Raw genomic sequence first — 72,089 nt, forward strand, 5'->3', positions numbered from 1 at the left:
ACTGAGCATATTTGTGGTTTTTATTGTCTTAAATAGTATAATTTTACTTCAGATTTCATGATTTTTGTGTATTTTTGGGCTCAATATGTTAATAAAGTGGGTTAAAGTGAAAAAATAGTCAGATTATGTTGAAGTTGTGCTGAGAAAATACCAAATACCAAACATGGGTATAGTAAATATGATGTGGTATATAAAGAGCAAATAAGCTCAGACCCCAGAGGGTTAACAGGTTGGATACTGATAAGGTTTGAGTAAAAACTAATGAAAATACTTCTTATTTGAATATGGAAATACTCCATGGACTGTATGAAAGAACTGGATGTAGCCTCTGGGTCTGAAAAGTGAAGCCATGTGGGAAGTTGCTTAAACCTGTACTCTTTCTAATAGCCAGTAGGGGGCGACTCCACTGGTTGCAAAAAGAGGTCAGATTGTATAGAAATCTGTGAGAAAATGACTGTCTAAAAATTATATTAAGGTGACTTCTGTTTTAATTAGCATAGTTTTTTAGGCCTAACTTCACCTTAAATGTAGTAACAATCAAGCCACCTGGCTGAAATAATGTTTAATCCAAAGTTCCTCTTACGTCTGCACTGTGAACATTTTGACATACAGGTGCACCTCAATAAATTAGATCATAGAAAAGTTTATTTATTTCAGGAATTAAATTCAAAAAGTGGAAATAAGACAATATATAGATCCATTACACACAGAATGAAACATTTCATGTCTTAATTTATTTAGTTTCTTGTAATTATAATGATTATGGCTTACATTTAATGAAGACCTAAAAGTCAGTGTCCGTCTCTATGTTTAATATTACAAAATACCAAGTTTAAAAAGCATGTTTAATATGTAAATGTTGGCCTCTGCAAAGTATGTCCATCTATATGACTCAATACTTGGTTGGGGCTGGTTGACTTGAACTACTGGAAATGGACTTTTCCATCATATTCTAATGGATTGAGATGATCCTGCATAGGCTGCAATAATTGCAAACTTAAAGGGATAGTTTTAATTTTTAAAAAGGAGTTTTAAGTACCTGTGTTTGTCAGTTTAAGTATACGTTATATTAAGAATATTTTCACTGCTTTATCTTGCCATACACCAGCTTTTTCCAATGCAGAACTGAACCTGCTCTCTTCAAAGCCACCAGACTAAACAGTAATTATACTTGGCAGAACATGGAAGCACTGCCTCAGTTATTTGCGTAATTGTGTGATTTCTTGTGTTTCAACAGGTTAGTTTGGATTCACCACTGTCCTGTGATGACAGCTTCTCTTCCCCTCGGAAAGGGCTGTCTTATGGCAAGGTAAAGCAATGAAAATATTTTAATAGTGTACTGATATTTATTTTTTTAAGTGGACAAAATGCATTTCGCCTCCAAACTGGACCACTGGATCTATTGAAGGTAATACACTGACTTGGATAAGTACTTCATACAACCCCACTTCAATAAACCACAATTATTCCTTTAAAATACGGGCTCTTGTGTCTTTATCATTCTTTTATAAATGCTTTTAAATACACTGAAGTTAAAATTTAGATAATAAACCTCTTTTAACACAGAGTATAGAACTTCTAATATAATATACATTTTTTTAACATTTGCACTCTCCTTTTAAATGTCAGTTAAGAAAATAAGAGAAGCATTCACACGGACACCACACCACTGTTTTTTTTTTTCTTTCATTATCTTGGTTTTGTTTGTTGTTTTTACTCTCCATATCATATTTCATTTTGCTTTATGGCTGTGAACATTGCAGTTTTGTTTTAAAATGTCCAGACTGTTGATGCTCAAAACCATATCAGAGTTTGGGATCTAAATAGGCCTAAGTTTGTGTCGACTAAGGACTAAATGTGAAATTACCGGTAAGCAATTAAATTGATTGTTATTGTTTAGATGTTTGGTTAAATGTTGTGTATTGTATTTATGTAAAATATTGTCTTAGGACACAGGGCAAACTCCAGGAGACTATATATCTTATAACAAAGGAAAATCAAAAAAACAAAAATAGAACCAGACTGATCCTGCTTACTTTTTTTATTTTTTTCACAATAAGACTTACCTTTAGAAAACTCCCCTTTGGAAGTTTCCCCTGAATTGGCCAGCAAAATATAAATACCAAAGCAAAACTGGGTCTTTTTTCATGTTACCTGAGTTACAATACGAGCTGTTTGAAAACACGATGGACAAGTGACAAATACTGGACCAGGTGAATGGCAAATACACCCCTTTGACTTTTATTTTAATGTAATAAGTACAAGCCATAAACTAACAGTGCAGCGTTTATTTCTGACGTTCTTTATTTACATCCTGCAGCCGCTCATTCACTGTTTCATGTAAGTTAAATATTAATATAATGTTAAATATTGAAGTGAGTGATGATGCAAATAGCTGGAAAATACAACACGATCATGTGACATTTCCTGCACTGTAATAAATTATTCTGTAGTCATTTCATTTTACTTAATATATTTGATAAAATATATTAAATATAAATGCGTCCTTGATTTTGATGCAGTTGTTTAAGTAACTTTAATATAAAAATGTTTGAGATAGAATCTACTTATTTTGATCACATTTAATGTAATCTTTATGTGTATGTAATTATAAATCGAGAGAATTTTGAATGAATCCAACACAATAGAATTAGTCAGTTTTTAATTGACAGGCACTTCCTGTTAAGTTAAGTACTTTTTTTTACAGTGTGTCCTCACAAGTTCACAAGAGTCCTGAACACCCTGTACAACAATTCACGCTGCTTATTTAGTGTCTTTGTCACCTTCTGTTATTCAACCAAGGTGCTGCAGCATTGTGCAGAAACATTACAGCACTTGGCACCTAATGTGTCACCAAAATAAAAGTGTTTTTTTTTCTTTGACTTTGAATACAACACAAAACACGAACATACTGTCTATTGTTCTCCTGTCTCCGCCCTCATTTATCTTTTCTCACAGTCACTCTGACCAGCTCAAGTAAATTGTGCCGAGTCATGCCAGGTTATTAGAGTACAGAATCACCTGAAGGAAACAGAGCACCTGAACAGGAACATCCAAATACAAGCAGAGGTCAGCAGCAGAGCAAACAAACACAAACAGTATTATTGAGTCGTACTGTTTTGCCGTGCCAGGGGTCCTTCTTGTTTTAATAATAATCCATCAGAGGCTCAGTCACTCCGTGGATTTACATTATGAATTCCATACTGGCCCTGTCTGAGTCTCTTGAACCAGCTTTACCAATAACTCGCATATTTCCTTCTGGCTGTGACTGTCTCGTTCATGAAACTAAGCCTTTTTAAATGACAACTGTACATTCTAGCAAAATCCATTCTCTTTCTGGAATTATAAAAGATATTGTTTTTGTCAAAGGTATTTAATATTGCTTCTGTTCTCTTGCCGCCACACATTTTTAAGTTATCCGGCAATGTCTGGAGGGGCTCATAAGACCATGGAAACTTGTGTTTTTTCTTTTGAAGATGGATCATATTAAGCTTCATAAGGATGATTTTGCTGCACCATGTGAAAGTATGGTATACATTTAGAACATTAAAGCCTGCTTAATGCTAGTTTTTGTCAGTGGAATTTACTGAAATAAGTAATGTTGTGTAGTTTAGATTACTACATATATATATAAGCAAAAAATATATAATTTTCCAAAAAGATGCAATCGCAAACTTGCTCTTTTGCAGCTGTAACCACTACTAACAGTGATTTCATTGTGTACTGCAACAAAATTAATAATTAAATCAGTCAAAACAGGACTTCCGATGTTATTTTTTGAGTATTTCTGATAATTGATATATGTCACATAAACAGGTTGGATACTGATAAAGTGTGAGTAAAAACGCCATGTATTAAATTAAAATACTTTTTATTTGAATATGGAAATACTCCATGTACTGGATGTAGCCTCTGGGTCTGAAAAGTGAAGCCATGTGGGAAGTTCCCTAAACCTGTATTCTTTCTAATAGCCAGTAGGGGGCGACTCCACTGGTTGCAAAAAGAGGTCAGATTGTATAGAAATCTGTGAGAAAATGATGTAATTTCTCACTTGATTTATTATCTCAGTAAACACTTTTCTCATGAGTTTAGGATCTCAATTGCTCAAATCTTCTTCAATACAGCATGATGTTCATTTTGCAAATTTTGGTCCCATTTAGAGGAAAATAGAAGATAAAGCAGGGTATGGGGCTATCAGGCTACCACGGTGAGCAATGTGTATCCTTGGCAGTTTGTACGTTCAAAAAGTCTTGAACTACTTTTTGGTTTACATCAAAATATGGAAGCTAACTTTGTTCAGCAGCAGCAGCACGCTAGCCAGGAGCAGTCAGGATGCCCGTATAGGTGGGCGAGAATAATGTGCAGTCAGATCCACTCTCTTGTCTAGTTAAGGTTAATGGTAAACGGACTGCACTTAAATAGCGCTTTTTTAGTCCTCGCGATCACTCAAATCGCTTTACAATACAGATCGTGCTCATTCACCCATTCACACACCCATTCACAGTAGTGGCAGAGGCTACCCTACATGATGCCACTTGCCACCATCAGGAATTCATTCACACACCAATGAACCCAGCATCTGGTGGAATTTGGGGTTCAGTATCTTGCTCAAGGATACTTTGGCAGAGTGAGGCCTTAAAAAGGTTGTCCACAAACCAGTGGGTAACTTTGGTGGTTCAGTCCACTTCTTTCATAAAGTCTTTCATACACTGTAAAAAAACAAACCCTGTTGTTTGTTTTTACGGTAAAAACCCAGCAGCTCTGGTTGCCAGAACTTTACCGAAATAAATACGGTAGAACGGTAAAAAGATATTAGCACTGTTGTTTTCACATTTAAGATTTATTCCATTTTTTACCGTATAAATAAAAAGTTTTTTCATCAAAAGAAATGCTGTTTTGCCATAGAATTGACATGAAAATACCTTATAAATGCTGCATAAATTAAAGATTTTACCATTAAATATGACAGTATATTTATGTTATAGATATGGTGTTTAGTACATTTAACAGTTAAAAAAAGTATTTAAAAAAAAAAAGATGAATGCAAAAAATTACAGCGATGGCTTTTATATATATTACATATTTTTGTTACAAACCCGATGCCAGTATATTTTACTGTAGAGTAATGTATTTTTTTTTAAAAAACAACAACTGTAAAAAAAAAAACCCTGTTTTGGCTGATATATACATTTACAGTGTTTTATTGTTACTGAAACTGAATTAACCCATTTATCATTTTACGGTGTTTTACTATCATGGTTTAGCAGTTTTTCACCGTAAAACTACTAACATTTTTTACAGTGTACAGATACTTTTTACCCATGTGTGTGTTTGTTGTAATTTTGCACAGACTTGGTGGTGCTGCCACACTGAGCATTAGGTGGGACTAAGAACTAGGTTAATAATGTGTCTGACACTGTCTGAACCAAGCCATGTTTGCTCAACCCCACCCATCAAAGAAAAGTGTTTAAACAGAGTGCCACCATTTGAAATGTGACATTTGACAAGGTAGAAATGGCCAAAAGAGAGTGTGGAACTCAATCTTACCATTTGGCTCAGCCTGCTTTATATTTGCCCCTTCAACTGGTGTTTCATGCCCTTACATGTCGGTGGACTGCTGCCCAGAAGATTCAGGCTTAGTCTGAAATTAGACACCATTTATTTACTGTAAATATGTAATGTGATCTGCAGCTTTTCCCAACATTCAGTGGTAAACTGTTATCTTTGGTACATCTGATTTGGAAGACTTCTTAGTTTCAGTTAGCTGTGTTTCTTGTGTAAATTAATAAGAGAACAAACATGTAAAACTCACAGACAGAAACAGACAAAAAAAACGGTTCCATAAAAAATACATCATGAAACATTTAAAAAATCACTGTTGATTATAAAAGAATAAAGCAATAAGTAGCTTATAACCAAATACTTATGTATGATGTATTACCATGTCATTGTACTGTTCATGCTGGGAATCATGGTATTTCTTAATACTGTCCAACTGGACATATACTCCAGCAGTGAACTGAACTTTTTGTTAAAACGAGGATCATTTCCTGCACAAGATATCTTATCATTGTTTGGCATGTCACTGGAATGTAAACGTTCTTTTAAAAAACACAGTGAGTCACAAATCTTTTGACATTCTGGGATCTTATCTTATCCACAGGAAGTAATGACATGGATGCCATCTCTGTAACAGCTAACATTTAGATAACAGTTGGTGCCGTTAAAGGCTTGAAGTGAGTTTGGAGTGTCATAAAGTGGTGATTAGAATAACAATATTCATAAAATAGTCCTGGTTAGACATATTGTGACACTGTTGCTTTGAATTATCAAGGTTCATTTGCTGTACAATCCTTATTACAAGCACTGACCTAATACCTAAAAATATAAGAATTACTTTATTTTTTATAGCACTTTTCCTAATATAGTCAAAAGTAGATGTGATTAAAATAATAAATAATACATGAAATGAATGGACTGTTTTAGCTGACCTCTACTGATTTGGCGACCCCTGGTCAAAATCAGTAGAAAGTCCACCAAGGCCATCCACCTCCCTTCCCGTCTTCCCTTGAAGGGCCCTTTGTGGCTATTACTGTCACATTGCTTTGTCACTAGACACAGTTTTGTTGGATCGCTATGAATTCCAGTTACTTTTTGTTAGAAAACTACTAAACGTTCATGAGACCAGCCAACTGAACAGGGGACTCAGTCTTGTTCTCATTAAACTGGAGAAAGCCACAAGACATTTATTAATGCATAATGGTTAACAGAAAGGTATAATTGTGTATCATCTAAAATATACTATGTCTACTTATTATGTGACGGACATAGAGAAATCGAGAAAAGAAGAGGACCCAGAACTGACCCTTGAGGTACACCGTAAATAAGGTTTATTGATGAAAAATGAAAGCTTTCCAGTTCCACAGATCCTGTTTGGATTTTTTTTCAAGGATTTATGTCCCCTCAAGAACCCTGTAACGGTCTCAGTGATAGTTTAATTTCTTTGCTTGTTGTGTATGTTTCAGAAATAAATTCATAATCATTTATGTTATTAAAGTCATTAAAAGGTTGATAAATATGTCTAAAGGGTACTTAAAATGTTGGGTTAAAAAATGTATTTCCCTTTTATGTAAGTTTTTTTTTTTTTTTTTACTGCAAAGTGTAACAAGGTCACAGTCTGGTTGAGGGCATTGTGGGAAATGTGAGGTCAAAATATGAAGTCGGGCCAGTTGCATTGTGGGTCGGAACAACATGGTTGTGGATGAAGAACGTGTGACTTCAGAGTGGAATTTCTGCATGGGAGTTGTATGTGTGTTTTTAGAAACTTTTACATCTTCCTTTTTTTGTTTATAAATTCATAAATTAATTCATTTAAAGACATCTGTATGAATTGTGGCCTTTATTTTGTTGGACCAGTGTAGTTTCAAACCCTAAATGATGATGTTAAAGGTAAAATACTTTGCACAAACCAGATTTGTCAATTGTATACTTTATCTTTTCTCTTCCTTCAGGAAGGAAGGGATATGATGTGCTTAGGATCAGGACCATATATACTCAGTATGTTTCACATGGACATATGAAACTGCAGGGTTGGAGTGCAGTGTTTGCAAACATAGCAAACGCTCTGCGTATTCTTGGAAAGGGTGGGATGTGCTCAGAGGGGGAAACTAAACAACTGGAGCAGTGAGGTGAGAGGCGAGCGTTTAAAATGTTCACAGACACATCTTCGCCTGCTGTTAAGAAATAAATAGAGGAATCTGTAAGCATTTATTCTAATGCCTACCAAAATATCAACCAGCAAAAAAGTACATTGAGTTCACTGAAGTTTCTGCTCAGGTATTACTCTCTGTCTTCCCCCTCTGTGCTAATAAAATAGATTTATTTTCTCACACAGTAGGAGAAGAGCTGATGAAAGCAGGGAATGTCCTTAGTTGGAGTTGTTCCAAGGCCAGTTTGTCTGCAGCAGTATTTCTTAAATGCACCACTATCGACTTGTCCTTTTTGTGTGTCTTCTCATCCACCTTTATCTTCATCTCTTTTTCTTCTTCTTCTGTCAGAACAAGAGGATTTTTCTATCTAGTCAGAGATTTTACTGAGATAGAAGTGTTACCTTTAAGGAATGTTGGAGTTTTGTACTTTTTCTGTTTTGACAAACCGACGACCTGCCGCATTGCTGCACTCTTCACATTATCTACTGAGTTGTCCCAAACAGTCCTCAGAGGTCAGAATCAAGACCACCTCTTTATGTGTGTGTGTTGAGGTGTGTGTCCATGGCTGGCACGGCTGTCCTCTAACACCAGAGCGTGGTTTATCTCACCGTGTTGCCATCTTTGCCACTGCGGGTGCGTCACGCAGCACCTTCTAGTCAGACACACCAAATCAAACAGCCGACTCTGATCTCTGACACCCGGAGAGCCTGAGGAGCTGCCATGTAGCTGAGAGGAGGTGACCTGAATCCCAACCCATACTGAATGTATTGTATAACAAGGCAGAGATGTCATTCAAGTCGGTAAAAGTAGTGTGTGAAGTGGACAGACTGTGGGAAAAAACTGTGAAAGTAATAGAAAGTGAAATACACTGTAATAAATTATTCTGTAGTCATTTCATTTTACTTAATATATTTGATAAAATGTATTAAATATAAATGCGTCCTTGATTTTGAGGCAGTTGTTTAAGGAACTTTAATATAAAAATGTTTGAGATAGAATCTACTTATTTGGATCACATTAAATATAATCTTTATGTGTATGTAATTCTAAATCAAGAGAATTTTGAATGAATCCAACACAATAGAATTAGTCAGTTTTTAATTGACAGGCACTTCCTGTTAAGTTATTAACTCAACTTGTAACTTTTAGAACGTAACGTTAGATTTAATTAATAATATTGCATGCAATCTGTTGCCTAAATTTTATTGAGTAGCTATTGTTTATCTTTATTTACAGTGTACCATAACACTGAAAAAGCAATAACAAATATATTTCATATTAATATATTTATACACCATCCACATTCTGCAGGCAACGTGACAAGATTTTGGTTCTGGAAATAGAAGAGGAGCAGGCTTTGGTTGTATTTTGGTATGTGTGGAGAACAAAAAAGAGGCGAAAGGCAATGCCCGAAATGTAAACTCAGCCCTGTAGACTTTAGTTGACAAAATAATCTCAACTCAAGATTTTATTTGCATTCAGATGAAAGTGTTTGTGTGATTTCTTATGTAAACTTTTGCAGGTGATTTACATGATATAATACAAAATTTTACGTGACAAATAGATCATACAACAAAAAAATAAGTGAAAAAAAGAGGTTGAATAACTATAATATATAAAATACAGACTGCAAAAGTTGTTAATTTATTTGAATGGACAAGCAAGAACCAAATATCCTTTAAGAATATAATTTATTGACAGGTTTTTTTTTATTGTCAGTGACTGATTACTGTCACCATTGTAGTGTTATTATTCCATTGTTTACGTCCTCCTTCCTCTGTGACGTTCAGCACAAGGTGTTTGTACGTAGGTCAGTAGTGTGTACACTGAAGGCTGATAGGATGCTGGAAGTCACATGATCACACACACACACACCCTGTGCTTGTTTTATGTGTCTGTGTTCACCGCATGTGCGTGTGTCTTTGTTTGGGTGTGACCGCCACATGTGACCCTTTAACTGTATTGACGGATGCAGGATGTTGCGCCCAGAGACACCATCAGCTCTAACCAGCAGCCTGAGTCAATGTAATGCTGAACCAGACACAACACCAGTTCAACACCATCACACACACACACACACACACACACACACACTGGCTCAAAATAATTTCCTTGAAAATGTAAATCTCATTCATTCCAATTATTTAGCAAAGTCGTTCAGCTGTGGTGGCATTTAGCTGTTAATGCATTCAGAGAGCGCGGGGCTCTATTCGACTCCATTCAGCTGTTATGGAAATTGAATCTCTGTTACATAACAACGTATTCGTCCTTCACCTCTGGTTATTCACAGTGGTGAGTACAGGCATCCACCAAGAACATCCTCTATCACCTACACTGTCCTTATTTTCACAATTAGTGTTCATTGTGTCCACGGAAATTTTGCTTTATTATTATTTTGGGTGCAGGGATCTTCATCCACTGTTTCTATGTAGAAATGTATAGCAATGCATCTTTCTTTTCCAAATTTGCTTCTTTTTTTTAATTAATGAAAATGTCGAAGAGGCAGATATTTTTGGAATAGTCATGTGTGTCATTATTTTAGAATACGTTAAATTTACAGATGGCATTATAGGGAGGCAATGTCCTTTAATTTGTAAAAATATGTACAGCAGTTAATTGGGAGAGACAAATACATTTTTGATCCAGTTTGAATTTTGCCATCAATTACACATGATATTAGTCATTTTAAATCAAAACTATGCATGTCAAGTTTGTTAAGAGTATAAGAACACACACCTCTCTATTTGTTTATATCTTTTTTTACAGGAATTCTTTGAGTTTTATATTGGGAATCATGAGTTAGATGAAAAGACTTAAACTTATATTTATACTGCCATATTTATGTTTATATTTATACTGATAACCCTGTTTATACAGTGTCACAGTGATACTATTCACAATGTTTATACCATTAATCTGTTCATACCGTCATATTTATACTATTTACATCTTCCAGATTTGCCAGTGTCTTTTCGTCTACATGTCTTCTTACTTGTATATATGTTTTTACATTTATATTTTATATCTTTTACTGATATTTTATATTTCATGTTTATTGCTGCTTGCACTGGGGATTTGAGGGAAACACAATTTAAATTCTCTGTATGTCCTGTACATATGGCAGCATTGATAAATAAAGTTGACTTGATTTAAGTGTACTTATTATGTGATTTTTGTGTGAGATTTGTTGATGAAAAAATGAAGCTATACACTTCTACAGTTTACTGTCACAAAGGATTTAGATCCAATCAAAAACCCCTGATGATTTTGTTAAAAGTGAATGGTAAATATGAAGCTACAGCCAGCAGCTGGTTAGCTTAGCTTAGCATAAAGACTACAAAGCGAGGTGAAACAGCTAGCCTGGCTGCATCTGAAGGTAACAAAACCTGACTCTGAAGCTCATGTAGTTGATGCTTGATCTTATTTGTTGAATCACTACAAAAACTGAAATATATAAGTCACGTTGTAGTTCAGGCTGTTCCTATCCACTGTAAGTACTTATGAACAGAAATATGCTGTAATTTGCATATAACACACATATTTGTGAGCCAGGAGGTGCAGTTTATTACATCTCACACTAACATGTGTTGCGAGGCAGTGGCCATAATCAAGAATCAAGAAGCCTTTATTGTCATTGCACAGGGTAACAAGTACTAGTACAACTAAATTTGCCATCAACCCGTCCAAAACGTATAAAATCACACACAATTTGACAGAGGTGAACAGAACAAGAGGATAGAGATGAAGAAAAAGAAGAACCATAGTGATTATGATGTGATAAAATAATATAGAAAATAGGTTATTTTGTCGACAACGGCACTGGAAAGGAAAATCAGGCTAATCCAAGCTCTCTTGAAGACTTATTCAGTGACTACTACGTGACCCATGGCTGACTGGTTTGACTCAAAATCTCTACAGATTGCTGCTGCCCAGGCTTTTTCCCACACAGATAGTAGGTTATTAACGGTGACCGTATTCCTGGAATTTATCCCACTGTACTGAAAAGCACAGTTAATCCTCATAAAAGGAAGATGGAAGAGAAAAAAGGCAGGGAGAGGAGGCAGTTGGGGAAAGGGGGGAGTGTGGTGCACAGTTGCAGAGGTAAAGAGGAAGGGGAAAGGAAGAAAATAAGTGAAGGGAGAAAGGAGAGAAGAGTGAGGAATCATTAAAAATTGAAAACACAGGAAGATGAGTGCAGGAGTAAAGGTGTGTTTCTTTAACATAACAAGCAGGTTGGTTTTAATCATTCTCACGGGAAGATGAAGCCACGATTCAATATCGAGTGGATTCTATAATTCATTAAAATGCTGAATTTACATTATACATGTCTTTGCAGCTTTGCCGATTAACTTCAAATAGCTGCACTCACAATGCTTCAGACTAGCTTCTGGTTTGTTTACAATGAGTCACGCTTGGGTTGAACACTTTCACATCCTGTGTTTGTGTGTGCGGTTTGTTTAACTTGCCTATGTGGCGGATTAATGTAGTTTTTAAATCAATAAAAATGATATGCATCAAAACCCTGCCATCTGCTACGGCAACGTAGATAAATCAAATATTAATAACACAGTGGACTCCTGGGAAGGGAAAGCATTTAATCTGACTTCACAGCACACTGACAAGAGCCGTGTAAACCGGAAATCTAATTTGTATCGACAATTGGATCATAGAGTATTTGTACAGATCTATGTGAGGACAGAGTCATGGAGACGCACTGTATTGAACAATTATGCATCAATGCAGGAGGGGTGGGGGAGCCGAGGGTTGAATGTAAAGGTGTTAAAGAAGTCCCGATCGTGGAGGATAACGCTGACAGCTCAGAGAGGTGAAGGGAGGATACAGCAGGTTATCATCCAGAGGTCAAAGCCCACGGGTGTTGTGTAACCAGATTTAAAACAAAACCGTGTGGTGGAATGTGACCTGCATCCTGATCTGGTGATGTTGCGAACTCTCTGTCTTTCTGCCTCTGAAGTACGAACACACACACACACACATTACCACGCATACACCTGCAGCCATATACAAACATGTCTACGTAACCTTTGTTACGCAACATACTTTCTCATCTATCTTAATGAAAACTCAAGTTGCTGGTGTCCAGAACATGAGACCCAGATGAGCAGCAAGACTTCACGTCCTCAAAAGTCTTGATTTAAAGGTCAATGACCTAACTGATGATGGCCTTCGCAATGTTTTAAAACCATTTTCAAGGCTCTTTTTTCCCCATTTTGACTTGCTTGAATTTGAAGCCTGTGTTATGTATGGTAATGTATTTGGAAAGGAAACGGTTACCTAACTCATTTCTCCAACCCCTTGTTTTGATCGTCTGGGAACATTACAAGCTAGTGTTACATGTCAGCAGTAGATGCTACCTAGACAGGAACAGGAGAATCTATTTGATTTCTGGAGGCCAAATATCATCTGATTATTATGCCAGAAATATGGCTCAAGCTGTCTGGACATGTTATGTAAGCCCTGGTATGACAAAAAGGTTATGAATTTAAGTCAAACAAACATTGAAAATGGGACTTATATAAACAGTACATTATAATCATTGCCTTTCTAATATTTATTATCTTGCTTTGAATTAAATGTGGGTTTATTGTTCAGTGCAATCTCATCAACATAAATATAGGTGAAAAAAATGAACAGAAACAAAAACTTTTTTTCGTTCACATTTTTATTGTTCATCATAATGAAACAGCATCACGGATACAAAAAACATCCCCTTTGTTTGGGTAAAATTACAAATCTAAATGTTCGGCCTGATCCACAGGAAGCAGAGACACTGTGAACAGCAGAAACATCGAGCCAGTGCTTCTCCACGGCTAGAGGTCCATAGAAAAATAAGGCAGGTGGTTCTGTACAACTCCTTTCTAAACACTTTTTAAATTAGCTGGGGACTTGTCTGCTTTTACAGATCCACAAGACAACTTTTCATCTAGGCCAGCACAATATACAATGGCATTGTAACGTTGGCTCAATCATGCAAAAGAGGTGAAGACATTTGTCCGAAAGTGAGAAGAAATATCGATCCAGACTGAATACCTGAGATACTAAAGGGGGGAGAGGTGTGGTGTCTATTCAAAACCTGCTGCCTCTCATCTTTTGTGACCTATTTAAATAGACAAAACCCAACCTGAGGAAAGATTAAGCTGTTTACTACTGATGAGCAGAATAAGCCACTGTCGGCAGGAGGCTAATGAAGTTACAGCCAAACATTCATGAAGAAATTAGGAACAGGTGAGCCAGATTTTCGAACCAATCCATTATTGAACATTCATAGCGGTTTGTGAAGGGGATGCATGGACCCTTCGGTCATGAAGCTAGCTGACTTTATCAGGCCGTGGAAAGCTTCAGTTCAAGTAACGTCATGGAAATAAAACCTCACATAAAGTGGGTTTCAAAGGGTTTTTCTATGACAGCAGTGATATACATAATAAACCACAGTAAAGTAAGAACTGCAACTAGCAAACAAGGAAGGTTCTTGTGCATTTTGTTATCCCGTGGAAGAGGTATACGGCTACATGTTAGCATAGTACTGCTACATGTTAGCATAGGTATACAGCTATACATTGACATAGGTGTTCGGCTACACTTTAGCATAGGTGTTTGGTTAAACGTTGGCTTAGGTGTACGGCTTAACGTTACCATAGATGTTCAGCTAAACATATGCATAGGTGTAGGGCTAAACGTTAGCTTAGGTGTACAGCTACACGCTAGCATATTTGCCATGCCATGCGATAAAAAGCAGAAGAGTAATTAACTCTTTTAACAAATTTCTATGGTGTTCTGTCATGTAAGAACCTTCCTGTAGTGTGGTCACGAAATACTTCGGATGATTTTGCTTCTACGTGTTACAGCACGTTTTTCACAAAACACATTCAACATCAATACTGCTTACTTGCGACTTTACAACCCAGTGATGGTCAGCAGTAGCAAATAAGCTACAGAAACGTATTGCCTTGATTCTGAGAATTCTGGGGAAATTGTGCTACAAAGCAGGTTATTGATTAATTCATCCTGATATGACAAGTTAACATTAAAACATGAAAATGGATATATAGACCAAATTTTCTACAAATATACAAGCTTGAAATAAAGAAAAAACTACTGTCATACAGCAAGAGAAAAAAAAAGATCTAATACACGTTATATATTTATATATATACTAAAACAAACACTGGATTGCAGAAGACTTGTAAAGCAGAATCCCCCAACAACCCACTCAGACAATGAGTGTAAGTGTACCATAAAATAAAGATTATTTACAGAGCATATACAATTGTCCAAAAAGACCATGTTTGTAATCCAAAAACATGCACATAATACACTATTTCATTTGAAATATCAATTTGTTTAACGTACATAGATCTGAAAAAGATCTATAGATGTTGTCCACTTTGGCTGGATGTGTTCATGACACGTAACAGCATCAGAGAAGAGGTGAAATGAGGTTTTGGTGTTGTTATCAATGATTCTACCAAAGGCACCAGTATTAGAAGCCAATTGTAATGAAAACAATCCAAAGGCACAATTAAAAAGAATAATCCTGTTACTTTTTGAATCTGGAAACGACAGAGAGAACACCGAGATTATGTCACTACTTAGAAATCTAAATAGATTAATATTGAACCTTCTTGTCGACAAAACAGATGAACTAACCCATGCGTTAAGATACAAATCACACCGAATTTAAGAAAGTTATCTGATCAAAAGATTTTTCTTTCCTTAACTTTGAAAAGACAAATTGGTCACGTCTCCACGAGCTAATGTAAGTATCAATACTTAGGTTAGCCTCTGTGTAACAGAACTCATGACGTGTGTGATATTGTTTTGTTTATTGTCCAACTTATTCCAAATCAACACTCTTAAGAGTAATGATAAAAAAATTGAATTCATTGCACAGATTAATACCACTCTAATGTTTGTATGCTAAAGATGAAGCTAGCACCTAAAGACGGTTAGCTAGTACAAAGGCTAAAAGTGTAGGAAAACAGGTAGCCTGGCTCAGTTAAAAGTGAAATTCAACAGTCAGCACCTCCTAATGCTTTGAAATTCAAACATTATTTTGCATTAATTTAATTTGTGTGTTTGAAATGTAAAAACCTCAAGCTGTAGTTCCATGGAGAGCTAGCTAGCTGTTTTCCTATTTTTCAAGTCCCAATGCCAAGCTAATTGCCCGCTGCCTGTAACATTAGCTTATACATTTAGTGTACAGACATGAGTGGTATAAATCTACTCATCTACAAGAAAGCCAATTAGTGTATTCTCCAGAATGTCAAACTATTCTTTTTAGCTGATTTGGACAGAATCACGTTAAAAATTAAAAATAAGGCCTTGCCAAAATTACATCTTGGGAGAGTGTGTATTCTTTTTGTAGTGATAAGGATAGTATGGCACAAGTTGATAATATATTATGATGAAATGAACTCTTTCATATTTGGCTCTTTTGGTTGACTTTTGAATTGTCCAATTGCATTTTCTCAAACTATGTATTGAAAATCGTTTTGCCAATTACTTATAAAAAATATATAAACCTATTGTTTTCTATACCTAGATATCTAGCCCTATTTCAAGTGCCTAACAAATTATTCCAGCAAGTGTCTATACTGTGTATATACTGCATGTTGGAAGTGATCACTTAACGTTCACTTAACGCTTCATACAACCTGAAGGAAAAGACTGTATGTGGCAATGTGTACAACACTCTTTTTTCAGTAGACACACTTAAATGATGTACATTGATACCTTGCATGTTCAGATCCCTGTGTAACAGTAATACTGAAAGCATCTCTTTGCTTCGTGTACACAGCCAGGATGAAAATCCTTGAGAGCATAAAACTTGGAAGCTCAACCAATCTGGACCGCTCAGCTTAAACTGTATGTGCATGTAGACTTTGGCAACGCTTCTGATTGTTAACATGTAGCAGAGCAGCAAAATAATAATAAAAAAGTTCTACATGATTGAATTCAGTGACCGATTGTTCAAACCGTCTCAACCGTTGTTTGAGATGAGCCAACTGCTTTGTTAATTTTAGGAATTTTTCATGGATAGTTGCATGAAAATACAAATGTAGATGTTTTAATGTGTCTATATGTGCGTGTGTGTTAGCTCTACACACAAAGTGAAACGTAATGCTAGAAGTGCTCCTTGTTTCATGGAGAACGACAAAACTCCACCTCCAAATGTCTCCTTCAAGTGCACAGAGAACTCGGAGACCTGCATCGTCTTTCCAGCCCTGCAAATCACAGTTCACAGATCTGCTTCAGGTGAGGGCTGCACAGTTTGATCTTGTTTCTTCAGAGCTAGAAATAATGTGGAGGATGACCGTTCTCTTGATGACATGTTAAACCAGTTCCCTCTCCGGATTTTGACGATTCTAGTTTGTGTTGTGCCACATCCAGATCTTTACAGCAAAAAGAAGAAAAGTAACCGAGCAAAAAAATCTCCCTCCAGTGATATTCTTTGGGGGGAAACTGAAGATGTCTTAACTCAGTGCAGCACTTAATGTTCATATGTTAAGGTTTTATGATTGATGATAGAGATTTGAAGAAAAGAACAAATGATTAACCCTCTTCCCAGATGTTGGGCCAGCTGAAGTGGATGGGGTGGTGGTGGTGGTGGTGGAGGGGGTCTGCTGCACTAAGAAGGGAAGGGGGAACTTAGTGACCTCCGCTGGAGCCGGGGGGGTTGTGGATCCAGTCGAGGACAATGAGTGTCAAGCTGCCAATCATGAAGATGATTCCCACGATTAGGAAGATGGTCGCCTGAAGAGAGAGACACATGGAGAGACAGAGGAGGCATTAAAATGTAGTCGGATGTGTGATGATGCACAGAGGGGGGCTGTATTTTCTGACGAGTCACGTTTTGAAAATGTTATTCGCTCCTCAGGGGTTAGACTGAGGAAAATGATACATTGAGAAAGAAGTTGATGTGTGTGTGTTTCTGCACACTTACCCCGATCTTTTGCGGGGAGCGGAACGGCAAAGATTTTACCAGGCGGAGGTAAAAGGCAGCAGGTAGGATAAAGATGAGCATAGTGGCTGCAGAGGAACCTGCAATAAAAACCAGAGGAAGATTGATTTAGCTAATCAGACAACCTAAACACTCTGGCACATGTTTGTCAAGAGTCCCTTTCACAACTGAACTTTCCTAGACCTGGAGGAGTTGTGTGTAAGAATGCTTATGTCCAAATTTGTTCTGCCAACTCCCTATATGTAGTCCCAAAAAATAATATATTTATTAACAAATTATTAAATTATGAATTAAATCAAATTCCACACCCCTTGTGACCAAATGTGGTGTCCCCCAGGGATCAATCCTGGGGCCAGTATTGTTCCTTATATATATTAATGATATGGCTAATGTCTCAGACTACTTTCCTCCACAGAATCAAAATCAAAATAATTTTACTCCTAAAGCTTAAAAAATCCTTACTATGACCATTTTGGACAGTTAGGACACCTTATAAATTGGGCCCGGTTTTCAGCTGGTTTTAAGAGGGTGTAGGACACCAGCCATTTCTCTTTTTCCAAAATGTTTTTTTTTTAGCTGCTGCAGCTTTGTCTCCACTGCAGTCTAATTACAGGTAAACATGTCCATGTATTTGCACTTTTCACTGTCTGTGTGTGTTGGCTGGGAGTATTTAGATCCAGTGGTCATAAACTGCTCACGCGACTGCACAGCTGACTAAACCCGACGCTTCTGTACTTCCAAGGTCTTTACTTAATAAAAGGACCCCTGAACTGAAGGGGCTAATCAGCCCTCAGCTGCCTGACTCACTCTTTTATTAACTCATATTTGTCCATAGTGTGTCCATGTAAATGAGTTTAATTTCTAGATATGTTTCAATTAATTTGAGGTAGTCATTTTAATTTCGTTATGTATGTTTTTTTCTTTATGTATGTATTTTAATTTATTGTAATTTTATTTTGAACCTGATGAACCTGAGGCCATTTTTTTCTTTGATGTTTAAGACATGAAAGTTTGCCTTTTGTTAGTACTTGTCACATTGTTGATAAAGTTTAACAAAAAAGTCTAACATGAAAAACAGGACTGTTAAATAAATCCATTCATGTGAGTCAAAGTGCTTGGAGGTCGGACTCACCAATGAAGCCGAAGATGTCCCTGATGGTGGGGACGAAGATGACCAACATGTTGTTGAAGGCCAAGATGGCGGCGGCAATCAGCATGTGGCGAAGCCAGCTGAACTCTCGTCCGCTGAACAGCAGCGTGGTGATGGAGGAGCGGATCTGGGAACACACACAAAATACTGACATTTCAGTCTTTGGCTCGATTTCACTGACATGTCATAAATATTGTAATGAGGTTGTATGTATGAGAATGGGGAAAGGTGTCACAATCATGGCATTTTTTGGTAACTTTTTAGTGTTGTTAGAATAAAAATGTGTTTCTGTTGTTACTCCTCTGCGTACATACAGTCTGTCTCGGCAAAGAAACAACTCATTAACAACAACAGTCTGCACGTCTGCTGGCCTGTGCCTGTGGCTGATTCCCAAACTTGGCCACTCACTGAAGTGTGTCAAGTGCTTCGAGGCGAGTGTGTGTGTGTGTGTGTGAGGGGAACTGAGAGAACCAGGAGATCCCAGCTAAGACGCCTGGTGCTGCTGAGCCACAGGCAGTCGGTTTAAACCTCCAGTGGGTGAAAGGTCGCGGGTATCAGGTGAAACCTGAGGCACCATCCACTCACAGGCCACAGAGGGAAAGGTTACAAGGGGCGGAGCTTATGGTGCTCATTCAAAAAGGCAGGGGATTATCTCCCACAGTGTAATGGAAGCATGGGATTGCATCAGCCGGACTGAGAGGAGGGCGGGCCCGCTGCAGGGGGGGAGGTGTGTCTCTACATGAAGCGCTTATTGTCACTCGTGGTTTACTTTTTTCTTCCTTCCTCTTTTACTTACTAGTTCAACATTAAGGCAGATGAGAACCAACAGCCGCCATGGCAACAAATTTAATTACACAGACAGTTTACAGTTGTATGTGAAGAATGAAAAATGAGAAACAAATGGCGTGTTCGGCAAAGTATTTTCTTCATTTAGTCCACCTGAAAAGCATGTGCAATCTTTTCCTTTTTTAAGAGCTGGCAGAACACCACATGCTTTCTCTGCATCCTTTCAAGTCTGACTTAAGCACAAGATTTATGTCCAGTTAGCATGGAACAGTGGGAAAAAAATCACATTAAATGGATTTTCTGCACTGTCAGACTGAACCAAGTGACCTCCATCATGACAAGAGGCACCGGGATGGCGCTTGCCCACTGCCAAAGAAGTGTCCTCGCTTTGAGCCAAAACTCAGTTCTAGTTGGACATATTGACAATAATTTAACTGCATCCCTTGCTAAAATCCTATAGTCGTACTCCCTCCCATCAGCTGTTGCATAATTAGTCCCGGCTTGGAAAACTAGAGCCTGGACGCGGCATTTCTCTCCAAGGCTCCAAACTATTCAGCACCCGACTGTTACCTGGCGCAGAGCCTTTGGAGTTCACCGTGTGATATTTGCACACTTTGTGCTCCTTACTATCTACCTGTCAGAGGCCTACACACACGTAAAAACACAGAGTATGTGGATGGACTAGTTGTAGGCAGCCGGATTGACCCAGCTGCATCTGGGTTCAGCCAGTTAACAACAAACCAGGCACTTAGACTTTAGCTGTGTAAGCTAGATCTGCAAAGAAGTAGATAAAAACAAACCATGTGTTCCTGTGAACATATGAAACTGCAAGTATAGTCAAAACGAGAGACCAATTAGATACAGCTGCTAAACATAACAGATGCTTGGTGTGAACTGAAACTCCTCGCTACAGGGTGAAGTCCCCATTCAAGTAAAAATATCAACAGGAAAGCCGCAAAACAAAACGTTTGTTTTTCACCACATCAACTGAAACTAGACAGCTTATGCAGCTAAAGCTAAAAAAACAAGATAAGTTTCAGGAACTGCACTTTATTTTAACCGAAACACACTAAAGAGCAAGACAGACCCCAAATATGATGCCATGAATGTAGACATGAGCTCTCTAGTGGTGACACTGACTCTCTGCAGCATTTCAGCTCCACTGTTGGCAAAAACCACACTGTGTTGGAACAACACAGACTGGCACTTTAGTGAAGGTTTACCTATAGAACTTCTCTCTGTACGTTAATAAGAACAACTGTAAGGTTGCTGTGTTGTCAGATATCTCAAGCTCTCAAACTGGTGTTCATTCTTCTCCAGCATGACACTTTCTGTGGGCTGTTTAGCTCCTTAACCAAGAGGACCGCTCCTTTGGCCTGTTGACCTCTGACATTGTGAAATAAAAATCTGCAGTGCATTTGGAGCACAAGGAAATGAACACTTTAACATTTATTGCTGCAGAGAGAAAGTGAGTAATTTCTATGAGCAGATTTCTGGCCCAAAATTTGCACTCTGGTTTCTGTTTTGGACTGACTAGTATGGACCGATCAAAAGCAAAACGCAGTTGTGGAACCCATCACCTATCATCTAGTTTAGCTTTTAATTAGCCTAGGAAACTAAAATGGCTACTTGTGAAAAAACCTGGTGGTACTTTTGTGAAGGTTTACTGTGAACAATGACCGGCCCATGGAAGAAGTCTTGGCCTTGATACCTGTTGCATTCACCGATTCCCCAGAAATATTAGTTGTGGCACTCAGAGTATAATTAATTAGACTGATAGCTGATGGGCTCTTCAGAATTGATTTTAATAAAAAAAAAAAATAGACCCATCAATCTTTATTAGGAAACAAAAGCAAAAGCAGGTTGTTTTTTCCCCAAAATAACAACCCCAAAATATTTCCTCCCCCTTGCCATTATTAATGGCTTCTGAAAAGCATTAGAAAATGTTAATTCAGCGTTAATAAAGCCAAGTTGCAACCTTCAAACCCTTTATATAGGGTGCTTTACTGGAAAGAGGGTTTGAAATGTAAAGAGAAGCGTTCACTAGTGTCATTGGAAGGCAAAAAACACGTGTTTTTGATGTACAGAAACATGTGCATGTGTTTTGCACCCTGATAAAACTTTTCATTGCCAAAAAGTCAGTGACAAATTTAAGCTAACAATGGGAGTTTAAGCTAACAAAGCGATGCAACAAGTGGTGGGTTGATTATTGCTGCTATGCGAGCTAATTGTTTCTAATTAGCTAGCTAAACTTTTATCCCAGCGTTAGAAATGGTTACCTATTAACTGTATCATTATGTGTGTGAAAGTTAGTTAAGAAGAGAGAAATACAATCAAACAGTAGACAAATAAAAGTCCCCACAGACCAGACAGAAAGTGTTTCGGATTAGCTAACTGCAAATATTCAAGACTATAAAACAAAGGAAAGAAACTATTAGTATAATATGAGGCCTAAGAGAGAACCACTCAAACTAGCGCTACTCAAAGAAAGGTCTGGATTAAGAAGTAATTTTTACTACATGACAGTAGGACATAAAGGTGATGGTGGTGCTGTTAATCAGCTCGTTTGCAGCCGTCTCCCGTGGTTTCATTCTCCAGCTGGAGCCTGAGAACTGGGGCATGTTTGACTCCACATAAAGCCCTTTCATTATGTAGAGGATCCTGCCAAAGCCCTGTGTGATCTGGCCTCTGTTAGCATCTATCCTTCACGTGACTGCACACCCACACACACACAGACATACACACTTTCATGCCTCGACACATATCTCCGACATACGCTCCCACACAAACGTTCTCTGATGTTGAACTTCCCCACCGGAGCCAAGGACAGTGGCAGACAAAGCTAACGTTAATCTCTACCTGAAGGTCTGCAGCATTTAGCCGCAAAATGAAGGTCAGGAGGATTCAAGGCGAGATTCTCAAATGTCAAATGGAAACTTGGCAGAAGGACGTTGGCGCTGGGTTCTGCCTCACGTGCATCCAAGCTTAAGTTCAACCAAAACCGTTTAATTTACTGCAAGTATAGCGATGGTCGCTTAATTAAACACGCCGCATTCTGCACATATCTTATCAGAAACTCATGCACAAATTAACTTCTTTCCATGTCTCAAAAAGCATTAGCTAAGGTCAGAAATGTATTCACATTCCTGTCTCTCAGCACTAGTGCTGACAGCCAAACTGAGTGGTGTAAAGCAGGCTATGACTCACGCCGTTTATTGGATTCCATGCAGGTAAACACAAGCCAAAACCAGTTTTAACCGACTGATTTACTTGACATTTTAAAAAAGCATCATAGCTGAGTTAAAACCCACAAATGCAGTTGTGTGTTGCTGCAGTGAGATATGGACCTCTAACCCTAACCGTGTTTCTGCCTTTCTCTTTTCACTCTGCTACGATTCACCACTGCTTCCATGCGGCATCCCATTTCATTCTTGTGTTTCTCCGTCCTTATTAAATTTTTATCTCCTGTGTTCTAGTCCTCCTCCCTCTCACTCTCAGTATTACACTTCTCTATTTCGATTACATTTAAAATAAATTCATTTTGAGTACCCTCCAAAGTCAAACAGATGGAGTCAAATAACATATGTTGCGTATCAAGCTTTCACACACTCACATAAATACGTTTTTGCCATAAAAGAAAGAAACAGACACATGCATATAATTGCATGTTTGCAGTCAACCAGACTAACTTTGCCCACATCTTTTTTAAAGTATTATCTGAAAGAAAATCAACATTTTTTTCCTTAGACTAGGAAGTCACAGCTGTAGTTTTCTGTTTTTATGTATATATTCGGTTTATCATATATCCGAGAGTATTTTAAAAAGTATTCAGAAACTGTACCTTTAAATGAGCTGCAAGGACTTTGTGATGTCACAAGTATACTATACTGTGCTGTATATACAGTCATTCTCCGGCTACAATGATGGTGCAAAGATCCTGAAAGAGCCGAGCCAGAAACACTGACAAATAAGTGCGGATTGGGGTTTTTCAGGAGCAACTCTTTAAAGAGATGGTTCGGGATTTTGGACATTATGTTGTATGAAAAACTTGCCAGTAGTGTAGGGGACGCAAAGCTATTAGCTTACTTGGCGAGCTCCGGTATCAGAGTTCTGGACGGTTCGGATCGTAGAATAGATAGTTCCAGTGAGCTGGCAGGGTCCCCAAACTACAAGGTTTTACTGCACAAAACTAAAATATCACAATGCGCTGTCATTGTATGTACTGGCTTTTTCAAGAAACAAAATAGTGCCAAGTGAAGTTGGTTTCTAATATGCATAAAGACCATTATTTTGTGGTGGAATGGGTGACGTTCTAGTGTACACGTAGTTTTGTGCAGTAAAACCTTGTCTTGTGACCCTACCAGCTTGCCAGAACTATCTATTCTAAGATCGGAACCAGCCAGAATTCCGACACCGGAGCTCGGCAAGTAAGCTAATATCTTCGCATCCACTACATTCTACGTTCTTCAAACAACTTACTGTCCAAAGTCTTAAACTATCCCTGTCTTAAAGAGATAGGTGCTAAAACTGAGCTTTTCAGACAGAAAGTGTGAGGAAAAATAATTCTAAATGATGTAAACAGTTTCCAATAAAGACCAAAAATATAAGTATCTCAGTGGAATCTGACTCCTTTTCACATTTTGCACAATTAATCTTTTAATATTCAACAATGGCATTTGAGTATTCTTCCATAAGACAATGATTCAATTGTTCCTTGCTATCTTTGAGGCCGATCCAGATGCATTTTTCTAACAATTCTATCATTAACGCAACACATTTCGAGGCTTGTGGCAATCGTTTGTGCTTCTGTCTCCCACCTCTGCCAGCTCACCCCCCCGTCTCACTGGCTCCGCCCCTCTATCTCCCTGAATGTGGCGGTCAGGGTGAGGGTTTTTCCACTGTCCACTCTGAGCCTGTAAACTTCCACTGCAGAGAGAGGGGGATCCTCTCTCACATTCCCATCGACCGAAAAAACAGTCGTGGGGGGGAGTGTGTGTCTCTCTCTGCGTGAGTGTGTGTGTGTGTGTGTGTGTGTGTTAGTCAGAGAGATATGGGGCAGTGCGGGTACATCAAGAGTGAGAATGCAGGTATCAGCTAAAAGCCTAAATTTCAACACAATGTGGCGATGTGTGATTATGTATTTACTTTAGAGACAGAGGCTATACAAATGTTTATATTCCATCACTATGTGTGTGTGTGTGTGTGTGTGTGTGTGTGTGTGTGTGTGTGTGTGTGTGTGTGTGTGTGATGCCATAAGATGCAGTCATTGCTGCATCATTTACTGTCAGCCCTCTCCTGTGACTGAATAGCAACACCTTTGCTGCCCTCTGGTGGCTGCTTTGTGTTCCTGCAGCCACATCAGAAATGATTCACAAATTAGCAGCTGCTAGTCAAGTTAGTGTGTCAGTGCGTGTGTGTGTGCATGGAAGCTAAAACAGGGCATGAAACTTCCTCTGGCCAGCAGCCATTTTTGTTCCCCTCATGTCAGACAAGGGCCATGCTAAAATTAGCCAATGAACATATATGGGGTGGGAAGTAAGACAAGTGAGCATACGTATGTGTAAATGAATGTGACTGAGGGGATAGATTTTGGTGACTGGACATCGCAAGCCGGCCAACCTTTCACCCAAGCCCAAGAGACCGTGGACTGGGACACAAACACAAAAAGTAAAAGGTTTACTTATAAGATCTAACAGAGTATGTGTAGGCGCGCTGGTGCAATTAAGAGGTGTGGCCGTTTACGACCCCAGACTGCACACTCTGGGATCAGGGATGACGACAGAAGCAGAGTGCCAAACCGAACAGCGTGTTCTTGTTTTTTAAACCAAACTGCCAGGAAAAAAACAGCTGCGTCCAGAAAAAAAGACTGACTCTGCAGCAAATACAAAACACAGCCTGTAAGCAGGATGACTCAAGTAGCAAGAGTTGTTCTACTGAATGAATGGTTTTACAAGAAGCTGGTTGGCGTCTGCAGATTAAATTACAAGGGCGGCGTGTGTTTGTGTGCGCTCTGACGTGAATTCTTAAACAGGATTAATTTACTGATGAAAAGATCAGAGAAAAGAAAGTCGGCAATGATGTAATAGAAGTGTATAAGGACTATTAATGAGGCAATATTATGATATTTGATGAGGAAACATTGTCTTCTTTCCAAACGTGAGGCTTGTTAAGAGACAATGAGGAAAATACTGTGTTTGTGTGTGATGTACTTACAGGGAACAGCACGATGGGGACCGTCAGAGTGACAGCAGTGAGAACAGCCAAACGCACCAGCAACAACATGGTGTCAAACTTATACACCTTAGTGAAGGTGTGGAGCAACTCAGCCTCCACGTTATCTGTGTTGGAAGAGAAAAAAGGAAAGAAATGAACTACTGAAAAGGTGACAAAAGAGAAAGGTAAAGCTATATTTCTGCACAGCAAAGACGGGACAAGTTCAAATACTAGTGTCAGTGTCAGATTTAGGGGTCATCTCATACATTCTGAATAAAACTTGGACTTAGCAACTGTGCTGCCACCCATTTGTTTGTGGACTACCCTTTTTAAAAATTTGTCCTTTTGGCTGCCACCATCGTGGGGCCAGAAGTGACCATGTTTTGACAAAATAGTGCTAAGCTAGCTTGGTTAGCAAGGTGGGAAAATAAAGCACATAAGAAAAGTAAGCATTCATGGTTAAGACATCCCTTAAGGTTTAGGCTTCACAACTACTAGTTCAGTTTATGAAAAGTCCTCACTCCTGTGTGCAAAAAAAGAGAAGCAATTGACTCCTTAGAGTGCCTTTTAGTAAAACCGAATGCTGCCATTTTTAGCCAAACATAATGTTACAATTAACTTTCATGAGCTGAAAACAACCTGTGAGAGGATTAAAGTTTTAAGACAACATCACTAACAGCAGCAAAACTGGACAACACTGTGGGACTGACCTGTCAATCACAAAGTAGCCACTCCCCATAGCATACCCAGCTTTATCGTCTTTTTACTCTAAATAGGAAAATAATTTCCTATAATTTCCTATCTGAACATCATGTTGTGCTGAAGAAGACTTGAAACTTGTGATTGAGACCACAAAATTATTAATTAGGAGAATGTTTACTGAGGTGATAAATCAAGTGAGAAGTAGGGTAATTTTCTCATAGACTTCTATACAATCTGACCCTCAATTTCAGAATACTCTGTGATTAAACAGTGTCAACCAATGTTTTCCTGGGATTTTAAAGCTCTATTATTGTTCCCTTAAAACTAAATTAAGCATAATGCTTTATCTGAAATGTTTCATGTAGAATGAAGGACTGATATGAGTTAAATGTCTGTTCAGGTCTTAATGCAGACAAACTAAATCTAACGCTATTATTTCAGTTAACTAATCCTGTTTTGTGTATCGGTGGTCTTACCATAAAAGGTGAGGTAGCCGAACAGTGCTGACAGCATGTACATGACGAGCATAGTGAGGATGGACAGGTTGGAGACATTCTGCATCTTTTTCCGGGTGCGACTGTGGAAACAGCACACACATTTAGACATCACTTTTAAAAGCTTTAGGGTCAAGAAATCTTGGGTGAATGTGTGCAGATTGACTGCTGTAAATAAAAGACTGTGCATGACTCGATAGGAGGTGAAGAGAAGAAATGCACTTACTCTTTTAATTCACTGTAGATAGGCAGGACCTCAGGGTGGCAGACAAAAGCGAAGGCCAGGATGGGGACAGTGTAAGCCGTCTGGCGACAAACAATGTTCACAAAGATTTAAGACACAAAAATTCAGCTTTAGGCAGTACAAGACAACCATGGTAAATATTGTTTTAATGCATACATGAATGGTTCCTTCTTTCTTACATGAGTTAGGGCTTAGTTTTCAAGGGGAATAAAAAAAAGGACAAAAAAAGGAGGAAACTTTCCTCTTTACAGTTGAAGAAACATGTTTGGACATAGAGGCCTGCAGCTATTGGTCCTAGTCCAGCAATGTTTTTTTTTTCTCAGCAGAATTTATTTTTTATTCCATGAGAACCACACCCTGTCAATGCTACAGTTCCAGGTACAATGTTTTATGAGACATGGGGGGCAGTCTTACAAGTGGTGCAAAGTTGCAAACAGCACAACCGCAACTACATTTCTATTTCATTTTTACAGGTTGTCTGTAGTGAATGTACTTGCACCTATCTGTACATGCATGGGCAAATAAGTTGCGACATTGTCTAAAACACAAATAAAACAGAATGTAAAAGAAATGCTTCTGACATGCACAAAGACAGAACATTTAATGTTAACTGATCAAGAGACTAAATATAACTCATTTTCCCTGGTGCTGTAGTTTGCATCCAGTTTTTGCACCGCTTAACTTGCAATGTCACAGTTGGACACACCCGAACTGCAGTTGCGACATGCACTTTGTGCTATGAATTGTTTCAATAGGTCCCTATTGTCAGTTTGTCATTTCAGGCAAAGAAAAATACCTTTACAGTTGCGTGTTAATGGAAGTAGAAGTGTAACAGCATAAAAAAACCCCAAAAACCTTTACCCTGTGCCTTAACTCCTCAAACTGTAACTGGCATGTGATTACTCTCCGAAAATAGCACTAAAGAGGAAGGTAGTCATCTTGTCAGAGGAGGTACAATGAATGCTTGCCCTTCTAAACAATGTGAAAATCACAACCTTGGTGAATACAGGAGGCGCAACTAATCCCATGTGAAAACAATGCTGTGTGATATTCCTATCCTGATTGATGATATCAGCAAAGACTCAAAACACACCCTGAAAAACTCCACCTTAACAAACATGTCTTGGCAGATACTTGGCATTCTGCTTTTGTTGGATGTGTAGGTAGTAAAATGCATTCCTGGGTGTATGTCTGGCCTTCTCCAACTGTTTCATACAAAGTACAGTATTCATATGGATGAATATTGTCTCGATGGGCTCTTCACATAATAATTCACCTTAGAAATTGCATTCTTTTTCCTGGCTTTTTGTAAGTCACTCAAACTGAACCAATGGAACAGCCTTCACCAAACTCACTAGGGCTGCATTTCAAAAGTCTGAAAACTCACGCCCTTTAAATCTTCGCCAGTGCGACTTAAAAAGAGAGAGAGAGATATGTCATTTTCTGCTGCTCGGGGTCTCTCAATTGAAACAATAACAAAAGACAGGGCAATGCCATCGTACAGTCAGTTTTTTCTGGAGAGAATTCCTTCAGTGTTCATTTTTCAGAAGGTTTTTTTTAATGGGAACTGAATTATCTGCAGAGGTCTCCTCCTCTTCAAAATGAATAGAGTTGTGGATTAAAACCGGGAAAAACACTGAATAAAGCAGTTTGACCTTAAACATTTGGAGTTTTATGGAGATTAGAAGAGTGTGCACTCTACTAATCTCTACAAGCAGATATCCACAAATCAAAATCTGTAGGCCACAGGAATAGGTTTTGGTATAAGAAGTGTTCTGGTTACTGTTTGTGGTCCATTTGTAGTCTGAGTAGTATTGACCAATGACACCTGCATTTGCTCTGGTTGCATCCAAGTCAACCGTCTGTTTGTACTGCAGAAGCAGAAAACATTGGCCAAAATGACACTCTGGAACCAATCAGCTGTTATCTATAGTGATAGATGATTTAGCTTAAAAAAACTGCATTCATGTATCGATCATAAAGTGGCTACTTTTAAAATATTCCAGTCACAGACTTTAATTCTTGATCGGCACATGGTGCATTCATTATTCAATTACTGGATAAGGTGGAACACACCTACAACATTGTGATGGTGCAGAATTTTAGCCACAAATGTGCTGTTGGTGAGGTGCTGTGCTCCGTGGAGAGGGATGGGGACCTGATCATTCATTTTTAATATATGGTCATTGCTTGGTTCATTGGTTGTAATGGTTGTATTTCATTTTGTATTTTTACGCTAAAATGATGTTGTGAAAAATCATCTGGTGTATCCCTGAAATAGTGCAATAAAGGGATTTTGAAAACAGAAAACCAATAACTGGATATCCACCTGCTACACTGGGAAACCCAAATATGTTAGTCATTGCCCCTAGAGGCTACATTGGATTGGGTTCTGAGATTACTAAGCCTTAAAAAGAGGTTTTCGTATCAGCATTACAAGCTAACATGTAGATACCACCAACCCCGTCATACCTGTGAGTTGAAGACAAAGTATTTGGGCGTGCACATCTCCTCATCGTCGGGGTGGGGCTCAACATGGATGCCGGTGGAGTGATGAGCGTCGTGGCTGCCGAGCACCGCCGGGGAAACGTCGGCGCGGGAGAAATCCATGTGTGCTGAGCTGTTTATTGGCGGGTATAACCCGGGCATGACTGAGGCATTCATGCTGAGGTTGGACGAGTGGTGGTAAAAGAAAGGAAGAGGGCAGGGCAGCTGGGTCTTCTTGTAGATCACCTGGGAAAGAACAGCATGAAACATGTTACGCTCATCCGAATGTTGTCCATAAAGATTAATGAAACAAGAGAACAAATATAGAGCTGGCATTATGGCAGTAGATATTCTCTAAGAGTCATAGCTCTATATTTAGAGTCACAGGTTTCTAAACAGGGCATTGTAATACACCCTGTGGCGGCCATATTGGAGGTCCTGAACCCTCGGGGGGGAAAGGGTGAATTGACTTTTTTTTGGGGGCAAATTGGGAGCAGAACAAGCTGTCAACACAACCAAAATAAATTATAAAATAAAAATGTTGATACTTTTGACAAATGCCTGGTTTGCCTGGAGAGCAGATATTAAGATGCAGTTCTTTATGCCTAAATCCAAGTTTTAAGTCATGGTTTTTAAAAACTGAGCTGAACTTACCACACCAAGGAAGAAGACCATGCAGGACAGAGAAAAGCCGCTGGTGTAGCCAAGGTAACCTAAAGAGGAGAAAACAATATAATTGACAATAGTACAACAAACTGATGTGATTCTGTGCTACAATTTGCTATTCTTACTTTGCAACTCTGCTTATCTGTTCTGTTCTTTTACTATCAGTTAATCCTGGTGTCTAGTCTCAGAATGGGTCACATCCTGTTCCAGGTTGTAACCCACATCCTTAAATAACATAAATCTGATCTGATATGAAGAGCAGTTCAGGTTTGAGTTGCAGCCTTTAAGTTTCGGATCGAACAGTGACCAACCTAATACATATGAATACATATCTACTGCCCTCAAGCACCAAAATCTCCAATTGTCATTTATTGTTTCAGTGTGCAGCCGTTTCAGAGCTTAGCCAGACGAAGCAGATTTGGCTGTTGCGTTCATAAATTACATCTGAGTGGCGGAGCTGACTTTAGGCTTAATAGCAGTGTTACGTTACAGTAACTCCTAACCTACATAGCTGGCTAAGGGCTCCAGTAGTGTTACGTTACTTCTAGCTTTGCGTAGGCGGTTACAGACAGGTGCAAGAACGTGGAAAAAATGGCTTCAGATTGCAGGAAGTAACAGATTCTGCTTCTTAGAAGTCGGTAGCAGGATTGAGAGTATCTCAATTATAGCACATGTGGTGTAGTAGTTAGTAGTGGCTGGTGTGATGGTGAACCAAGTCCAGCATGAATTCTGACTTTTTAGTTAGTTTGAAAATCAAGCGTTTTTCAAGGAGTATGTACAAATTCAAGCATCTTCCAAAGTTTTAGGACGAAACATGAAGATAATTCAAGGCAAACATTCACATTGCATTTGGTGTGAGCATAACATAAAGTGAGTCCATACCCAGATTTTTAAGGAGAGACAAAGGCAGAATGATTCCGATTGACACAAAGACCACCAGGTAGTTCCCGTTCAGGTACCATTCACTGCAAACACAACACAGAGACAACATGGAAGTTAAAAAGAGGTCTGTATATACATTTATATACACAACATTTATCTTCAAAAGGTTCACACTCACCCAGTGATCTCCTCCAAACCCAAGAAGGCTCGGATCACTTCAGGCAGCTCATACTTGACAATAAAGAGGTAGCTGGACATGGCTGCAGGACAGGGCGGAGAACACTTCAGATTTTAAACTTAACTCCATTACATGCGCACATAGATTTAGTAAAGCCTCAAATACAATAATCCATCAGACCACATAATTTCACTGCTTACCTCCAATATTCTGCATAATAATGGATCCAAATGCTGCCATTTTCCCAGGCCAACCAAATGCTCTCTCTCCAAGCTTCTCATAGATGAGGGATCCTGCCACAACAGACAAGTGGAATTCGTCATGCAAAACAAGACATTGGGAGTAAGTGGATAAAAGCATCAGGTGTATTTTCCACTGTTAACCTTTGCTGCTCTTAATTCCTCTAAAGTATACTCAATCCAAAGCACAACTGCTTTCAATGGCCACAAGGGGGGTGCATCAGTACAGATGTATAGTTTGGCCGATATCATTTTAAAGCTAATGCTTCCCAACATGTTTGGTAGCTTGATACAAAACCCCTTAATACAAAACAATATCTCCTTGTGACCCTTTGATATGGGTTGTAGGTCTGTAAATTGTGAGTAGTTCAGTTAAAGACATTGTTGTTAAAGGCTAGAAGAGTAGCATTGAGCATTAACAGTATTTATTCACAGAAAAGAAGCAAAGATTGGAGAAATCTATAAGTCTAAGTCTAAAATTAGCTGTTTTTTTCCAGCAGAATTTGTTTCGTATTGAGGCGATCAGCTGGATACACTTCTGTATCTTGTGAATCTAGGCTGGGACTAAAATAACTTGAATACCAACCTCCTTCTTTAGCTGTCATAAGAAGCAGATGTACAGAGTATAAGGAGAGGATGGCCACACCAACGAGGAGGACTCTGGAAAGAGAGAGATAAAACAAGGGTCAATGACCAGTGCAACATTGAGACAAGAAGCAACCGTCGTGCATGAAGTCAGCTTTGTTGTTTTAAATACTTTAATCTAGAGGCAGGGGTAGTGAAAAGTTGTGAGGAAAAGAAAGACAATTTTTTTATATATGTGTTACCTCTAGGAGATGGCACAAGTTCATTATAATTCCATTTGCACTATCATCTGCTGTCCCTATTTCTCTACTTCACTGACACTGATCTTCGAAAGAGTGCTCTCATGTTCCCTCAAGCTCTACCAGCTCAGGAGGTGGCCACGCAGCAGGGGCATGGATAATGCACAGAGGGGGGTGAAGGGTGTCTGATAATGCATGTGTAGGGGGGTAACATAGCACTGAGGAACTGAGTGCACAGAGTGCAAGAGTTCAGACATTTCTGTGTGACAGAGCTGCTCTATATTCCAGATGGTACTGTGGTTATAATATCTATTTTTACAAGACTTTCTGCCCACAGGTCAGCCAACACATCACCATGTATCCCATGTATTCTTTTTTTAAGCTCCACCAACAGTGAGTGATTCTATTAAAATAAATTTGGTACATGCTTTTATAGTCATGAATTTTTATCTAGCGCCATCATCAGGTCAAACTTTTAATTTGTCCAATACTTAGTGTATGACCCATAGACTGTATGACCAAATACCTGCAAAACTAATGACTTCCCCATCAGCTTTGTGTTTAGGTGCTAATTATCAAATGTTAGCATGCTAATATACTAAAATGGTGAATTTGGTAAACATTATACCTTATGTCAGCCTGTTCACATTCTTCATTATGAGCATGCTACCATGCTAGTAAACTAAAAAGGTGAACATGGTTAACATTTTACCTGCCTAGCATGGCTGTGGTCTCTTCCTTTTTTATAACAATTTTAGCAAAACTCAAAGCAGTTATAATGTTATACAGTTATATATTGTACTTGCTATGACTTTGATCGACAAAGATTAATTTATAACAGATAAGTGAAATATAGAGTACATAATAACAGCATGTTTAACCCTATTGTGTTTATTCGTAGATTGCTATTATGGTATATTAACTGTTCATAAGGCAAACACAAAAAATAGTTTCTGGCTAGATGATATGTGACATATTTTTTAGCTTCATTACAATTCAGTATTACATGTGCTACACTACTACTTGTTTTTCAGTGAAATAAATTAATGTACCTATTATTTTTACTCAGTTAAGTGGAGAGAAAAAAAGCCAGGATACTGTTTTGAAACTATCCAAAAAGAATGTATTGGTGCCATAGTCTCATTTGGATGCTGCCATAAGCAACATCTGTTTCTGGTCTAAACTGACTGATGTGTTTAGGGAGGTATAAGGAAAGTTTTCCATTTGCTGGTTGAACATAATAGAGCCTCCCACATTCATTTCCTATGGCTGGGAACACTGCAGATTTGTTTCAATAACACCATTAAAAATAACTGAATGTGCTCATCACTTATCATATATTAAATACCTAGTGTTTGGAAATGCATGGAACCTTTTTTTCAGGCAAAAAATACTATATTTATGACAGAACAATGTTGTAATCAGCCAATTCTGCCTGGAACACAATGGTGTCAAAGTACGAATAAACCATTAGAGCAGTTTTGCTAATGGGGAGTGAAATGTTTTTACTCATCACACTGTACATGTGGCCTGATGTGAACTTTCTTTCCTCCCATAAAGTTAACTTTAGCCAACCACATTATCTGTCCACAGGACTGACGGGTTTGTAGAACAGCTCGTACTTGTCCATAATGATATTCCTGTTGGGTGTACTGGCTCTATAATTAAACTTGAACAGACATGTAGTCATTTGAGGATGGACATAAATCTGAAACCAGTGTTAGTCAACTTGGCCTATAAATGATTTCAGCTCTATTATTCAGGTTTTTAGACAGAGACTTTGTTTATTTTCACTTTGAGCTATGACTTTTTTTAGATTCTGATACACAGAAAATGGAAAGCTTTTTGGAAAGCGTTTGTTTTGCTGCGGTTGTACTTACGTAAAGAGCACGATGCCAGTGTTTGCCATGGCGAATGACAGGCCTAGGATGCCGCTGCCCATGATGGCGTTGCTCAAGTTGAAAACAGACATCCCAAAGGAGGTGTGACCAGGATGCTGCTCAGAGGAAAACAAAGAATGAAAAGAAATCTTTATGAGGAAAACTTGCGCCAAAAAGTCTGCCACTTTAATAAAATCTGTCTCAGATAACTGACTGCAGTAAAAACTGGAATCGGTATTGTAATCGCTGCAATAAAAAAAAAAGAGCAAACATTTGGCAATGCGCAGCAAACCACACACGACTTCAATGCCAATAGTAAATAGTTTGTAACCCACAAGCTGTAATTCAAGAAAAAAAACACACCCTGACTTTCTCCTACACTGTTGGATACCAGTTGTTTAGTGCGTTTCCAGTAGTTATTAAGTTTTATTGACTGGACTCATTCTCACACAACTTCTACTTCAACTCATGACTGCCAACATTTCCCAGCATGCCTTTTTATTCCACTATACTCCAAACAAAATCAAAATTGCTGTGCTTTTACTGGAAAAGTTACTGTACAGAAATAGGCGGTCCATTTGCAACCATGTAATGTGATTGGCTGTAGAGAATATATTTTTGGTTTGCTAACATACTGCTTCTAATAACCTTCATGGCTGCTCTTACAGTGACTAACATGCTCCATCATGTTTCAGCGCTGCCTTTAAGTAAACAGACTTGGAGGTAAACTACTTACATATTCTTCATGATATTCCTCATATTTCTTCTTCTTCATTATTCCATTTGACAGGAACTTCTGGCTTTCTGCGTCATCATTGTCATCCATAAACTGGCTGCAGGGACCAAAAAAATAAATAAATTAACAAATGCATACACAGTTCTCTTTATAATGTATCAACTCTTATGTAATGTTTGGTGACAGAACGTAAAATCCTGGCATCCCGTCTTCAGCTGTCGTCTCTGTGTTGCATTCAAGAACAAACAGACGATGTCAGGTGACATTGCAGACACACTTTTGATCAAAAGACCTCTGTCAGTGTTGGTTATTTAAGTTTGGTGTTTTTTGGAGCCAGAAGTGACCATATTTAGATGGAAGGTAGGCACTAACTAGCTAGCTTTGTTAGCAAGGTGCCTAAATGAACAGCCAGCCAACTTGTTAGGCAGGATACTTGCTTTATAACCATGCATTCCGGTAGAAAACCGGCTGGGTTGTGTAGGGAATTATTCACATAGTTGCTTATGTTCAATACATTGGGGTTTTAACTAGAAGGAATATGCAATAACAAACACGACAGCATGCCATGATAGTTAGCCACACCCTGCAGCATCTATTTTACTCTAAATGGGACCATAATTTACACAATGAACATAATGCTGTAATAAAAAAGAGTAGAAACAACCAATGAAGACCATAAACTCTTAAAATGTTTACTGAGGTAATAAACTAAGTGAGAAGAGGCTCATTTTCTTACAGACGTCTTATAGACATGTGAGTACATGTGATGCAGTAACATGGTTACAGTAAAATCCAGCTCAGTTACAACATTTGTCCAGAAATCAGGGTTTTAAATGCAGAAACCTTACTGGATTCATTGGGTTTCTCTTAAAATGTAATGCCATTCATGGAAATGGAGTGAATCAATGTTGCACCCGAAATATTTAGAGGGCAAAATGTGCCTGCAATGTCAAATTATGGATGGAAATAGAAATCTTGACAGGTTTGCCGACCTGTCGATGGTAGCCTTCTCAGAGTCAATAGGCTCCGTGTAGCGGTCATCGGTCAGGCTGTCCGTGCTGTCATCATCCCCCTCTGTGGAGACTTTCCTTAGCTCCATACGGTCCACAGCTCCCGGCATAGTGGTGCACAGCAGGGCGAGAGTCAGAGTAGTTCGGCTTTCGGTATTTCAGTTTTTACAGATCACAGGGCGGTGCTGTGCTTCTTCCTCAACTTCTTCTGCTAGATGCCGTTAGAAAAAACCTATAAAAAAAAACAACAGGAAACATTAGAGGAAAGTGACTAACACGCGTTTGAAGATGTCTGACTTCTTCAACAACAGTGGCTGCTTGCCCAAGTCTTAAAAAGTCATTAGTTCACCGCAGGAATGTCCACTTTAAACTGATAGCAGGCCTGCAGACGCAGGTATTGTCTGGCTTGATCGGCCTCAACGGGGCCTTTTGACCTTGGATGAAGAGCTCTTCAATGTGAAATGAGGCCCACGACTCTGCAAATCAGTCCCCCTCATTTCCTGGAACTGAGGGACTGTTTGTTATGCTACCTTGAAGAGGAAGCATGGGGCGTGATGCAACCTTGGCGCCTCATACAGCTTCACCAACCTCCTGTTACTGCTACTGCCATTTTACAGCAGCTTGATTTATTGCGTTAACAAATGAGTGTTGAAGTGAGTGAACTAGTTATATCATAAAATAAATGGTAAATGGGGTGCACTTATACAAGCTGTGCCTTCTGTCTGTAGGACGATATTACAGCATTGAGGTAAATAGATGTCGCTGCTGGTCGAGTAAAAGTCAACAAGCTCTGAAACCAGGTCAAGGATGCAATGAGTTCAAGAGGCCTCCTGACCGCCACCATCAACAGGCTGCTTGTTCATGTATAAGCTGGTTTACACAGCCTCACCCACTACCATTAAAGAGAAAAAAATAAGGGGGGGGACACACATTTTCCATCTGTAGCATTCATCATTGAGTTATGTAAGGAGAGCAAAGACAGAGAACAAAGCCTGTGTGATTATAAATGCAACTAACAGCCAAATTATGTGCAGTGTTGCTGTTTGTCACACAAAGAGTCCTTTGATTGGGCGAAGGGAAAGATCCCAATTGCTACTCAATGACAAACAACCCAGGGAAAGCAGGAACCATAGCAACAAGCATTCAACCAAGACAAGAGAGGTGTCACAGGAAAAAGTACCTGCGAAATTCTCTTTTGTTGAAAAGCATTTACAACCCATTGGAATGTCGGAGCACAATTTGAAGTTTTAGTGCAAATATCTGGCTCGCTAACATTATCGGTAGAACCATTTGGTGCTGAAAAGTCATTTGACTCATTGAAAACAGCTTTCTGCAGAGTCCCAAAAGGACGATATGAAAGTGGTGTATAGGGGTGTCATAAATCTAAATCTAAATCCATGATTCAATTTGACTTTTGATATAAATGTCACGATTCAGTTAAATTTTTTGATATAATCAATCACACTTTTGATTTTGAAATGATGACATCTCTAGTGGTGAGAGTGACTCAAAACAGTTAAAAGTTAATGGGTGGCAAACCAAAAAAAAAAAGCTAAAAAATGTTTTTCGTTTTTCAGAAGCATTATTTTTTCAAAAAAATCAAGAAAATCCCCACTTAAAGGTTCAATATATTCATACTGTTTACAGTCAATGAATCATTGTGTTAATAATTGTGTGTGAACTCAATATGGACCAAAATAATCGTGATCATGATTTTTTACCATAATTGTGCAGCCCTGTAGTAAAAATACATCATATTTTGTAAACCGATCATTGGTTTTGTATATAAAGTATGGAACTGCAAAGTCAAATAAATGCTAAAAGTACAATATTTCTCTCAGAAATGTAGATACCTGTGAGTATTAAGTTGCATAAAAAGGAAAAAAAAAGAACCCCTAAATTATACACACAGGAAGTACAATTCTTGTTGAAATGTAATCAGTTATTTTCCACCAGTGATCAATGGAAGCTTGTGAAGCAACGGTTTGTACTTTAGGAAGTGAGTTAACAGCAGGATCTTTGCATCACAATGTGTTTACAGTCAACATGCCACCATGCATCCACAGAAAGCTTTCCACTGTCAGCAAGGTTATCAGCTGTTGACAATGTCAGAGGTGATAAAACTCTCCACTCTCCTGGCTAAAGCACTCTGATCTACAAGACAAAATTGATTCAAAACTCATTTTAAATTAAGTCTTAGCCATTGAAAGGCTGCTGTTTTCCCTGTGATCTTGCTCGTCGGAAGTAGGCTGCGTTAAACCTCCGATATCTTTGAGCCAACAGAGATTAAGCGGCTACATTACCGTTAACAAGCACATCACACAGGCCAGTACACCTAATCTCTCACTGTCGCTCTCTGCTGTGTGGCGAGACAGAAACGAAGAAGAGTTTTCACTTCTCATTGCCAAGAGGATTAACCTGTCTGACTTGGTTAACTTCACGCGTTTCTGGGTTTAATGCTGCCGTTGTTACAACCATAACATCACAGATGCACACGTTTGGCAGTGTGCCACGGGGGCCCGGCCCTGACGGCGAATCGGATTGGCGGAAATTAACTGACCACAGTTCACAACTACGATGTAATGTGTGTAAAATGTACAATGGGTGACCAATTCTTTAACATGACCTTATATTCAAACCTCCAAACTGGGACCCTTATAGTGGATCGTATATATGTTCATGCGTTCAACTTATCAAGCATGTTTTTCTTAAACTATGTGTCGTTTACGTTGGCATGGATGTTAAGAATTATATATCCACTAGAGGGCAGCTTGGCTGACAACAAACATGGCGACGAAAACCATTTCCCCATAGACCACTATGATAAAAGACACACCTTTATAACTGTGTACAGAACACAGTGATTTAAAATTCTGTTATTTCGCAAGTTATCGCAATGGAAAGCCTAGGGGCTGGGTAGGAAATAGGGCTGGGCGATATATCCATATATTTTTAAATGTGATATGGAATTAGACCATATCACATATATCGATATAGTTCAAATTGGCACTGTCATCCTTGCTCCAGGCAAGCTGCAGCTTTTATTTAAGATATTTTTTTATTTAAATGTGTAGTTTATGGAGCTTTGATTTTAAAAAAGGCACTCCTGTTGTTATACAGTATTTATGCTCACTTAAATAAAAAGTTTTAATAAAACTACTTGTGACATGTCATATTTGACTTTGGCTTTGTTTGAACATTTGCTCTCACTTTGTGATATAGGGATTTATATCGTATATCGATATTCAGCCTAAATATATCGGGATATGACTTTTGGTCCATATCGCCCAACCCTAGTAGGAAATCGTGGGTGGGGCCAGCAGGAGAAACACTTCTGTTTCTAGCCAGTGGGCTGCATAATGTGAAAATAACCCTGAAAGACTTCTTTGGTGCATGCACCAGGCAAACTCTTCTCATTGGAATAAATAGGCAGTATCTTTGGATCCAGTTCTTATTATTATTATCCATCCATGATGTGTATTTATACAGTTTTGCCATTTTTTAACTCCCTTCATCATGTCCTATGATGGAGTCTCGCTTAAAGTATATACTACCCACACAGTTCTGGTGATCCTGCTCTGTTTTGTGTCCGTCAGCTTCCAGAAGATGTGCACAAATACAGAAGAAATGAAGACATTGACCAGAATGCATTGGTGTGATACAACATATTGCCAGACTTTTTTAAAAAACAAAACACTTATTTAACATAATCGTCTCCACCAGACGGCACACATTTGCACTTGAATATAACAGCTTTTAGAGAACACTGCTGAGGTCATTTCCATACTGGATACACACCACAATGCTAATTAAAGAACTAGAAATGTAACAAAAGAGAATGCAGACACCAATACTGTATGCAGATAAATGCCTCTCAGATTCGTGAAGGTGGCCTGAGTGTTTGGATCCCACTGTGACCTCAGGGTGTCCCAGGATGTGTTTACAGCTGTTAATTTTAATGCTAAGTGTGGGCCAGGCCACACACTGGCCAGCACTCACTGCTAAGCTTCTATAGCTTTTACATGGTTATACAAATTAACCTTGTGAGTTCTTTTGTGTTTCAGTAAACAGATTCTGATGTAATGATCATAAATCATCCAAAACAATCTTTTCTCAGTTCAAACATGCTGTCACTGGTTTTCAAAGCAGAAGTAGACATGAAAGTACATGCAATGTGAAATTAGAAAACAGGAAAACACAAGCAAATCAACTGAGTAATCACACTTCCTGCTGGTGGCAGCCTCACCAAGTTCTTTAACTCTTTAACTTTGTCCTGATTCAACAATTTAAGGTTTAACGCATTGAAGAAATTGAGTTTGAATTAGAGCTCAAGAGCCTGCAGTAAGTTAATATCTTCATTTGATCTACAGATTATTGTGCAGCTTGTGTGTGGTAACATCAAACATTCATCGCAAACAGAAAAATTGAAAAAGACAAAAATAGAACTGATTTGCTGCCAATCTCCAACCCTTTGCATAGTTTTTAAAAAAAAGAACAATTTGAAACATGCTTTAAGACAAAATATTGGATTGTTTCGTCAAAGTCTCACACCTCATGTCTTCCCTCTTAAAACACTCCTACTATCTCTACATCCTCCACCCAAACAAACTCTTGCATCAGCCACCACCTGAGAGCAAAATTCCTTCCAGCATTGCATACTGCACAAACTCTGCTCTGCTTTACTGGTAACAGTGAACACCAATGTGTGTTCAAACACACCCTGCTGCAGTCTAGAAAAAATGCTTTTACTCCAAAAAGTCTGGAGAAGAACTTCCATTATTCCCTTCACAACAAGCACACTCCAATTTTGACAAAACACATCCAAAGATTGCAAAATGTATTTTTTTTAACTACATTTGCACTACATTATTAAGCAAAGCATAATAAGCATACTCACTTACTCAGAAAAGTTCCTTAAAGAAGCTTCTGGATTGTTCCTTTATTTTCTCGAGGAACAAATGTATTCTTAAGACAGATGATAGACAAGTGAATTGGTGAGGAGCTGCAGCTATTTTGTATCTCAGGTGAGAAAGCAGGCTTTTAAAAGGGAGGAAGGAGGGCCTGAGTTGACCAATGAGGACAGCCAGAGTTCACTCAGGCCCCTCCTCCTTTGAGAACACTCATAACTCCCCCAATACACACACAAACACATGCACACACACTCAAACACACGCACATGTCTGCCTTAACAGAAATTGGCAAGAAAACCACTGGCAGAGACATAAAAAAAAATCAATAATTATTGATATATATATATAAAAATGTATATAAAAGATTATATTGAAACAGAGACAATATGTAAATAGATAGAGGAGAGTTCATGTAGATTAATGAAGAGGAAACTGGTAACTAAAGTGTGACATTGCCAGAACTTTCGCTACCATCAGACTGAAGACACCTCGTTGCGCCAACGCTGTTAAATACCCACGGGCGCTTCAAGACGTGATCACATGACACGCCACGTGACCGTTCAGTTTTATACCGGTGCAAAATCATACAGGCCAAACTCGTGCAGTGACAAGAGGCCGAGGTCACTGAGGGCTGCTGGCTCACCATGGGTGGACACACACACCCTTGCACGCTTCAAACAACTGATTCTCTCGTCACTGTACTGTCTCTTCTGTACCCACATAGACACACACACAAATGTTTGCACACGCAGCTGCAAACACACACACACACACACACACAGATGCCCACAAGTGCTTTTCGGGGAAGGCTGTGCCGCCAGGCGACCAATCAGAGGACAGCATTGGGGGATGTCGCTGTGCCCAAGGCCGTGCTTATGTCAGGGATGAGGTTTTTTATCTCTGTCCACTTTGTAATGTTTCCAAAAGGAGGGACATAGACTCACATGCAGCATGTGAGGGACAAACTGCGAGAAACTTAGAAATCTATTGAGTGGAAATTTCCATCAGCAATACTCAATACTCAACTACAATACTCTATTTGATCATAAATAACGAAATCCTTCAGAACATTAACGCTGAGCAAGACATTTGTGGTGATCAAAATTCTAATATGAAAACACACAGTTTTTTGGCAGAAATTTTCAATCACAAGGTAGCCACACCTTAAATCATACCATTCTTTATCATCTATTTTACTAAAGATGGGACCATAACTTACAAAACAAATATCATGCTGCATTTAAGAAGACATGAAACTTGCGACTGAGACCATAAAGTTATGAAGAAAAGGTTTTCTGAGTTAATAAATCAAGCAAGAAGTAGGGTAATTTTCTCATAGATTTCATACATTTAGACACCAGGGAAATCACCCCCTACTGACCATTATAAAGAATATAAATTTGACCCTCCGAACTCCAAGTAGTTTCAGGGTGTTTTTGCTCTTTATACTTTTTACTCACTGTGATCTTCTATTTCACTGCAATATACAAGTCCAAGTACAATCATGGCTAAGGAACAATTCAAAAATGACTTTTGTGCAGAATAACACAGTTATAATGACATAAATCATAAAAAACTGAAAAAACACAAGTACTTTAAATTGGCGGAACATGGAATTTATATATTTAAAACCAAGAAGTGTCACGGATATTTGGTAAAGAAACTCCTAATGCTATACATATTGAACTATTTGTATTTTTACAACCTCTCCCGTCCTCTCTTCTCTGCTCTGTGTAAACAGATTTTCAGTGAATATTTGTCATGCGACTGTTCATCTCAGCAGAATCAATCACGGCCTCACAGTGTCACTGAGGAGCAGAAATTAATGTTTTTAACACAATCTAGTTCTTGGCAAAGTTTTAAATTAGACACATAATAAAGTTATTTTGACAGAAATATCACAATTAACCTTCGTTTGGTTCGTTCTATGATAAACGTGTATCTTTGAAGAAAACATACCTTTCAGAGGGGATTAGAGGGTTAAAACACATTTTTCAGGCCTGGGGCCAAGAAAGATGGTAGCTGCAGAACTGCTGAGTGTACTGAGCTCAGAAAGTGTGTCTTTTCTTTTTTTGTGATTCAAATTTTCATTTGTAAGAGTCTTTAAAGTGTTTTTAGCTTTGGTTTAAAGCCAGGAAACCTGTAAGCAAACATGCAACACAACCGCTAGCAGAGCATGTTGGGACCAAGATTTGCATCCCAAAAATGAAATGCAACTTTTCTTTACGTCTATAAATGTGGGTATCCATCATAATCATCCTTCTTATACACAGTAATCACTACAGCAACAACCCAACTAAGTGAAAGTCAAATTCCCACAAACCACAAACTTGTCACCATGATCCTCTCTGCAGCTGCAGGGACATTCCTTAAATGGCATGGCAGTCCTTCAAGCTTGTGCGTGTGCTCCTTCACATGCATAGTCGGCCAATCACCTGTGACTAGAAAGCTGTCTCTGAGCCAATCCCGCAACATACCAAACAGGGACTGGCTAAGCCTTGCGGGGGTTGGGGGTCACAAACTTCACAGAGGAGCAGCAGCCGGCTATAAAAGTGACAGAGCTCAAAGACTTCACACTCATGAAAACAAAATGACTAGAAGGTTCAGGTTGAGCCAAAGAAACAACTCATATCTCTATAAAATATTGTATGAACCTGTAAAGGCAGTAATAATGTTATAGTGACTAAGGTTGTCAAAAGTATCGATACTCAAAAAAGTATCGATACTAAAACGTTGTATCCGGATACAATACTCATTTTCAAAAGTATCGAGTATCTGAAGCTTGTTATCATAGTTGCAGTTTCTTTTTGCACAACTGTTTTTTTTTATTATAAATATTTAACCTACTGTTCTGTTAATTTTTACATGCTGCATTTTTCTTGTTAATAAAAATATTTCTGTTACATTTTGAGGTCTTTGTTTTTATCCTTGTGGTATGGAAAATGGTATCGAATATCGAATATTTTCCTGAGTATCGGTATCGAGTTGAAAATTGTATTATTGTGACAACCCTAATAATGACAGAAATTATTTTATCTCTAGTGCAAAAACGTAAAGGCTTAGGGGCATTTTAATTATCACAAGTACTATTCAGCCTGTAAAAACAGCCTTCTGTTGCTGTGGAGTCTGACTAAATGACCCTGAGAATGTCATCAGGGTCAACTTGTTCTTTTGCTGAAGACTTTAAACCATTATCAGAAAGTCTGTGCCACAGATAGGATATAACAGTTTTTAGGACTTGTAGGAAAAAATATTACCAACATTATTTTTCACCTTTTAAGGCAACTCATGACCAAAATATTGATACATAATTTTCATATCTTTTTCATTATTATTGGTCAATTTTTAGTCAAATATACAAAATTAAGCCTCATTTCAAGAGGAAAAAAAGTAATAAAACCTGAAAATTTTTTTCAATAGTTATCTTGAAAAGATAATTTCTTGATGGGAATGCACAGAGTAGGTTATGTCAACTTTTAGTGAAACTTATGTTTTGAAAGCATTGTTCATTTTTGGATGTCAACAAAAAAAAAAAACATCACACCCATCCTCCTCAGGGGCCAAAAAGGACCCCATGACATCACACTGGTTTTAGGACATGTGAATAAAAAATGATTAACAACTTTTTTCCCCACTTTTTTACGGCAAGTCAAGACCAACACATTGATATATAATTTTCATATTTTTTTCATTATTATTTGTCAGTTTTAATCAAATATAAAAAATTAGGGCCTAAGTTTCAAATTTGACTATGTGTGCATGCATGTATCAAGCAATCTATGAAAGTTAACCTGTATTAATCGTATGTTGAAAATGATTTGGGGTTAAAAAAGGACCCCAGGACCACAGGAGGGTTAAAGGGATAGTTCAGCCCCAAATCAGGAACACATATTGATCCATACTACTCACAACAAGGTGTGTGGATTATCAAACCAAAATTATTTAGATTCATAAAAAGCACTACAGGTAAGAGGGAAAATATTTATTTCTTAATTTTGGGGTGGACCGTCCCTATAAGCCGGAAAGAGCAGCAAATAACCTCAGAAAAGAAAATTGATAACACCCGTCAGTGTATTAACTTTGGTTCAGTTATCATGGAATTTTTGTATCAAAGTAGTTGTTGTTAAGCTGATTTAAATATATCAATATATAAAAAATATATTGATATATTTCTAAATGTGATATGGAATTAGACTATATCGCATACATCAATATAGTTAATTTTTTTCTTTATTTATCTATAAATGCTGACCTTACTAGGGTTTGTCATGTTTAGTTCTTTTGTAATGTTCCCTAATCTTTTCTCACATAAATAAATTTATTTCAGAAAAAAATATTAGCCTCTTTTATTTCATTAGGCTATTTTTGTTTAGGTTTTTTATTTTTTTTATTTAAATGTGCACTTTATGGAGCTTTGATTTATTTAAAAAATGTACTCCTGTTTTTATACATTATTTATGTTCACTTAGATAAACGGTTTCAATAAAACTACTTGTGACATGTCATATTTGACTTTGACTGAACAATTGCTCATATCGCCCAGCCCTAGAAGTGAGATTTAGAATCAATATGGCAATCTGTATAGTTGCTTTCTGAGTGGTGTCTACTTTAAAGCAGCTGTATGTATTTATGTTTTATGAAAATGATCCCTTTAACAAAACAATGAATAAAAACACAACTTATTCACTGACAGGTTGGTCCAACTTGTCAGATATTTTACTCTTTCAGTTTTATTCTGACTCTTTTCAGTAAATGTGGGTAAATGTTGACCCACCCTTCTGCCTTCCCCATTCCCCCAAGTGTTTTGGTAAAACTTTGTCATCCTAGTGACGGTGTCCACCAGAGTTAGCCAAAAACATTTGAGCTGTTTTTGTCAACTTCCCTAGATGTATATAGCTGAATTTTCCAGAGTCCAGTGTCAATGTGGTGAGGAGGTGTCTAGCTTTTGGGTTTTGTTTTGACACAGGAAGAGATTGCCTCAATAAGCATCATCAAGGATGAGGAAACACTATTTTCTTATTGCGCTTTTAAGCACTGCTTTGACTTCTTTGTGCATTTGTTTTGAACCTAAACTAAAAAGTCTGACGTTAACAGTGACAGACAGTAAAAATTGTTATTCTCTTTGACTGAACAACATTTAACTACATTTCCTCACATGGATGTGTGAATGTTCTGTAGAAGGAGAATAACACTGAGTGTTGACATCAGCTGGTCAACAACAGGCCATGGTTCCGTCATAGTTCAACGGGGTTATTAACCTCCGCGTTTTGACCAAAACATCTCTAACGTGACACCATGGATGATAGCTCCGACACTCGCATCCAAAACCCCATCACCTTGTATCTTTGTTTTGCAGAAGAACGCCCCAATAGCCCTGTCAGAGATCTTTATGAGCTGGAATTTGAAGGCCTCTAAATTAAGCCTTTACCTCTCAACCGCATGTGACTGGCTGCAAATACCACACAAAGTATGCTGGTGAATCATTGGCCAGATGACAATCATGACTGCTTAAATATGAAATAAAAATCAACCTTGGACTATAAGGAAAGAATAAGATATGGTGCAAGGTAAAAACATGTGTTTAGTCAAAAATAATTCTACAAATCTTATGAAGTCTTTGAAACTAAGGGGGCCCCTTTAAGAATTTCACAGGTCTGAGGCAACAGATATTTCTGTCCCATGTGTGTAAAATCTATTAACACTATGCACTTGTCTGCAAGTAGGCGACTGCTATATGATGTAACATAGGCTACATCACATGACACTTAGTCATTATTATGTGTAGAAATGTACCCCATGGCTTGTTTTTCCTCCATCAAAGACAAGCCTCGGGACTTTTGCGAGTTACAGAACACAAATTTATTACATCTTTAACTTAATTCAAACTAGCTGGGTCGAATAAGAACAAACTTGTCCAGATATGACCACAACTTCCTTGCCCAACTGATTCAAGTTGAAAAAGTTCACAGTCAAAAAGGAAAAAAAGATCACAATCCAACTAAACTGTTGCCTGAGGGAAGACAGATCATAGGTCAATGGGACGATTTGCTAAAACCATTGACTTGATCTTTGATGTGTCGAACCATAATTCCCAGCCGTGCTCCTGAGGTCAAAGGAGTTAAAGGAAGAGTTGGGCACTCTTACAAAGAGTTAGATGAGAAGATTGATACCACTGTTGTATCTGTTCGCTAAATATCAACCTACCGCTAGCTGCTGGTTAGCTTAGCTTAGCATAATGACTAGAAACAGCTAGCAAGTGACAATATTATCCTACACCAACAAAAAATGTTGTTGTGTGTGTTAAAATGACAAAAACTTGTGGTAAAAGTCATGTTGACGGACATCAAAACTGCTTTCTCAATTATGTTATGATTGACACTGTATTTTCTCCTGGATTATGTTTGTTTTTGATGTATCACAAATGCATTTATAATCAAAGTCTGTGTAGCAAAGAGTTCAGCTGAATGGCTGAAACAAACAAAAACAGGACTTTAACCCTGGAGGCTGCTGTTCATGTCCCATGTGAAAACAAAAGTCAATGCTGACTTAATATAATTACGTGATGTATTATACAAATAAGTACATAGAATAAATAAAATATAATATAAAAAAACAGGTGGATTTTGTTTTATGGAAATTCTTTTTTCTTTGCATCAACATTCAAATAAAAATACATGTGAAAAAGTTTTTTCCCCCTAAACCTAACAAAGTAATTCAATTCACAACATTTACCACTTGTTTAACATCCACAAAAAATGTGTTTCCCTGAATAAATAACTTTGAATGCATTTTCGTTGAGTGAGAACATACGTTTTAGGAGACAGGGTTGCTGGGAGTCACTGTGAAGTACAACTGAGACTTTTTCGAAAAGTCAAGTTCGAAAGGGTTTGAAATGAAACACAACTTGAATGGATTTATACAGTTTTTTAACAAGAGGCTAAACTTTCTGTCTTCATCGGGAAAGCGACAACCAGAAAATATTTTCAAACTACTTAAACCTCTCTGTTGTGACTGTAGACCGTAGCCAATCTTGAATTCATACAGTTTGAATATTAACTACATTCAAACAAATGTCCTACTGGGAAATTGCAACCTGCTGTTTTTTCACCTTTGGAAAGAGCTAGGTTAGCTGTCTCCACCTGCTTCCTCTCTGCATGCTAAGCTAAGCTAATAGTCAACTTGTCTATTCATATTTAGGTCCTCATCTTATTCTTGCCAAGAAAGCAAGCTAGCTACTACTGCCTCATTATCAGAGTCAGTCAGATTCTCCTTACAAGTACTAGGACAACGAAATTAGCCATCAACCTGTCCAAACGTATACTTTAAACACACATACAATATGACAGATCATCTCCGTTACATGAATGGTAACAGAAAAAATAACAGCTGCAATGGTTGCAGTGCTCCCAATGTGTGAGTCTGCTGAGGAGGTGGCTGTCATGGACTCATATGCCAATGCACTATTATGTCAGACAGATTTAATGCTGCTGGTTATTTGATGTGTGGTAACTGAGAAGGCTACTGTACTTTGTCATAATATGTAACACCCTGGGTGACAAATGGTGGAGCTACAGAAACACAACCACATCATACAGAACTGAGAGCCACACACGTGTACTGAACTACAAGCAAACCCTCCTCCAGATGAATTAGTGCGCTGCTTCAACTTGGGAGGAATTTATCACGACACGTTGAGACAACTCCCTTTTCTTAGTAGCGTTGTCACACATCACACATGCTGGATGCTGTTGTCCAGTTTTAACATCTTGTTAAAAAAAATCAAGGTCATTTTCATTGTTAGATTAAAGCTGAAAAGCAAAATATGATCTTGCAGATTTCCATTTTAACTCCCTCAATATTCAGCTGCATACTTCTGATTCTCCAGCTGAACACTTGACTCCAAAGCCTGCACATGTGTGTATATAAGTGTTTCAGCCAGGGCCGTGATCTATTACCTGACAGGTACAGCAGGTTTGTTTCAGACCAAAACCCGATACCATATTCTTCTATTGCATACAAATTTTAATTATGTTCTTTTATCCCATTGACTCACAGAACATGTCAGAGTGTCATCTACTGTCATGCTAGCAGCTCTTTGAAGCTCTAAACTGAAATTATACATTATGCATGAGCGAGTACACTGAGGGGCAGGGCTATAGTACTTGAGTTCTGTACCTGTGTGGACTCCTGTCTCCATACTACTTTTTTGAAGTAATGCATTCGTCTTGGCCTTGATAGACTAAGAATTGGCCAGGATGGATTGATTTACTGGACGGGTATTGGACTGTAGTGGAAACACTACAGTCCAATACCCGGAATGAGGCGGGTCTCACTCGCTGAAACGCCCCTAATTTAAATAGGAGCCATCCAGATCGGTCTTTTGATGGCACTTTTTTTGTCCCTGTTGAAGAGCAGGGCCGTTTTTTCTCCCCTGAAAAAAAAGTCTGGTTGCCGATTAGATAGAACTCTAAGCAGGATGTGACGTAGTACTCGACGCCACAACAACACACGCCATTTGTAAAAGCCAGCGAAGCACTGTTGCCAACTTAGCTACTTTGTTGATGTATTTAGCGACTTTTCAGACCCCCTTAGCGTTTTCTGGTGTTATTGGAGACTTTTGGAGAGTCTTACTCTTCTTAACAAGCCAATGGGGCCCGCGGCTGGTGTTCACTTAGCGATCTCTGTTTGTTTACAACAAGCACCAGACACTCTGTGCACAGTTAGCGATGCCGGTTAATTCACAATCGCAATGTTTATGATCAGCAGAGACGCTGTGCTTAATTAGCCATGCTACTTTCTTTATGATCAGCTGCTGACAGTTGCGTCTCCCGTGTTTAATCCGTCGCCACGATCAAAAACCATACCTCCACCTCCAGAGTCTCTAAAATCTCTTCTGGGGGCCTTTTTGTAATGGAGACACGCAGAGTGAGCGGACATTTCAGAGGGCGTGGCCTGAGACTTTCCCGGTGGAAACACGGCTATGTTCTTGGTTACCTTTGGACTCAACTGAACCTGGTCTTGGATTTGATTTGGACTTGATTATATTGGTCTTGAATACAGCTCTGTGCGAGGGTCTGCAGGTGCCCATTTGACATACATTTTGCTGCGCAAGGGAGTAAATTTAACCATTTGGCGACCATGACCATTACTGATCTAAATTCAAGTTTCACTACATTTAATAGTTGATGAGATCATTTAGTCCAGACCAAAGTTTCCATCCCTTGCTAGCATGACTAAGACCTCAGTCATATTTCATCAGTGTTTTTCAATGTAACACGTAAAAAAAGCTTTTGCCGAGTCCTTTGACTGAGCTTAGACAGCCACAATTTATGGACGTACAATACATGAGAAGCAGTGAAGACCATATGACTATTGAAAGTTTCACAATGTTTTTTCTTCACAGAAAGCTTGGACAAATGCAGTACCCCTAGAGGTAGGGGATTGGTCATTTGTACCTCAGGACTTGAGCATTTTATTTGTCCTGGAACAAAAAATGACATTTGACGGTTCTAAGCATTCACAGACTGTTATACTTGGCACATGTATTACAAAAAGCCATAAATCCACAGAAGCAGCAGTGTAGGCTGTCTGACTGAAATTCAATAAAGTGAGCACAGAAAACCAAGAGAAGACCAGTAGGGAACAAAACAAAGCTCATATTTGTTACTTATTGCTGACTGATCCAATGAGCAAAACTGAAACAAAAAGCTTCTGTATTCTGAAAAGTATTTGAAGTTCTCTGAAAAGTAGTCAGGAAATCTGAAACTATACATAGCATCGTCTGACCGATTTCGAAACTAACACTTCTGGTGCCATGCCATTGGTCTAAAGTCCCAATAGTCCAAAAAAGTAATCATTCTCTAACCTTAACCAAGTGTTTTATTCCTTTACCACAGCACTGTCACACCACAAAAAAATTATAATTTCTTAAGGAGCATGTGTGCAGTTACTAGACTCCAGTGTGTATTTTCAGAGGGTCTTCAGAACCATATATTCATGAGTCGTACCAGTGGGATGTCGGAACAATGAGCAGTCCTGAAAATTCCAGGAAAAAAAACCTATTGACAAAAACTCTGACTTCAGTAAATACCAGGCCTTTAGTAAACACCATATTGGCCTTTTGTACACGGGCCTGGTTTGTCCTAACCTTGTTCTGTTTTCAAACAGTCCTGTTCTTGCGGACCCTCGCTCTGTTCATCTTATCAGTCAGTATTGATCTGCCTGCTCATGAGGACGGCGGCATCTTGTAATTCTATTCAAGCTCAAGGTTCTGACCTTGACTTAAAGAGGAGGAGGACACCAAAATCAGACTGTCTGTTGTTTAATAAGCACAGATTTACTTCGGTTTCTATTTGAATAATCTGGAACCAAAGGAAAGTTCAGTCTGTGCCCTTTTTTTTTTACCATGTACCCAGCTGGAAAACACCACTCAGATATTTAGACAAAAGCAGCGACTGTGTTCTCAAATTACACTGAGTCACCTGTACCAAGATGTCACCGGTCAGCAAGCATGTGGGCTCATTAAGCATGACACCACATTTACAGAATCATTTTCTTGTTAGCACCATGATAAACACTGGCCAATTTAAACAGACCATGACAAACAGTACTGAACATTGTACTTTTCCAAGGAATAGAGAAGTACAGATAATAAACAGAACTAATGGGAGCATTTAAAGACATCAGATGACTGCCATCATGACCTGTCCCCACCCAAGCTGACAGTTGTATATTCTGTAAACAAGGCATACAGTATTACATTAAGTTTCCGCTTTTAACAAACACAGTTTTTGACTTTTTGGGGGTCAGAAAATCTAAACTTGCGTCCACAAATCAACTGCCAGACTCCTTTCTAAAATCAAAAGCAGGTCAATTTGAGTACACCAGATGCTGAATAGCTCCTTTTTAATATTATGTCCATCATTGAGGTCAATTTAAAAATGAAAAATGGGCCATACGAATGCTTCTGAGTGCACACATTCTCCTCTGTGTCCGTTTTCACAGAGTGGGACTCTTTACTGACTCTAAAACACATGTTCTGCTGAATCAGTGACCATGAACCTGGTGTGCTCTGATTATTCAGAGGCTGTAATGACATCACTGGTGGCTTTGAACAGAGTGATATCACTAGGGATGGGAATTGAGAAACGTTTCTAGTTAAGAACCATTTCCAAATTGTGTGATCCACTGGAATCATTTGCCTCTGAGCTTATCAACTCCTCTTCTGACAGTTTACTTATTTAATTAAGTTATTATATGTTAATTTAGCACTGTATTTGTACTACAAATTTTACATTACATATATTGTTATTATAATGTTATTATTGTTGTTACTAATGTTTCTTTATTGTACAAATCTTACAAAAAGTTGTGCTGTATTTCTTTTCTTTCATCTCTATTGTATGTGTGTTTAAAGTATACACTTGGACGGGTTGATGGCTAATTTTGTTGTGCTAGTACTTGTTTCTCTGTGCAATAACAAAAAAGGAAAATCTGATAAAAATCGTCAAAGTACACTATGTTTTGGAATAAAAAGATTGGTATCAATAACATCTTATCAATTCGCTTGCCTAGATATAATTGCGTCGGTTTCCTGTTGGATAAGGCTGTCTGCTGGCAAGGTGACAGTGAAAATATTCGAAATAAAGTATACACTTGAACTGAGTGGGCCTTTGTTTAGGTACATACAAGAAGCTTGCTGCTGCCCCCGTCCACAGTAGTGCAAATGCACTCTTCCAAACCATCAAGCTCCTTTGACAAAAAAGTAATTCTGCATTGCAGAACACCTTGTTTGTTTGTGTGTTTGCGACTTTTAGAATCTGATGAATGCAGCTTCCACAGCAGTACATCTAAGGTACTGTAGGTCACATACTAAGGATATAAACTGTATATGTGCAGCAGCAGCATCATTCAGAAACCCATCAATTACATGAGAAACGTTTTTAGAAGGGCTTGGGAAAAAAGTATTTTTTTCACTGAAACACGCATTCCCAGACTTAAGTCACTGTTCATATTTGAATACATAAGAAACACTACAAGAAGCTACAGAATGTTATAAACGCTTCAGATAAAAAAATAAAGATTTAATTGATTGCAATTCGAATCAGAATCTTGGCAGACAGCAGATACATGTGTTCAAAGCAAAAACAAGCCTTATTTTCTGCAAGTTTGGATTTAAGAAGGAAAAAGTATGCATATATGCAAGTGTTCAAGTTGAATGCTGGCTGTTTTTAACTGGTTTTGACCTTTACTGGGCGAGCAATAAGATAGAACTAATTGTAAACTCTGTTGTTAACAGCCACCATTAGTTGTAAAAAGTTTTGTTAAGTGAACGAATGGCTCAAGCCGCTGTGTCTGCAAACATCCCTCCATATTTATAGGATCTTCAACAAGACCCTAAACCCCCACAGCTGACCTCTGACCTCTGACCACCACGCGGAGGGTGAGAAAAAGAGGGACTTTCCTCGCAAGGATGCAAGAATGTTTCACATTAAGAAGCATGTGTTTGCTTTGTGAGGATTACAAGTGTGCTCAGTGCACATACCACCTTACTGAATTATGCAATCCAGCAGGTATAAATAGGCAGAGTCTTACATTCTACAGTGTGCCACCTTCTCAGATTTCAATTGAATGTGTTGACAGTGTTTTGGAAAACTGCCAAGTGCGTCTCCCCTTTGTGGCGCTGCCTCACTGTGTCTTTGTGCAAGTGATATCCACTCCTTTGAAACTGACTCTACATCTGGTTCGCAGCTCATTAGCTCATACGCGCTCCAAGTTACATCAGCCAGCAGCAGCAGCGCTTCAACCCCTAGCCGCCCAGCAGGGTTTGACCTACATGTGCCATTCAGGGCTCCAAAGCCAATGAGGAGCGAGAATCGACAGCTAAGCCCCGCCCCTGCTGACAGGTGTTCAAACCTGTGCTGGCATTTCCCCACACCTGCAGCCTTGGAAAGTTACTGAGGCGTCGTTGGTTTGGTGTAAAACAAACTGTTGTAGGGTGTACAAGTGCAACATTAACAGGTTTATAGGTGTATAATATCTTCTGTGGCTAAGGAAGGAGCTTTACATTGAGCATTGCGGGAAACGTAGAATCAATAAGGGCTAAAAGTCAGCATATCTCAGTTTTGGCTTCTTTGATTATGAGCATTCTTATTTAAAATGTGTCTCTTAGATGTCCCCCATCTTTGTGGAATTGCAATACTAAACGGCTGGAGTGGCCCTTTAAGGCATGTTATCTTTTAAATACATGGCCAAATGACATAATTTATCAAAGCTAGAAACGTAATCATCGGATTTTCAGACATCTGACGACCCTTGAACAAATCCTGTGCGACAAATGCTTCTATCAGGTAATATAACCAAATCAAATTCAAGCTTCAAACAATGATGATTCATTAGAATCACTCTGTTCTACATGAAATTGGTAGTAGAAACAGTTTGAACTAACTAGATCATGTAAAAAAATGCATCAAATTCTGTGCTCCTCAGCATCGCATGACTCAGCTGAGACCAGCAGACATTCAACAAAAATTCTGTGAAACTTTAACTGATTTGCAGGCTGTTTACACAGAGCAGAGAGGAGAGGACAAGAGAGGTTGGAAGTAGAGGTTGTAAAAATGTTTGTGGCAAAACACTTTGGAAAACTGTTTTCAAAATATATCATCAAAGAAAAACAAACTTGGCATTATAACTGTGTTATCTATTTATGATTGTCTTTTATGTTTTAGTCTGGCTTTTAACAGAGTTGGATTAGCTATATATTAATTTATTTATTTTTAGTATAGTTTTTAATTAGGTTTTATGATAATAATAATTATTGTTATTATTTATATAATAATAATATATATTATTATTTATATTATCTATTCTCTTATCTGGTTCTTACTACCACTGTTAATCTTTAATTAATTTCATTACTTGGTTTGTAGACGGGAAGGCTGGGTGGGGGATCAATACCCCCGCATTGTGTGAAGCACTTTGTTTTACATGTCATTTGTATGAAAAATGCTATACAAATTCAGTTTGATTGAATGTTATTCTCCACACATTCCTCCCTACTGCAAGCCATGAAGTTCAGAACGTATATATTGCAGTGGAAAATTAGGCCCCAGTGAGTAATATGTGACAGAAGCAAGAAACGCCCTGTAACTGCTTGGGGTTCAGAGTGTTAAAACCAGAGGGATTAATAATGCAATGTTACATATTGCAATTAAAACTTGATTACACCTTTATAAATGGACAGTTGCAGTCAAGCAATGTCACTATGAGGTTTCTTTAACAAACTGACGTTTGTCATCTTTCTTGTTTTAGTTTTTTTAATCCCCTTTTAAGCACATTTCTATAAAGAAAACTATTATCTATATGTTCATGCATGCAGCTTTACTAAGTGTGCACCTCAAATCTTTAATGTAACCATTAAACACAGCCACTGGGGTGTTATTACAACTGTACATACTTTAAAAGCTATCTAACAAAGATGTAGGTGGAGCTTCATTAAAGGGAAGATGTTGCCAGCTCAGTTCTTACTGTTATGTAAGTTACATAGAGAACTGGACAGGTTGGAAAGTGGACATGCACAGTCACTGTGTGGCAACCGGGTATTTTTAGCAGTCAGAAGGGGCAGTGATCGAAACTGAACTCACCACTTAAACATGCCAAAACCGAGATATTCTCCTGGCTGAATCTAGTCTTTGTTTTCAGTCATGAGCAGCTGCTCTGCTGTATGTGGCTGGTGTGTTGCCACTTAAAGCGGCTTCAGAGAATGAAGATCAAGTATTATAGTAAAGAAAGTGGCAACAAAAGCATCGAAGCAAAGGCACCTTTTGGAAAATCCCACTAAAGACCTTAATAATACCGCTCTGTCTTACTGTTAAATCCATTTCTCTATCAGAGCGATTATGAAGTACTTACAAGGGCTGTCCTTGACTAAAGATATGCATAGTCGACTAATGCTCATAGGATTTTGATAGATTAGTTGAGTTTGGCCACAAAGAATCAGACAAAAGCAATGCTTTAAATCTTGTGTTTCCCAGAGATGCGCTTATGAGTTTCTTAGAAATAAGTCACCCAGCATGAAAATAGCTTTAAAAAGTACTTATCGACTAAAGAAATTTTAGTCGACCAAAACGACTGATTAGTCAATTAATCAACTAAGAGAGGGCAGCCCTATAGCACTTTAATTAAACAACAATTAGTGATATAAGAAAGTAAAAAAAAGGAATTTTCAAAAATGAAATGACTGAATTCAACAATTTTGTACAATATTTCCAAGCAGTGCATTGCAGTAGTTTGAGCCTGTGATTGCAGTCATAACATATTTATTAGCCCTCAGTGAGCCCTGCAGGCCACAATCAGCATGCTACTGTTGTTACATAAACCAATGACCTATATTATACCGTTATTCATATTCCTCCTCTGTTTATCCCTTCAAAATTACTTTATTTCCACGATTTGTGAGTTACACACACACACTGGGAGCAGACACAATGCAGTGTAAATGATACAAACTGGAAACTATAATAAGTAACTAAGTGCTCTTTGTGTTTTCTGTCAGTATAAAGGCGGAGAAGCAGCACAGCAAGCATGCACAGCACAAAACATATGCAAAATTCACTTTCACTCTATATAATCAACTTGACCGGAAACGGGAATTTTGTTAAGCGAAACCCGACGCTAAATTCTCCCCGTGCACAAGACTAAAGCGTAATAACGTAGTATAAATAAAAGCGCGTGTTTGGCGCTGCTTTATATTGACTTCAGGCAACACCCTGCAGGACGCGCTCCACACCGCTACTGTTGCTCTTCCTCTCAAACATGTGCCACTTTGTGAATGTATCGGGAGAAAATATCAAGAAAGAAAAACAGAAACGAATCTTTGCAAAGCGTTGAACTCGCACTTTTATTTTGTTATTTTTTTTTAATTAGACTCGCGAGTCCAATTAACCGCCATTAAACATGGTGGTCAAAATTAACAAATGCCATGCCGGGCAGATAATAAAAAACATCAAAGTAAGGATTATATTAGATGTGTAAATGTTTGGGGGCTTACCTAATAGTGTTTCAGTGTGGCGGACAGCTGTAGCAGGCGGAGGAGGAGGCGGACGTGTGGAGACAAGAGTTCGAGACCCTTCCCATTTAACAAGCAAGGAGACTGAGTGGAAATTTCCATCTGCCATGTGATGATGGCAACTCCTGAAGCGTCGTGTTACACCGCCAAGCACTGCTGGGGGCTCCTTTTCTCTCATTTACCCCCCCTCGAGCTACTCATTTTAGCACGACTTACATGCGAGCAGCGAAAACATCATTTATTGGCTTATAATGAGCATTTTAGTGGATTTACTCACTCTTAATTGTTTCCATTTCTTCATCTTAGGTATATTATTTTAAGATATAATAATCACTATGGATGTGTGCACGGACTAAAGGGTGTTTGTGCAACGTTTCAGATAAAGGGAAAGGTTTATTTAATGATTGTGCCCGTCTACTGACTGGGATCCTTTGTTTACATTCCGCCGGGCCACGTTGTCGCTCCACACACACTCACTGCTCCGCTCCGTGTGTTAAAGGGAAAGTAGGGAGGAAAAACGGGAGGCATTTAAGACATGGAATTTCTGTCTTTAACGGCATGTGTTGATCCAGTATTGTCCTTAGGTAGGCTACATTTTGGACGAGTTTGAACTAATTTCCATTTCTACCCAGTGGTGAAGAAACAACACAGCTTACTTAAAGCTCAATCATCACTTATGACCATTGTTGGGGGTTAACTAGATCGGGGAGACTGGGGGCACACTTCTCAGTCTCTGCCTATATTTCCAGTGGTGGAATGTAACTAAGTACATTTACTCAAGTGCCATAATTACCATCACTTTATGCTCCTACTTCACTACATTTTGAGGCAAATATTGTACTTCTTCCTTCACAATTTTTTTGTCAGGCCAGGCTCAAGTCAGCACTCAGATGCAGAGCAGGTGAACTTAAAAGTTTCTTTATTCAAAGAATGCAGCAGGGTAAATCCTCACAGAGTGAAAGAAAAGGGCTATGAAACTCCTGACTCTGAGAAAAAACTTAAGAAAAGTCGCTCCAAAGGAGGAAAAAACACTGAACCTATCTACACAAAAAACTAAATAGATAATTCCTAATCTTAGATTAGGGGAAAAACTAACTAAACTCTTGAGGGGAAAACATTTAAATAAAATCGCCTACAAACAAAAGGCGCTCCAAAAGGGAGGAGCAAACCCTGATAGGAAAAATAAAAGATTTTACAAAAACACTATGAAAAACTGGATAAGAACTAAAGCTGGAAAAATAATAACACAAAATCACTCCAAAGGGAGGAAAAACAAAACGGCTGACTGGAAAAGCTATAAACTAAGAACTGCGCTAAGCTAATAAATTACAAAGAAAAATCACTTTTGCGAGGAATACTAAAAGGCGAAAACAAGACTGTGGCTGTAGCTAGAATAAGATAACTGGCTGGTATGGTGACGGGGTCAAACACACTGGACCAAGACAAGGGAAGCACAGACTATTGGAACACATGGAGGGAAGGGAGCACCAGGTGAACACAATCGGTGATTAGGGGAGACAATCGACGAGGAGAGTTGAAGAAAAGAAACGAGAGGAGTTACTATTTCAAAATAAAACAGGAAATAAGACCAGAACACAAAATAAAACACCACCTCACCGCGGGGTGACAATTTTAGGGATGGGCGTTTGGAAGAAACCTGCCAACTCCATTATCTATAACGTTAACAATCAATTAATCGATTAATGCTGCATGCAAACATGGGCAAAATAAAAGATATATATATACATTACTGTGCAAAGGCCTGTTTTGATAACGAACACTTTTATGTTGAAAGGATGAAAAGAGACTTGATCCTGTCAATCATAAAACTAAATCAACTGAGATTAAACTATAAAGATAACGTCAAGGAGTTAAATTTTTTATGTTTTAGCCCCCGAAGAGGCATGAGGATAGTTTTCACAGTAATCTTGTACATTTAAATGTGTTTTGTGTTTAAATTAGTTAGTAAGTTAGTTGGATAAAATGAAACGTAGTAATTCATGCTAGCAAGGTATGATACAGTGAAATAGTTTTGCTCAAATTAATACTCATAGCAACTTTCAGTTTGCAAACTGTAGCTTTATCCAACTTAATTCTCAGCTCATTGGCCTATTGACGTACGACCGTTCTTAGCTGAACTGAGCTGTTGGCTGTGTTTCTGTTCAGTGAGTACTGATAGGTAGTCATACATAAAATTAAAATTAAAAAATACACAGATCGGTTAAAAATTACACGTGATCAACCAAATTCTTAACGACCATTACTTGATCATCAATTAATTATTCCCATCCCTACTACATTTAGCTGCGAGCTTTAGTTACTTTTCAGGTCAAGATTTACAATAAAAAACATGAAGCAGTTTAAATTTAAATCAAAACGCTCCTTACATATATGCATCAATACAAATAATGATCTAATAATATTCGAATATAACGGCCTATAGCAATTGGAGTGGGTCCATTCTGCATAACAAATACTTTTACTTTTGATACTTTAAGTATGTTTTGATGCTGATACTTTTGTACTTTTACTTTAATTTTGAGTTTTGAATGCAGGACTTCGACTTGTGGTGTAGTAATTTCCCAGTGTGGTATTAGTACTTTTACATAGCCTGGGTATACCCATACTGCCTTGCGCGCTCAAATTTCATTTCGAACCTCCAGGCAGTCTGGCAACCAGAGAGGTTTCTTAGCCCTGTTTTATGGATCCAATCACAGAACGGGGAGGGACGGCAAGACAATGATGCATACTACTCGGCACTTGGAAGCTTGTAGTTTTCTTACGGATCCAACATGGCTGCAGCAGACGCAAAACTCTCTTTAGCTGTAGACGGTGTTTTAAATAGTTTAGAGTGAAAGTTGAAAGGCGAAAGGTATCTCGGCGGCTCCGCTGTCCCCCGGCTCGTAGCGAGATCATCGGCGTTACGGTAGCAGGGCTAATAGCGGTACCGTTACGCTACCGTTACGGCGTTACGGTAGCGGGGCTATTAGCTATTATAGGCTAACTTTTACATAGGTAAGGGATGTGATTACTTTTTAGACCACTGCACCACTGCATATGATTTCTGTTACAATACTCTAACTAGCAGCAGATAACAGGGAAAGGTAAAAAAGCTAAATATGTGTTAATGTACACATTTATTTAAATTATGTGATGCGTAATTAAAGTCTTGTTGTGCATTTGATCCAGTCCCATCACAGGGTAAATTGTAGTAGGTTTCACTTGTCAAATTCCTGAGTCAAAAGCAAAAAAAATTCTCATCGAGATAGCTCATAGTCTGCCTGATATCTAAATCGTGTTACTTCTTTGCTCCTTTGTGCCTTTTTTTCTTCAACACACTTCCTAGGGTTCATCTGTGGAATAAACCACCTGACCTGGATATTTTCAGACTATTGAATGTTATCATCACATAAGTGTGGGCTAGTAGGGTTTACTCTACCATCTAGTAGGGTGTTATCAGCCTATTCGATGACGAGCTCCAGTAGGAACAATAGGTTGTTATCAGTGTGTTTAATGGCCAGTCGCTGTTTTCTTACATTTGACTTTCAGATTCATGAGGTTTAGGCAATGACAAATGCTTCAGTTTCATTCCATTAAGCCAACATTAGGCGTGTTTCCACTGAGCACTTTTTGAGTACTTAATAGGGGTGTTTCCATTACAGTCCAATACCCAGAATGAGGCGGGTGTCACTCACTGAAATGCCCCTAATTTGAATATGAGCCATCCTGAGAGGTCTTTTGTCTGGACTTTTTTGTCCCTGTCGAAGAACAGGGCCTTTTTTCTCCCCTGAAAAAAGCCTGGTTGCTGATTAGATAGAACGCTAAGCACAGTTAGCGTTGCTGGTTAATTCACGATCACAATGTTTATGATCAGCGAGACACTGTGCATAATTAGCCATGCTGGTTTGTTTATGATCAGCGGCAGACGTTGTGCACAGTTAGTGATGGCGGCCACAGTTGCGTCTCCCATGTTTAATCCGTCGCATATGTGATCAAGGATCATGGTCAAGACTGTCGCTAATTGATGACGCGCGATCGAAAACCATACGTCACCTCCGGAGTCTCGTAATCCCTCTGGAGGATTTCTCCAAACAAACAACTACCAGACTCCATTTGAAAAACACCAATTTATATATATAATTTATTTTTGTGTCATGCAGTGGGTTCCCAGTGAGAAAGACAATAGAAACCACAATACAATTCATTTAGAATCACATTGATGGCATGCCTTCCTTCTTCTTTGTTGGGTTAACTTTGTATGTCATGTTCTGTGCTGCTTCCTCATCCTGTATTTACAGGGTGCTACGAGGAAGCTCATGTCTGCTTGACAACATCCACCTACAGTTTTCAGGTCACTATCACTCCCTATAGGAAGTACGATCAGAGGATTGACAATTCTCTCCATTTCCTACCTACATATTCTTGAATGAACACAAAGATCACTTGGCTAAAAATTTACTTAGAGTCTCAATTATATTCCCAATTGGACCCAAACATCAAAGACACATAGCAGTTCTGTTTTATACTATCTGCTTGAAGAGCCAATCCACACATGTGGCTACCACTTGTAACGTATTGGCTGCATGGACAAGTCCAGACATGTCTGCACTGTGTTATATTTCATTCTATGGATAAGTGAGAGTCATCTTAGCATTACTTTGGACACTCCATGACATTGAATAGAAAAGGCAATACCCTTTCCCCAAGATCTCTAAAAAAATAACAAACGTATATAGGTGGAAATACAGCCACTGTTATTTTGAATAAAGCGCTGCTAAATAAATGGTTGCAAACTGTTAACAGGTTCCAGTGAGTGGCTGCTGAAGAGCTTATGTAATACTTCTAGCCCACCCTGAATATGAACAAATAGCTTAAAAATAAACATGAATTAGATAAAATAAAGTTGTAGCCTGATGTCTGACTGTCATAATCGAATCATGATTACATGATACCAAGTCACGTTACTAGGCGCATTGAAAATGCTTCCTCCAGGGAGATAGACAGATTGTAGATAGCCGAGCCTGTATCATTCTTCAAATAAGTTCAAATAAGGCACATCACACACAAATTCAGAAGTATCTTGGTACAAATGACAAATAAATAAATATTTGAAAAAAATAAATAAAATGCAAAATATTGGTATGGGAAAATGTATTCAATGAAATTATAAGTAATTGTAAATATGAAAATACATTCGGGGCTTTATGGTGGTTAGCACTTTCGCCTCACAGCAAGAAGGTTGCAGGGTCTGAATCCTGCTTGCAGCTCTTCGCATGCTCTCTCCAGGTCCTATGGCTTCCTCCCAGAGGCCAAAGACATGCAGCTGAGGTTAATTTTGTGACTGTCACCCAAGTCAGCTGGGATCGGCTCCAGCCACAGTAACCCAAGTTCGGATTAAAGATAGAAAATTAATGAATGAAAAATACATTCTATACTGATATAATCGAATTTAGTTCCCTAACAGAGGTCTGACCGTAACGTAACCCCTTACAGTGCGTTCAGACCGGACGCGTAGCGAATATTCGCGTCGCATTACTCGCGCGAATTGATACGCGCGAGAATTGAATTTAATTCGCGTCACTCGCGCGAGTAACGCGACGCGAATTTTCGCCCAAGAGACTATTTAGCGCCAAATAATTGCCTCCATTTCATTCTGTCATCAACCATGGCTGGCATTACAAGCATAGCGTCCCTGTACCTGCTCTGCCGTCGTGTCTGGGTGAGTGACATCATCCGGAGGTGCACTCAGCACGGAGAGAGGACCGCAGAGTACTTCCACCTTTTTCCTGTCCCTCCTGCCGACCCACTCCTCCTTCCTGCCTCTTTTCTCCTCTCTCTCATGTATGTATCTCGGACACTGTCGTCCAGAATCTCAACGCTGATAGGCTGTCCCGACACAGCGTCACGCGAATATTTCGCCAAAGTTGAATTTATTGAACTCACGCGAATTCGCGTTGTTTCATTTGCGCCGCGAAATTCGCGTCAATCGCGGCATTCGTGTCGCGCGAAACCCGCGATTCGCGCCGCCGGCAAAAATTTGCGTCTATTCGCGTGTTTGCATTGACTTTGTATGTAATCTTGTCGCGCGAAATATTCGCTATGCGTCCGGTCTGAACGCACCGTTACATGAGAAAGTTGAGTTCTTCTCATTTCACAAATCAAAGATTTGAAGTGGCCAATCAGGATGTCTTGGAGTTGCGAGGCTGCAGTTCAGGGTGCATGCTGGGTGGTTTCTATCAGCAGACATTGTTTGATTGAGTGAATGGCCAGTTGAAATACATGAGGGGGAACTGGACAGTTCCTTCTTTCAGATGACAATAAGAATGGGCACTAAGCTTATCCCACTAAATGCAAATGCTGTTGAGTATGTATTTCTCCCTTTACAACCAATAGAAATAGTACTAAAGACACAAAACAGTATACGTACAACCAAATTAAAAAAGTACAACCAAATTAAAAAAGTACAACCAAATTAAAAAAGAGACTGGGATGATGTGTAATAAAAACGAAGAATCTAATGATTTGCAAATGTTTTGTGGCCTAAATTTAACTTGAATACAGTAAAAGGAGAAGATAACTTCTTGTATAAATACTTATTCTGAATTCAATGCATTCTGTTTTTATTCATGTTCATTCATTTTTTGGAATCAGAAGCACTGAAGTACAGTTAAGCCCGAGAATAAAATTTGTCTTACTTGAGAGTAAAATGACATATTGGCCATAATTATGGATTTGAAGTATTTCAATACACAAACACAAACTCTTAAAGCATTTTGTTACAAATCACATCTTATTTTTTTCTGTCCAGTAGAATATATTATAAAATACTCAAAGTAATGAAATGCTTATTGTGAATACAATTGAAATCTCTGGATGCGCAGGTTTGAATCATAACAAGGCCAAGAGCTTTCATAGGTTCTTCAACTATGAAAGTTGTATTCCAATCTGCTCCCTGTTAGTGCTGCTGTTGATGAAAAAGGTGTTTGACAGAGAGGACATGTTATTTCCTGGCAGCAAATTTTGTGCTGTGTTTGTTCACAATCAGCCTGTTGCTTGGCCACTGTTACTGCTTTCTCGAAAACCATTCATCAAAACAATTTTTACACTTCTTGGTTCCTGATCAATACACTTGCCATGAAAGAAGTTGTATCCTGAAGCATTGTTAGAGTATACCTGTCATTTTCCAACCGCTAGCTTTTTGGGACCAGGCTTTCTCTTGGAACAAAAGTGTTCTTTATTAAAGTTACATGGTAGGGATGTTTGACTTTACCACAAAGAATCAACTCTGGTCTTTCTTCATCTGTTCTTGAATTCACTGTAGCAAGCATGTATCTAGCATGCTGTTTGTAGTAGAACAGTTAATGGGGGTCCCCAATACACTACACAACACACTACTGAAAAACCAGTCCCATAGATCTAAAGAGCTTGGGCTTGTCACTGCACTTCCTTGGCATCTCAGCATTACACCCCACAAATGTGAAGACTAATGGATGAATGGTTGTTGAGAAAATCCAAGAACAGACAGACAGACAGACAGACAGACAGACTCCTACCATTATAGTTAGATTACTCAGTGCGTTTACATGCACAGTTTAATCAAGCTATGCTTAAAAATCGATATTGGCGTCTAATAGGACTTCTGTCCTTGTCCCAGTTTACATGCAACTGAGAAAATCAAATAACTGACAGGAACGTGTCCTCCTCCTCAACACTAGGTGGTGATATGTGTCGTTTCAGCGGGTTAATATGGCCCCCTTTCTGGTTGACCTCAGTTTGACACTTTGTGCCGTCGCTACTGACTGTCTAATGTGACCGGCTAACGGGACCGGTTAATATGGGACCGGCTAATGTGCGAACGGCTAATGTGACCGGCTAATGTGCGAACGGCTAATGCGACCGGCTAATGTGCAAACGGCTAATGCGACCGGCTAATGTGCGAACGGCTAATGTGCAAACGGCTAATACGACCGGCTAATGTGCAAACGGCTAATGTGACCAGCTAATGCGCAACCTGCTAATGCGTGACCGGCTAATGAGAGTGGCTAATGTGCGACCTGCAAATGCGACCGGCTTTCTTGGATGTTTTTGATCCAGGGTCATTTGCAGTGTGTTGTCTTGTCATATATGCCGTTGAAAATCCTATTCCAATCATATTATCTGGGTGTCCTAATCGGAGTTGTAGAACTCCAACATCAATCGGACTAACATGTTTACGCACTTCAGTTGTCCGGTTATAGTCAGATTAACGCAATAATTAGTTTTTTTCAAGTGTCATGTAAACTTACTGACTGATTGTGGGTCAAATGTATTGACCAAAATTATTTTGAACAGTAAGATTTTTGCCTCATTTAAATTATTAAACTTCACATGAATTAGATGTGATGGGGTTCCTGAGATTGGGTGTCTGCCTGTCAAGTCAGTTGGCTCCATGAATATGAGTCACATAACAAGAAACGTTAACCAGGTGTGTTTTGGAGCAGCAGCTGGAGACTCAGAGGGAGCTCTTTCATGCTGAGTCAAAGAATAATATCAAAAAACAAGTGAGTCACTGTCAGTAAATGGTTAAAGTCCGAGCAAACTGCACGTTGAAGAACAGATGTGTTCAGGTCAGTTTTTTGGACTGCATTAAACATGCATACACAATTGATCATATTTATAACATTCCAAACTGTAAACAGAATAAGGAGATTATGCCTGAAGCTATTTAAACTGAACCAGGATCCCACATTATCACCTTTTTTTCACATATAGCCACATTGAAGGGATGCTCACTGTACTGCTACACTACACTGTTTTAGTGCTACATGTCATGAGATGTCTCATGCTCTGAATCACATCACAAACACATGAGAAGCATCTCACATGAGAGAAGGCCTCCTTCAGCTGATAATGATTAAATACTTCATCACTGAGAGACACCAGGTTTAGTATCAGGGAATTAGGACTCAAAGGCATCTAAGTTCACCAGGACAGGTATCTATCATTGATTACTACACTGGTTACATGATAGTTGCTGATCTAGCAGATCAGACTGACAATCTGCATGTCGGCACAGAAAGCTGAAAAGAAAAGCCTTTCACTTGTGAAAGATAGTGATTACATTTTGGGACCTCCATCATTTATTGCTGTTCTTCATAGATGTTATTGTCAGATACCATATCATATGCCTCAAGAGGAAACTCCCCCAAAACGACCCAACATACCCATATTTTCGTTATATAGTAATTGGCATATTTATTATGAAGGATGCCAAGGTGGAAGTGTTGTGTTGAGGCCAGTTGGGCCTAAACAGTGAAGCAAATGTAGAAGTGCCCTAAACCTGCAATCTATCTAATGGCCAGCAGGGGGCGACTTCACTGGTTGCTAAAAGAAGCCAGTTTGTATGTAATTTTATGAGAAACTGACCCTACTTCTGACTTGATTTATTACCTCAGTAAACTACTAATGAGTTTATGGTCTCAATAACAAGTTACAAGTCTTCTTCAATACAGCAAGATGTTCATTTTGTAAAATATGGCCCCATTTAAAGTTAACAAATACAAATTAAAGTAGACTAATAACCTCTCCGTTTTATCTTTTGATTGACAATCGCAGACCAAAAGGCCTCTGAGTAGACCAACAACCAATCAGAGCAATGAAATGTGACCCCCAACCAAGATGACATAACACTGAGTGACACCCGCAAGTTAGGGTGGTTCTTGTTCCATTTTAAACCAGGAAAAACATGGCAGCCTGGTCACAAACTTGATCAGATTAAAGCTAAACACTAAACTGTGTTTCATAGGACATTTGACGTGACAATTGTCGCCTTTCAGTGTCCTCACAGGACGCTGATTGGTCAGAATCTCCATTTTGTGACTCCAATGCTTTACCTGGAGCCTGACAAGATGGATTTGCGATTTCATGATCCCACAATCCAGCAGCTGTGCTCGCTAACAGTTTGACAGTTTGATCCAAGTTTTGTAAATTGCACTGGAAATCAGTCATTCCTATCGAACCAGCCCAATAAATGGTTGTGATTGGCATGGTGGGGACTATAGCAGGTATATGAATCTGTCTGAATGGAAGAGGGACCAGACACAACTGCTGGAGGAAATAAAACAAGGCTATTGCTATACATGTTTGATGACATTGCGGGTTTATTGCCTGTCTTACATTGTGTAAATCCTGCAATATTTTCACAATGTGAAATACTGCCAGTATTTGCAGATGACGTCTTTGCATTTGTTCTTTCCCAAGTGTAAAGTACTCATTGCCTTTACACTGAAAGAACCTGAAGGCAGTAAGATAGTAATTTCGGAAGTCCTCACGTGCATGAACGTGAGCTTCAGTTTAGCCCTTTAACCTCAGTAAAGATAATGGAATCAGTGAACTCACATTAGGTCTTTTAGTGAAATTACATTTGACCTACATGATGAAAGAAGCAACTGAGGGGCTTCGGGCTGTGTGATAGTGAACTACATCGCTTGAATTTTTTACATTCATCACTGTATTATGAACTTTCTGTATTCATTTGTAAAGACTTTAACTCTGCACCCAAAGCTGGTGTGTCCCTACATAATCAAGGGTTAAATTTGGTCAATATCATGCGACTAAACCCTCGGCAGCCATCCTGTCCACTCTGTTCAAACAGTTGAACTTGATGGCTTGGACCAGAGCTTACATAAACTTCAGACTGGATCATACCTGTTACTGAGGAAAAACTCCCATTGAGCAAACCAATCAAACAAAAGATCTCGTTATGTAACCGGTTCAGAACTGACACAAATGTACTGAACAAATGCTGCTCTTGTTTGAATGATCACTGGGAGAACTTGACTTTATACAAACTGACATTAACATAGGAAATTAAACTTCTCAGTCTGACAGTGCCTTGCTCAATATCAGAAGGAAATGCATGGTGCAATCACCCACTATTTCCTGGATAATAACCACATCTGTGTTGTTGCTGTGGTTGAAAGCCTGATGGACAAACAACACAGGAGGTTGAATGCTCAGATCCAGTGTATGTGTTGTTGTTGAATCCACCATCTGTCTGCCTGATTCAGAGTAAAATGAAGCTGTGTTGGAGGGAGAGGGCACAGACCTTGACAAAGACTCTTCACCCCTTGCAAGTGGATGTTTATCCAGATGGTTGTTATTTTGACCATGACAGCAAAAACAGTCTAAGAATAGCTTCAAGCTTCAACACAAATAACTGAACTAGAAAAGTTGAAGCCCTTTGAAAGAGAAAGCTCAGTAAACCAACATGTCTCAGAGAGAAAAGTCAATTTATAAGAGTGATCATGGAGTCAACAGAGTCACAAATCTCCAAGCAAGCATTTCTGACTCCAGATGGTAGTCTAGTGCCAATATAATATACTTAATTTATTTAGCCTATGTTCAGAGTAAAGTGATAGAGAGACATTTAACGTATACTGTTTAAAACAAGCTGGTAACGTTGTTAAACAGAACTACTCTATCAGGTTTAGGGAATAAAAAATACTTGCTAAAGTTCAGAATAAAAGGTCATTGTCTTAATTAAAATACCACATAGAATATGATACAGTGACATGAGGAAGTTAACTTACAAATGTCACCTAAAATAAAAGATTTATTTCAAATGTCTAAAATTCCCGTGGTTTTTTTTTGACCCATCCATTCACCTCGACCTCCTCCCTTCGTGGACTTTCTCAGTCTTTATACTACGCAACTTGCTCCCATCAGAATAACATTCAGGAACCTAACCAAAAATGTTTTCAAAAATTCACTTGAGTTTGAGACAAAGGTACCAGAAGTGCAAAAATGCAAATTATTTCCAGGTTTTGGGTCTCGGTCTTATGGAGCTCCGGTCGTTGATGTCACGATATCACTCGAAATCAGAGTGCGACCATTTTTACAGAGAAGCACTTGGCAGCAAGTTTTTTGGTCTGCTGTGTTTATACAGTACAGAGTGAGCATGGTAGATGGCGGTTGTGTGACAGGATGCCAGACAAATCAGGGACAAGTGAAATGGAGGGAATTTTATTAGAGTCCTAAAGATCCTGAAATACAGCAAAATGGACACCAGCAGTAATACGAGCTAAATGCGAAAAGAAGAAAACTGAGCAATGGGATATCTCTAGTTAGTGACCACTTCATATCAGGCACATCAGGTACATCACTACATTGCCTGTTGCTTTTGATCATAAAGCAACTTTTAGCCAGTAGACTCCAAAGCTGATTATTCACAAATCTAGATTTAGGCTTTTGTAAGGTTGTAGTCCCTATATAGGGAACTTATTGAAATACTAACCCAACCAATTGTTCTATCCATCCATTTTCCTCCGCTTATCCGGGGCCGGGTTGCGGGGGCAGCAGGCTAAGCAGGGCATTCCAGACACCCCTCTCCCCAGCCACAACATCCAGCTCCTCCTGGGGGACCCTGAGATGTTCCCAGGCCAGGCGAGAGATAATGGTGTCACTATCTGTGACGTAGCCTGATCTTCGCTGATTAAGTGGGAGAAATACATTTGGTTCTACGACCTCACGGAGAGTGATGGGACCCCATTTTAATCCCCACTGAAGTTACCAAATACGGTTCTTAGTACGATAAAGGGTTTTGATTGTCTGAATACTGCAGGCCTGCAACATTGTTCTTTCTGGGCCAATAAAGGGTCCAGCAATGTTTAATCAAACAAGTTTTGCCTTAAAGTGTGCAGTGAACTCTGTGGGCTTGGAATTACAGTGTTCATTTTGCTCACACTTTCCCTGCAATGTATTACATATTGACCCCCCTTCTAATGCACAACATGGGTAAAAAATGACCCGCATTCATTTCCCATTTTATTTAATGCAGCTGTGTGTTTCTGTGCTCTTTTGATATCAACTTATTTTATGATTGAATATTCCAAGTATTCTTTAAATATCTTGTTTTTGATAACAGATCACTATTTCCATTTTGCCTCTCATACTTTATGAAGAAAAAAAGTTTTTGTATTATTACATAGCTTACTAGTTGGCTAAGTAACTTGCTAAGCTAACTACTTAGCTAAATTCTTGGCGAAGTAGTTAGCTAAGTAGCTTGCTAAGTAGCTTGCTAAGCTAACTACTGAGCTAACTTCTTAGTTAGCTCAGTAGTTAGCTTAGCAAGCTACTTAGCTAAAGCATTAGAAGAGTAGTGACATAAAAAGGGATTTTATTAAAAATGAATCAAGGAAAACATAAAATTAGGATGTATGATGATCAAATAAAAACAAATTGAGAAAAAACCTGGAATACTGAATGATGAAAATAATTTATTGCAAAGATATAGAACATAAAAACTCATACATATTGGGTCACTTTAGACCCATGTTGTGCATCAAAGGGTTAAATAGCAGTTATGCTGGCAGTTTTTTTTAAATCTCAACACAGCATGGCCGTGATATCCTGTTTCAGTTTTCTCTTTCTCACTAATCTGTTTTGTCCAATCTGTTTGAATGTGACTATCAGATAAAGGAAGGAAAAGGGAATGATGTTTTTCTATTTAATTGAAATCCCTGTGTTGACATTGGTAATTCCTTTGTTTGTGGTTATTCTGTATCCAGCCACACTTTCAAGAGTTGTCATAAGGAGTCAAAAATAATAATAAAATTCATTGCACATGAGCATGCATGTGCTGAAACCCCATGGAATAAACCTGCAGCTTTGTTATCAGGAGTAATCTCTTCACTCAGCATGCAGAAAGGTCATTACCCTTTCACACTGGGAAAACCAGGAGGAGGAGACCGACAGGTTCTTCTTATCTCAACCTGGGTTAAACTGTTTGCAAATACTATACATGGATTTATGACAGATATTACCCTAGATGCACCTCAAGTAGGTGGGGTCTGCCACATGACCGAGAATCTAGAGAATCACAGGAAACAATTACAAGTCTATTCAGCTTTTTGTGTTTTCTGAAGTGTCCTGATGTGTTAAATGTCTGTCACACATGGTGGATTAAATCATTTTTGGCAAATTTGTTCAATGGAATGACTGACTTGACTTCTTCTTTAGTTTATCCGATTGTCACCAATTTCTTCGACACCTGTCATAAAAATGAGAAAACATGAATATTTTAGAAATCTTTCAAAAGCTTGTTTAAAACTAAAATGTCATGTCATGTCATGTCATGTTATTTATTTGTCAAATGACAAACTGAATTCACTGTTTTATACATTTAAACATTAAACCACTAAAACATTTTTTTCTGTTCAGGAATGCAAGTAAATAACACATCTTAACAAAAAATAATAACATGCTTTAATATTTTTAAAGTTTTTTTTTGTAAAACAGTCAATAAGAAAATTCATAGATAACGTTATTTATGATATTTCAGCATTAAAAATATCATTTTGGTTAAAGAGCTTCTACTGCTGTATTTTTATAAAAAATGATTTTGGTGATTACTAATGCTGTTTATTAAGGACAGCTGTGGTCTAATAAATCTGTGAAGCACTGTACATTCTGACAAAATAACTTCTAATGAGAAGGGAATGTTGTTGTTGTGTTATCTTGATCCCTTTATGTTAAAAAAAGTGACAGTTGAGAATGTTTAAAGTGTGTTTTGCCTGCATTTCTACAGAAACCTAACACTTGTTGTACATTGTGACTAGCCATGACAAGCACTTAGCGTCCCTGTTCGTGGATCCTCTGAGCCCTCCTGTGTGCCCCTCATGCCAGGACGACAACACAATAGTTCAAGGCCTCGGCATAATTTCCCGATTCTTCCGCTTCTCTGCTTCAGCTATTAATTTCAGAGGCGTGTTACATAAGGTCTTATGCAATGTGTTTTTCCGGCGTCTATTTTTCTGGCCCCTGCTCGCTAATGGGTCTGGGGGCAGGTTTTTGGTGGCTGAGGTCGCTGTTGACATTCACATGCACATTCATGAAAGCAGCACCCCCACACACACCCGCACGTCCCCTGCTGTCGGGGGTCCAGCCGCAACAAAC

General features: G+C 38.6%; 1 protein-coding gene across 3 annotated transcripts; it reads right to left on the minus strand.

Annotated features, from left to right (window-relative positions):
• Nucleotides 1–15,293: 15,293 nt before the first annotated feature.
• Nucleotides 15,294–57,258, minus strand: slc38a4 (solute carrier family 38 member 4). 3 transcript variants are annotated; one of them, XM_059325463.1, is made up of 16 exons: nucleotides 57,138–57,258; nucleotides 36,162–36,411; nucleotides 35,170–35,266; nucleotides 34,434–34,549; nucleotides 32,316–32,389; nucleotides 31,691–31,783; nucleotides 31,491–31,572; nucleotides 31,313–31,395; nucleotides 30,419–30,477; nucleotides 29,750–30,010; nucleotides 27,260–27,339; nucleotides 27,016–27,116; nucleotides 25,838–25,962; nucleotides 18,821–18,965; nucleotides 17,671–17,768; nucleotides 15,294–17,480 (listed from the first exon to the last, which is right to left on the minus strand). In XM_059325463.1, the coding sequence occupies exons 2-16, from the start codon at nucleotides 36,287–36,289 to the stop codon at nucleotides 17,376–17,378; spliced, it is 1,647 nt and encodes a 548-aa protein (XP_059181446.1). In that variant the 5' UTR covers nucleotides 36,290–36,411; nucleotides 57,138–57,258; the 3' UTR covers nucleotides 15,294–17,375. The 3 variants fall into 3 exon arrangements, with proteins under 3 accessions (XP_059181446.1, XP_059181444.1, XP_059181445.1); XM_059325461.1 differs by lacking the exon at nucleotides 57,138–57,258 and adding an exon at nucleotides 41,081–41,187; XM_059325462.1 differs by lacking the exon at nucleotides 57,138–57,258 and adding an exon at nucleotides 41,077–41,182.
• Nucleotides 57,259–72,089: the final 14,831 nt, after the last annotated feature.

Source organism: Centropristis striata, chromosome 22 (assembly GCF_030273125.1).
Source record: "Centropristis striata isolate RG_2023a ecotype Rhode Island chromosome 22, C.striata_1.0, whole genome shotgun sequence".
Lineage (NCBI taxonomy): Eukaryota > Metazoa > Chordata > Actinopteri > Perciformes > Serranidae > Centropristis > Centropristis striata.

Bases quoted from the DNA above. Each gene is read 5' to 3' on its own strand.
- slc38a4 (XM_059325463.1), bottom strand. From the start codon at position 36,289: ATGCCGGGAGCTGTGGACCGTATGGAGCTAAGGAAAGTCTCCACAGAG. The intron at 34,550-35,169 runs GTAAGTAGTTTA...TCCTCTGAGCAG, and splicing joins AGGAATATCATGAAGAATAT to CATCCTGGTCACACCTCCTT. The intron at 17,481-17,670 runs GTAAGTGTGCAG...CTCTCTCTTCAG, and splicing joins GCTCCCCGCAAAAGATCGGG to GCGACCATCTTCCTAATCGT.